At 48.4% G+C, this 70076-nt stretch overlaps 2 protein-coding genes across 15 annotated transcripts in view; both read left to right on the top strand.

Moving 5' to 3' along the window:
* The window catches only part of ZNF592 (zinc finger protein 592), a 61572-nt gene extending 50592 nt beyond the window's left edge, over positions 1–10980 (top strand). For 12 of the 13 annotated variants that reach the window (XM_027089211.1, XM_027089213.1, XM_027089222.1 and 9 more), the window contains 6 exons: positions 3429–3605; positions 3885–4044; positions 4158–4445; positions 4673–4785; positions 5460–5595; positions 6819–10980. In XM_027089211.1, the coding sequence (XP_026945012.1) occupies positions 3429–3605; positions 3885–4044; positions 4158–4445; positions 4673–4785; positions 5460–5595; positions 6819–7319 (1375 nt within the window). In that variant the 3' untranslated portion in view covers positions 7320–10980. Of the gene's footprint in view, positions 1–3428; positions 3606–3884; positions 4045–4131; positions 4446–4672; positions 4786–5459; positions 5596–6818 lie in introns of those variants that run through there. The other variant, XR_003429229.1, reaches the window with a different exon arrangement.
* A 15610-nt stretch (positions 10981–26590) lies between these two features.
* On the top strand, positions 26591–69298 carry ALPK3 (alpha kinase 3). 2 transcript variants are annotated; one of them, XM_027089161.1, is made up of 13 exons: positions 26595–28595; positions 29473–29594; positions 39855–39972; positions 40559–41786; positions 56885–58976; positions 59628–59775; positions 60151–60278; positions 60429–60464; positions 62686–62966; positions 63519–63607; positions 64412–64635; positions 67002–67050; positions 67657–69298. In XM_027089161.1, the coding sequence occupies exons 1-13, from the start codon at positions 28501–28503 to the stop codon at positions 67991–67993; spliced, it is 4947 nt and encodes a 1648-aa protein (XP_026944962.1). In that variant the 5' UTR covers positions 26595–28500; the 3' UTR covers positions 67994–69298. The 2 variants fall into 2 exon arrangements, with proteins under 2 accessions (XP_026944963.1, XP_026944962.1); XM_027089162.1 differs by lacking the exon at positions 64412–64635 and having other exon boundaries at positions 26591–28595; positions 67657–67720.
* Positions 69299–70076: the final 778 nt, after the last annotated feature.

Raw genomic sequence — 70076 nt, 5'->3', positions numbered from 1 at the left:
AACCCTATATTTGCAATCCTCCCATCCCCCCAACCCTAAGCAACTACTTTCTGTCTCATAGATGTGTCTCCTTCTGACGTTTCATATAAATGGAATCATATAATATGTGGTCTTAGCCTAATGTTTTCAAGATTCATCCATGTTGTAACATATATTAGTATTTCATTCCTTTTTTGTTTCTACCTGTTGGCTATTATGAATAATGCTGCTAATGAACATTCATGTACAAGTTATTATGTAACACATGTTTTCAGTTCTTTTGGATATATACCTAGCAGTAAAATAAGGAACTACCAGATTGTTTTCCAAAGTGGCTATACCACATTTATATTCCTATCAGCAGTGTATGAGAGTTTTGATTTCTTCACATATTTGTTATTGTCTGACATTTGCATATAGCCGTTGTTGTGGGTATAAAGTTGTATCTCATGATTTTGATTTGTATTTCTCTGATGGATAATTATGTTGAGCATATCTTCATAAATGTATTGGCCATTTGTATATTTTCTTTGGAGAAATATCTATTCAGATCCTTTGCCCATTTAAAAATTGTGTTATTTGTCTTTCTGTTGTTGAGTTGTAAGAGTTCTTTATATATTCTGGTTACAAGTCCCTTGTCAGATGTATGATTTGCTAATATTTTCTTCCATTCTCTGGGTATTAATTTTTTTTTTTTTTTTTGGTACGCGGGCCTCTCACTGTTGTGGCCTCTCCCGCCGCGGAGCACAGGCTCCAGACGCGCAGGCTCAGTGGCCATGGCTCACGGGCCCAGCCGCTCTGCGGCATGTGGAATCCTCCCGGACTGGGACATGAACCCGCATCCCCTGCATCGGCAGGCGGACTCCCAACCACTGCGCCACCAGGGAAGCCCTGGGTATTAATATTTTTTAGGAAATTCTCAGAAGGTACCTATGTTCCATTTCACTGAGCTCTACTACAGAGTTTTACAATATTATATTTTTAGAATTCTATAAATTATTCTGCTCTTTCTTGAAAATTTGTGACCAGTGTCGTAAGGGAGCAAGTTTAGACTGTTTAATAATGTGTTATTTTCTTATTATTTGTGGTTATTGGCAAAGCTAAATATTTTACTGCTCTTTATCTTTTCTGAAACTGTATATGTTTGACAGCATATGGTTCTATAATTGTCTGTTTTCTCTTTTTCTCTTAAACAGTTGGTAAAGAGCTGTGTCATAGGGTTGGATTTCTCTTCTGCAGATTTTTTCATCAGTTTGTAAACCCTGCTTGATTCAGTCCTTCACTGAGGCTACTTGGCACATGTTCTTTTACCCCTTTATATTCTTACTTTCCATGAGGTTTCTTCCAGGAATGTCTGCTGGGTAAATAGAATGGATTTTCAGTCGCATTTACATTGCTCCTGTAGGAGTTTGGTCAAACTGCACAAATAAAACCACTTAAGAGATTCCTTACACGTCAGGTGTATTTGCCACTTTGGATGAATTTGGAAATATGTGGATTTTTTTTCTCCTCATAATTACTTGTGGTATGGATGTACTTCTGTGTGCTAGGAGTTGGTCACTATTTTGTTTAGCAGGAGAGAAAAGAAAATATAATTTAAGTGTAAGTAGTTTGTATAGTTGCTCTAACACATGTACACATTTAGTAACGAATGCTCACAGACCTCAGTTGCGAACAGGCTTTGAGTTCTGTGCACTTCTCCTCATTGCTAATTAAGTTTGCAAAAGGTGATTCTGTCCCCCACTCCCACTCCCCAACACACACAAAAGGAAGAAAAACAAAAAGGACCGGTCAGGATTCTGTGATGAGTTATGTGCATTGCAAAAATGGGCTAATGTATTGAAATGCAGGCTAATATTGGGAGTCAAAGAATTCTTAAGTGAAGGGATGTCCTTTCAGTAAAGCAACAGCCGCTCTACTAGCCTCTATTTAGCCTACTGGGATGTCAAGTTTATAGGAGCAAGCAGTATTGCAACAAACGGAAAATAATAGTTATCTCAAGAGGAATAGCTGGGAGCAGGGAAGGTGTTTTCTCATGTAGGGGAGACCTGTGTGTGTTTATAGGCATGAAGAAAGACTGAACACATGAGAGGGTCTAGGAACCTGAAGAGATGCAGGTTAGCCTGGAGGAAGGTCACATCATTTTCTGATACTGAAGGAAGGAAACACAGTATTTATAGAGAGATATTCTGAAGTTGAAAGAAGAGTACAACAGACCTCAATTTCAGAAAAACGGTTTAAGACAGTTGATACTTTACAAAAATAATATATGCCCTAAACAAAACTCAGAGAATTTGAATTGGTAGGGAAAAAGAAAAATGTTATCCATAGTCCCACCAAGGAGACACTAGAACACTTATGAGCTGCACGGTCCAAAATGGTATCAGGGGGACTTGCCTGGTGGTGCAGTGGTTAAGAATCCGCCCCCCAATTCAGGGGACACGGGTTTGATCCTTGGTCTGGGAAGATCCCACGTGCCACAGAGCAACTAAGCCCGTGTGCCACAACTACTGAGCCCATGCGCCACAACTACTGAGCCCGCGCGCCTAGAGCCCGTGCTCTACAACAGGAGAAGCCACTGCAATGAGATGCCCACACACCGTGACGAAGAGTAGCCCCCACTCACCGCAACTAGAGAAAGCCTGTGCACAGCAACGAAGACCCAACGCAGCCAAAAATAAATAAACAAACAAAAAATACATTTATAAAAAAAAAAGAAAACCCAAAATAGTATCAGGCACATGTGACTACTGAGCACTTGAAGTGTAGCCAGTGCAACTGGCCATTTTATTTTATTAATTTAAATTTAAATAGTCACATGGACAGTGCAATATAGAACATGTCCATCATCACAGCAAGTTCCATCAGAGAGTGCTGCTCTAGAGCATTTCTTCTTGGGCTTTGAGGGCTGTTTATTTTAATGTGGTTGTTATGGGGAGTGTAGCATTCCGTAGTTGTACATTTTATTCAGTGAACATCCCTGCCTGTTCGACTCCAGCTTGCGGAAGACACAGGCTTTCTGCAGTCTCCTTCTGAAATTCCTCTTGGACTCCTTCAGTTGTTATCACACTTAAATGGATACTGTTGATGTCATTTTTGAACCATTCTCTACCCTCTCCACTCCCACCAGATTCTCTTGGCTGTGTTCAAGTTTTTGGTTTGCAGAAGAATATTTTCTGGCCAGTGAGGGGAGGGGAGGCTGTCTTCCCCCTTTTCTACCAGGTTGGGTGTGGGGCTTGGGGGACCCTGGATGACTGCATTGTGCCAGGTGGCAGCAAGCAGGCTCTCGAGGTGTACATGTGGAGGATAGAAGACTGAGTGCATGAGGGAGGAGGAGAGGGAGGGTCCCTGAGATGGCCCTGTTCCTGTCTTCCATTCCTCCTTTTCCAACACTACTTCTCGGTCTGACATGCCTACTCCCCCCGCACCCCCCAACATCTGTTATCCAGGTGCATCCACTGTGGGGTAGTCCACTTGACCTTGGCCTTGCTGAAAAGCCACATCCAGGAGCGACACTGCCAGGTTTTCCACAAATGTGCATTCTGCCCCATGGCCTTCAAGACTGCCAGTAGCACCGCGGACCACAGCGCCACCCAGCATCCCACCCAGCCCCACAGACCCTCCCAGTGAGTGCAGCTCCAGGGCCAGCAGGCCTGTGGAGCAGAGCTGATAGATTGGGTGCTCTGTGGGGAGGTGTTGGGATGGACTGGGAAGCCTGGGCTAGTGGCAGAGATGCCTGGAGTCCTCTAAAGACATCCTGAGTCTGCTGAGTATCAACGTTGGCTCAGAGTATTGCTTCCCCAAACCTGACTCTGGTTCAGAGAGTTCAGAGATGGGGTGGAGGGGCCTTGTGGTTCTGCCAGCGCAGCCTTGGGTACCTCACACGCTGGGGCTTGTCTCGTCAGGCTCATTTATAAGTGCTCCTGTGAAATGGTCTTCAACAAGAAGAGGCACATTCAGCAGCATTTTTACCAGAATGCCAGTAAGGCGCAGGTGGGCGTCTTCAAGTGCCCTGAGTGCCCGCTCTTGTTCCTGCAGAAGCCAGAGTTGATGCAACATGTCAAGGTGGGACGCCTTGGGGAAGGAGGCTGGGGAGAAGGGCACATGCCTCAGGCCGGGGGTCTGACTCTGTGCATCTTTCCCCTTGCCCAGTCAGTAATCGCTCTCCCCATCCCCAGAGCACCCACGGTGTTCCCCGAAACGTGGACGAGCTGTCAAGCCTCCAGTCTTCAGCAGACACATCTTCAAGCCGCCCTGGCTCTCGAGTTCCCACTGAACCCCCAGCCACTAATGTGGCTGCTCGGGGCAGCTCCCTGCCCTCTAGCCGCTGGGGCAGGCCAGAAGCCCATCGCAGGGGTGAGGCCAGGCCCCGGCTGAGGAACACTGGCTGGACCTGCCAGGAGTGCCAGGAGTGGGTTCCTGATCGGGAGAGCTATGTGTCCCACATGAAAAAGAGCCATGGTCGGGTAAGTGTAGCCACACGGGCACAGTGCAGCCCCAGATTCTCTGGACTTCTGTCCTGTGGGGTCATAGCCCCCTTGTATGGATGACTTCCTGGTGCTTTGGGCATGGTGGGTACTACAGATCTTGAGGTCTTGGGGCATCCTCGTTTCTGCCTTCATCATCTGAGAAGAAGGACGCACCCAGAACTGTCTTACGGTTCTGATGCTTTGCATCCTGTCATCTCCCATAGACGTTGAAGCGGTACCCATGTCGGCAGTGTGAACAGTCCTTCCATACCCCCAACAGCCTGCGCAAACACATCCGCAACAACCACGACACAGTAAAGAAAGTCTACACTTGTGGGTGAGTCCCTGGGGGCGGGAGCCAGGAGGCCTGAATTTATCAAGACTGTCCATAGTACCACTGGGGCTTTTCTCTGCTGTGAGATTAGGGCCCAAAGGCAAGAGATAAGCAGGTTTCTAACGGGAATATGCTGTGGCTAGGTCAGAAATGAGGGCATTCCGGAAATAAGCTGCTAGAGCCTGGTGGCTCTGGAGCCCTCCCCCTTCCCAACTCCCTAACCCCAGGCTGGCCTGCCAGTCAGCAGTGGAGGGCCCTGAGGTTTGAGAGGAGTGGTGGCAATGTGAGCATGTGCCCCGTTCGGCTGTGAGGCTGCAGCACCATCTGTCCGAGCTTTAGGACAGGACAGGCCACTCTTTCAGGCTGACCACTAGCCCAGCAGTTGGGTCTCTGGACCCTGATACCAGAGAGTGGAGAGTGCAGTCATAGCTCAGGGCCAGTACAGATACTCTGATATGCTGTTGTTGTCTGCCACCTTGGCTGGCTTGCTGGCTAGATTTCTCTGGGGAGTACCCAGCACCACCCAGCCAGCCTGAGGGCCACTCTGCCTGCTCCAAACTCTCTCCCCGCTGGAGCCAGAAGCAGTTTTGCCTCTGCCTGCCTGCCAGACCTGCCTGGCCCCCTTGGGCCCCGGAGCCTGTCATCTTACATGACCTCTTTCGGCTGTACTTTTGCAGGTATTGCACAGAGGACAGCCCCAGCTTTCCTCGGCCCTCCCTCCTGGAGAGCCACATCAGCCTTATGCATGGTATCAGAAACCCTGATTTGAGCCAGACGTCCAAAGTCAGACCTTCGGGCGGACATTCCCCTCAGGTGAGTGTGGGGCCCCTGCCGACTGGAGCAGCTTGCCCAGTGCGGCTGGAGCTGGAGGGGCACTAGGAAGGCTACAGGGAGCCCATTTGTCCTTGTGGCTATGGAGCAGCCAGCAGTGACAGCGTCCCTCAATGCCAGTCACTCTCTAGTCTTGTGTGACCTGCCTGGGGACTGCACACAAAGAAGGGACAGGAACAAAGACCCACGAGGCAGCCCGTTGGCCGTGTTTTCTTTATGTTTCCCTGTCACTGCGACCCCCTTCCTTGGGTGTATGCTGCATTCTGTGGCCATCGGAGTACTTTCACACGTACCCTCCTACTTCTGCCCCTCTGCAGTCCTAGGAGGCAGGGGTAGGCAGGGCTCACTGTTAGGTGAGGGTGGCCGTGCTTGGCTGAGTCACCTCCCCACCCCCACCCCCAGTTACAGAGGAGCCAGACCTAGACTCCTGCTCTCCTGGACCTTCGTCCTCTGGCCTCATCCCTATTTCATGCCCTCGTCCATTTCTGGTCAACTTCTGGAGCAGCCTCCTCACAGTAGGGCCTTCCCACTCCACGGCGAGGGGCTGCTCCTCAGAGGGGCAGGCATGTCTGGGAAACTGCCTGGATGTTGAGGAGTTTCTTTAATGGCTATTCAGAGAAGGGCCCTGGTCTGCAAAGGCCCTTTCACACACAGCAGGAAGGGTGTCAATTGACATTTTGGCAACATCTGTCTATGATTAAAATGCATACCCTCCCTTCTCTGCCAAATGCATACATCCTCTGATCTAGCAATTATGCTTCTAAGATTTATCTGTCAGATATCTTTGGCCTTGGGCATAAGGAAATGTGTCAATATATGTTTTTAAGTGAAAAAAGCAGGGTGAAGAGAAGTGTGCGTGTAATGCTATCATTTCATAAGAGGCAGTAGTTTTACTTCTGTGTACGGATAGAGTATCTTTTGGAGGAGCCACACAGAACCCAGGTAATACGGTGTTCTCTGGAGAGCAGGGCTGGGGGGCCGGGTAGGAGGGACTTAATCTTTTCTGTACCCTTCCCATATCTTTGGAATGTTGTGCCACATGTATGTGTTACATTAAACAAACAAACATAAGAAACAAACCAAACCTAAACCAGAATTTAGGGCTGCGGTGAGCCTGGCCTGGGTGGTGATTCTGTGAGTCCTTGGGCTGCGTTTATCCTGTTTGGGGGGCTCGTGTCTCGGGCTCACATCGTTTCCCCTTTCAGGTGAACCATCTGAAAAGACCAGTCAGCAGAGCAGGGGATGCTCCAGACACCAGCAATGGCGCGACTGTCTCTTCCACCAAAAGGCACAAGTCCCTTTTCCAGTGTGCGAAATGTAGCTTTGCCACAGACTCAGGGCTCGAGTTTCAGAGCCACATACCTCAGCACCAGAAGGACAGCTCCACAGCCCAGTGTCTCCTCTGTGGCTTGTGCTACACCTCTGCCAGCTCCCTCAGCCGCCACCTCTTCATCGTCCACAAGGTGAGAGACCAGGAGGAGGAAGAGGCAGAGGCGGCAGAGCCAGAGGAGGGCTCTGGGGAGGAGGTGTCCGTGGAGACCAGGGAGAACGGACTGGAAGAGTGTGCCGAGGAGCCTCTGTTGGGTGACTCAGAGGCCAGGAGGTCACTGGGCCTGGCCCCTGACGAGGATGGTGCCCAAGATGCTCAGAGTCAACCACAGGCCTCTCAGGACCGGGACAGCCACACACCGTCCCCACAGGTGTGACTGGAAGCTTTGCAGTGCGCAGTCGGGTGGTGCCGTGGTGTCCTCCGCCTGCCACGCGGACAGTGGGAAAGAGAAGGCTCCACCCCGGTGTGAGTGTGGCTGGCTGGGCCCTGGAGCAGTGTCTGCCCTGAGCTGCTGGGGGCTGGGTGTCCCCCAGCCCCAGGAGATGGTGGGGTCGTCCAGGACCCTCACAGCTCTGAATTTGCTTCTGTTATTTATGGCTTTGTGCTGCTTCCTGGTACCCCAACTTTTGTCTGCGTCCTTCCAGCCCCAGGCTGCTTAAGTGGCCCAACCCCGATGCTGTCACCTCAGCTAGAAACCCCTCAGCAGCTGTGCTCTTCTGGGAGGCTCCCCGCTCGCTGCCTTCAGCCAGAGGCTCCTGACAGCAGCTCTCTTTCTTGCCACTGGAGCCTGAGAAGGGGGATGAGGGTGCTGGTGCAGTCCCTCTCAGAGAGCTCGCCCAGCCTGGCTTGCAGAGGGCCCTTGGTCACCATGCCGTTCCTTTCTGTCTTCTCTGATTCGTTCCCCAAAAAAGAGTCCTGGAGAATTAATTGTCACACTGGCCCATCCTGTCTGTGTGGGGGGAGAAACTTCTGCAGCACACCTCTGTCTGGAACCCGGGAGAGCAGGAAACGCAGCCAAGTCAGGCAGGCACCGAGAGGCAGACCCCCTTCAGAAGGAGCTGTGCGTCCTTGTTCTGCTGCTGTTCTGCCTTTCCTGACGAGCGGGGTTTGGGGCACAGAGACACTGGGATATTTGTACTCTTGCTCCTGTGCCATTAGAGAGGCTGCTGCCCCAGGCAGGCCAGCCCCTCCTCCTCTCGGCTGCACCCGTGTTGCTCAGACTATATTTCAAATAAAAAAATCTTCTTACCATGCAGGTAGGCTCTTGTATTCCTCTTCCAGTGAGCCTGGCCCTACCCTACTCCACCTAAGACTTCCCTCATTGTCCCATCTCTGAGGGAGAACAGTGTTTCCTGCTGCCCAAGGACAGTCCTCTCTAGATTTTGGAGCTGTGGTGTGGAAACCAGGAGCTCAGTACTTCTGAAGGGGTGAGGGGAGGGTCTTATGCTGGTCAAGAGTCACCTCCAAGTTCTCCCCTGAGCTAGCAGCCTTGGTTTTTAGGGCTTATTGAAATTTTCCTGGGCACCTCCATCTTTCCTACAAACGGTTTTTCAAACTAAGAGAACCCTTTACTGGTGGGAGGAGGGAGAGGGATAGAAGGGAGGAATTCTGTACTTTTCTTGCACTGTTCAAGAGGCCTTGATATCACCCCTGCCACAGGGAACTCGGGCGTGGCAGAATTGGGATTAGACATGGGAGGCTGGGCTGTCTTTTCTCTGATGGCAGAGTTAGGACCTGACCTAGCACAAGGAGCCGGCTGTGCAGAGGTGTCCTCTGACCTCTGCTCCGAGTAGCTGCTGCAGCCCTGCATGGGTGGGATGTGGGGCTGGGCCCAGCAGGATCTAGTGCAGCAAAGGGAAGTGGGTGCTGACTGCATTCTTAGAGGCGATCCTTCAAGGAAGACATTGAATATCAATGATAAATTATTAAGTCAGGTAAATATGCCTGACCTTTTCACAATTGAAAAAAAAATTTCTTCCTCTATCAAATGCCAGATTTTTAGTGGAAATGCTAATGGCATTGGGAAAGGTTAGCGCTTGTTTCAGTTTCAGAGAAACAGTGCTTCTTAATGATTGCCATACCTGGCAAGGCCACCATGTCCCTGCTTCCCAAGCAGGCAGCGAGGGCAAACCGGGCCTGATTCCGGCTGCATGCAGAGCCAGAGCTGGCCCCAACTCAGCTGTCATCCCTTCCTAATTCCAGTTGCAGGGTGCCTACCCTGCACCCGGGGCCATTCACAGGAACAGATTATAGAGGAGGCTGATAGAAGCGTTTGAAATGGATGGCCGAACCACTTTCAGAGACAGTATAGCTGGAGCTGGGGGAGAGGAGGTGGTGAAATCACAGGTTTGACCTGTCCTGACCTCAGATCTATCTCCTTCCTGGGAATGGTATGGAGTGGAAAGAATGTCGAGCCACTCACCAAGAAACCTGGGTCACAGCCTGGGTTCTGCCCTCAACCAGCTCTTAACAAACCCTCTTAACTTCACCAGCCCCTCCCCTTCAAGATAGACCTAGTATTTCCCATCCAACTCGATTCACAGGCTTTTGTGAGGTGATAAGTATGGAAGCATTTTCTAGTTTATGAAACACTATCAATGTCAGGGATTATTGACTATGAAACACTATCAATGTCAGGGTGGAGTGTACCTTGCCGGCTATTCAGACTTGATGCTGATGGTCAGTTATGATCGGTCTGGGACATCTCTCCACTGTTTAGTAAGAGTGATGATTAACAGCACTTTAAGTCCTGCTTGTGGGCCCAGCATCTTTCTAAAAACACTCTGCAGTGATTCTCACTTTGTCCTCACAGTGATCTCACAGTTAGCCTCCACTGTACAGAGAAGAAAACCGAGGCTCAGAGAGGTTAAATAAGTTGCTGGGTGACCTTGTAAGTCAAGCCCATCTGGTTCTAAAGTCCATGATGTCAGCTGCTGTGTTGCCTTAGTGACCCGGCTACTTTGGCTGGCTGCCAGCTTATCAACAGTTTGCAGCCATCCAGACAACTGCTTTCCTACCTCCCCTGCAGTTGGGGTGCCCCACTGAGCACCAGGTTCTCTTTGGAGTCAGTCTGTGCCTTTTCACCCCAAGGAGGGCCCTGTGCATCACATTTGCTTGTGGCGTTCCAAAGCACGTGCAGTGTCTCTGTGACCTTTCATTCTCATTGGGATTTATCTTGCCATTTGAAGATCATTATTTTGGTGAGGCTATTACAGAAAAAGTGGCCCAACCCTCACAGGGAACATGGTTCCCTCAGGGTCCAATATCTTCTGATCTTTTTTTTTAAAGATGTTTTAAAATAGTTGTGCTATCATTTGTTATCAGAAAATGCTTGCTGTAACAAGCACTTATCTGCTGGAGTGAATGCTCTACTGATCAAGTTAAACAGATAAGATCCCCACCCTTGTAGAAACTACAATTTAATACACTCTAAGGCTTGACAAATGACTAGTATTTATTTTCCAACTCCTTTATCTCTGTAAAATGATATGCCGAATTACTATAAGCTAATTGGTGTAGAAAGAGCTCTTCCCTTAACTTATGTAAACAGTCTGGCTTTTGAAAACAGCTGTGGTTCAGCAAGTTCAACACACCTTGCCTTCCCCGAGACTGCAGAAAAACCCCTCTGCCTGCCCTGGCCATCACTGTGTATTCAGCTCTGGGCACACTTTCTTTTACTTGTTTTTAATTTTTTTTTTCATTTTTGGAAAAAATTAATACACATACATGGTAAGACGTCCAAACAATGCAAAAAGAGAATACAATGAAAAGTAAGCTTCCCAATGGAGGTCAGCCTTCAGTTCCACATCCCCCTCTCCAGAATTAATCACTGTTTCTATATCTTATGTATCCTTCCTGAGCAATTCTATGCATTTACAAGTTTTTAAATATGTATATTTATATATCTATTTTTAATACAAATGGTAGCATTCTATACACAGTGTTCTGAAGCTTGCTTTTTTTTTTCACTTATATAATGGAGCTTGTTCTAAATTCATCCAGTGGGTCAGTCTAATTCATTAAAAGCTCGTAGTACAGTTCCTTGTATACACTAGTGGTTCAAAGAATGTTTGAATGACTGAATTAATGCATGTATGCGTGACTGAAAGAATCTGATTCAACCGGTAGCTACAAAGTTCTCTCAGGGTCTGATCTGAGACAGAATCTTCTGGATTCTGGAACATTTCTCCCTGTCTTTTCCAGGGGATTCAGGCTGTTGTCCAAAGCCTGACCTTTTCCACCAACAGTTGCCACAGCAGTCTTAGAAACTGGGAGCCTTCAGTCCCTCTGGAGGAAAGAGCAGACTAAGACTCAAGTCCCAGTATGGGTTTGTTTTTTTGTTTTAGGTCTCTATTTAAAATGCTTTTTTCTTGGGGAATTCCCTGGTCGTCCAGTGGTTAGGGCTCCATGCTTCCACTACAGGGGTCTGGGTTTGATCCCTGGTTGGGGAACTAAGATCCTGCAAGCCACGCAGTACGGCTGAAAAAAAAAACAAAACACCGTTTTCTTATTGGAAAATGATATAGCATTATTAGAGAAATAAAAAACATGCATATTTATAATCCCATCTTTGCAGTTGTTTTCATTTTTGCATATCATTTTCCAGTCCTTGTTCTGTTCACAGCTGAGTTTATGGTATAATTATGATAATAACCGTGGTTAACATCAAACATTTCTATATGACAGACATTATTCTCACATTCCTTCTCCTGTTTAGTCTCATAACAATCCTATGAGATAAATATCAATACTACTATTATTCTTTTGGAGGTTCAGAGTGGTTGACCCTAAGGTCATGGAACTAGTAAGGGGCAGATCTGAGATTACTCAGGTGTGACTAGCACTGCACTGCCTCTGATTTTGTATCCTACTTTTTTCTACTTAACATTATGTCTGGACATTTTCCCTGTTTCTACATAGCCTTGAGAATAAACTCACTGGCAGTGTAATAGAAGGAAGAAATCCAGGGACTAGAAATCAAGAGCCCTAGGTTCCAGTCTGGATTCTGTAACTAAGTCATTTGATCTCTCTTGGCCTCAGTTCTTGCATCTGTCAAATTGGGGGTGGGGGGGGGCGGGAGTTTTAAATTCCTGGGGATCTAGAATTGAGCCTGGTTAGATTTTATCTTCTTGATCCTGTATATATTTATGTAAAAATAGAGGGGACTTTCCTAAAGGCAAGATCTCTTATTGAATTTCTTCCTTTGTTTAATTGTTTTATTTATGGATTGACTTTTGGCCTAGATATATACAAAAATGGAAGACCCCCCCCCCACTGGCCCCCTCCCCCAAGGCAATATCACTTTTATTTGCATTTATTTATATTTAAATTTGCATCAGATTTCTGCTTTTTCAATTAGAATTCTAATTCTTTTATGAGTAACTATTTCTTTTGGCTTTTGTCAAGCCTTTCCAAGTTTGAACTGTTTATTTGGTAATTCCAAAGCATCTTCAGATTCTTCTATTTCCCAGGTATCTATTCATTAGAGACCTAGGTCCAGATGAATTCTTGAACTAGTTCATTGTGTCATGTATTGGCCTTTTAACATGCTCTTATTTTTTTATAATATTTACTATTATTTGCAAATTGAAATTGAGTTTTTAGTGCATGAATACTGAAAACTCAACAAATGTGTAAGTGATTGTATGGAAAATGTGTCAAAAGGATACGATAAAGCCATTTAAGTCAATTCTAAAATTGGAAAAGCCTCCACCGTAGTGAGTGCTCATGTGACAGTGGGTCAGTAGCACCATCTCATTTCATGGATGGGCATGGTATTATTTATAGATAGATAGATATAAATAGACTAAAGTCTACTAGATATTACTTGTAAAACTTAATCCCATAGTCTCTGCCTCTATTTTCTGTGAAAACGGAGAAAGTTGATTGTATCTTTGATGCTTGAAGTGAGTAATTTAGCTGCTCTTTGATATTTTAAACTAGAATCTCCACTGTTTCCAGGCCTCCCTTTTCAGTTATAGCCCAGGGCACACTGTATACAATTCCTATTTTCCTCCGGGGGTTTTCTAGTCCTTAGACCAAGTTGCTTGTAATTTTGCCCTAAGACCCATTGTGCATATAGACAAGGTTGCATGTTTTTGGTATCTGAGGAGGAAGGTGAGTTCTGCTTTCTAAGAAGCTCTTCGCCTGAGAAGGAGGTGTCGCATTTCTACCCTCGGCTGGATCTGAGGAGGGTTTTGAATATGATTTTTAAATGGGGAAAAGGAGAACATGAGGTGAGGGGAGTGGGGAGGTGATGGTAAGGAAAGGCACAGAAAGTTGTGAAGGAGCGGGCAGGAGAGTTAGAACAGGCAGAGAGTTTAGAACCTGGAAATAACACTTGCCTTTTAGGATGGGTGATGATGGTGGTGGGGGGGTTAGAAAGTAGGAGTAGCTGATTAGAAGGAAGTGTGGCAGGTGCTAGCAAAAATGGAGGCAGTGGCTTGGTTTGTCAATGGCATCCCTTGGGTTGAGCAGTAATTGCAGCAACTATTGCCAGGAGGTATTGGCATGTTTTAAAGAATGAGAAGATATAGCTGTTGTGGAAAAGGAGGGCCGGCTGAGATACAGAAGGACCCTTAAAAAAAGACTTGAAAGGAAGGAAAAGGACCAGTTCACTCTGCAAGAAGACCCAGAGAGGACTGGGCTGGGATGGTGTCTTTCTAAGAATGTGGAGTTTGTGTCCTGGGCCTGACCACCTAACTGCTGCCCCCTGACCACAGAGTCACCCTCTCATGTAATGGTAACTTTATTCTGGAAGGGACCTACAATTTGAAGCAGAAATTCCTGGCCCCTCTAATCGGATGTTGAATCAGAATAGGTGGACTGGGGAGGGCACCTGGCTGGGGCAGCTCTACACTTGAGTCCCAAATTCCCTGTCCAATCAAACCAGAATCAGGAGTGGCTTCTTGTTGCCAGTAATCTTTTAATTGGTGTCCACTTACCCCAGCATGGCTGTGGCCACATCTCCAATCCCTGGAGTGCCAGAGTGGCCAGCTCATCCCAGAGCAGCAGGACCTAGAGTCTCCTCCCTCCAGGATTAGGGACTCAGCTGCCTTGAGCTGGGAGCTGTGGGAGCTCTTGGAGGGAGGTCAGACAAGCAGTCTAGAGCACTGCAGATTGGCTGGCAGGAAGGGCAGCTTGCAGCAGAAGGGCAGAAGTTTCCTACAGGAGGGCAGGGCCAGCAGAAATCTAGGGCTTTGTTGAGCTCAGGGCTGAGACCTTTAAAACGAGTGGAATCAAGAGAAGGAAAAATAGAGCAAACTGGGGGGATGGACCTGTGTTTGATTAACTTACTGTGCTACTAATGACGTGCGCTGAGATGGGCCATAGGTCTGGGGAGCTTTGATAACTGGTGTGGAAGCTGATGATGCTTCATAAGGAAGGTGTCACTGACCTCTGACCTCAATTCCTGTGCCAAAGCTTGTGGAAAAGGGTACTTCAGCCTGAGTCCACACAGGTGCCAGAAAAGCAAAATAAGATCTTGAAAGTCTACTGACCAGAGTGAGGTTGATGATAGTTGTACTTTCCCTTGAAGAGCTCACCTGTGAAGTGTGACATTCATGGCACAGTAGCTTAAGGTGGACATTGGCAAAGTGGACATGTTCAGAGGGGACCATCCAGCTTGGTGCGGGACCCTCAGTGCCATTTCACTCAAGGCGCTCTTGAAGGAACTTGAGGTTTCATCAAGAAAAGAGATGTTTCATGATCACTTTTTTTATACCTTTGCAGGGCTATTATATCAAAAAGGAGTCTAGATTTCCTCTGTGTGGCCTCAGAAGGCAGAACAGAATTAGACTCCATAAAAGGAAGATCCTCCTAAAAGTAAAATGGGTCACCTGGAGGAGTAGCATATTTCTAATCCCTGGAGATGTCCATACACAGGCTGGGGGGACCCCCAACAGAAGTGTCCTAGAGCGTGCTGAGGCTTCACAGTGGCAGGACAAGGCTAGAGGTAGAGGCCAAGTTCTCTTCCTGCCAACCCTGAGTGGTCCCTGCCCCCATTTCCTCCCCTCCTCACAGCTGGGGCCACATGTGCTTCCACTCAGACTTCTTCCTACCCCCGGCCAGGGACCTCTTCTGACCCCTAGGAGCTCCATGGTGACACTCAGGCACTGGCATCTGGCCACTCTTGTTGGGCAGGCCTGGCTCTGACGTCTGTTTCAGCTCTGGTCGTGGGGACGCTTCTGCTCTGTTCAGGAGGCCAAAGTTTGCACTTTATCACCCAATTCTGGTAACCCATTACTGCTTGAAAACGTGACTGGTTTCCTTTGATCTCTTTTGAGAAGTAAAGGTAGTAAAGGGAAGTGAAAGATAAGGTAAATATTTCAGGGAAAACAAACGTGATCATCCTCACAGGTTGTGAGGAAGGAGGCTGGGCAGGGGAGGACGGGAAGAGCTGATAGAGCAGAAGTTTGAGCGCCTTGGAAGGAACAGTATACATTTTGAAGCCAAGGTTAGTGCAACTCAGGAATGATACAGCTGACCTGTCCTCCTTCAAAGTGGAAGTTCTCACCAATGGTCTCACTTGTCCCTGTATTTTGAAGGAATAGTTGACCACTGCAAGCGAGGAAGGCGAGGGGAGGTTGGAATCTTGTTTGGAACAGTTGCTATAGGGAAAGGAAAAGGTCAGATTGGGGAAACGTCAAAGGATTGCCAAGCTGCCTGAGATCGGACTCTGGTTGGAAACCAGAAATGTTGGCCAGCCTCAGAGCAAGAAGCCCACAGCCAGACTCCAGGTTATGGACCAGCAAGGCAAACTTAGTAGAAGGTCAAGGGGCAAGTGAAATGAGATCCCTGAGGAAAGTATAGTTGTAGTTGAGGTTACTGTCCACTCTACACTGTGTCTGTGTGTAGATGGGGATGGGATGGGCATCATAAAGAAGTCAGGAAGGAACTCATGAGCGGAGAAGTTATGGGGGAGTTGGAGACTGGAGTTGCCCTAAAGCCAAAGGCAGGCTTGGTACACGGAAGGATAACAGGATGGCATTTTAGAGATGGAGAAATTCCTCTGACGAGGTTCAAGTGGTGGACATTTGATTGGGTTGCTAAAGGGAGGGGGGGTGAAGGTCTCTGAGAGGATGAAGTCAATGGATCTGCTGCCAGGTCGTTGGCTGAGTTATTAGAGAGGCAGGGGACCAGAGCCTGCTGCACGGTGGCACTCAGTGTGAGGTGGCCTGAATTCAGTAAGTTCAGGTAGAAGATGATGAGAAATGTGGAATGGTGTCCTGATAGCTAATAAATATGAGGTAACGTATGCCCTTGGCCAGTGCTTCAAAGGAAGGTGGATTTTTCCCTTGGAATTTTGTTAGTATTAGAAGAGAGAGAGCTGAGTAGGAAGGGCAGGGATGGGACTAATTCAAAATAAAAGTCATGTTCAAACTCATCCAGACCTTGTTGAGAGGAGCTAATGTAGTTGAGTCGGAATGTCCTGGGAGACCCTGTTGTAGTCTGAGAGTAGCTTCCCTTGTTACACTGAGCTAAGGATGTTAATTAACAGTAGCCCAAGATTTTCTTACCACGGGCACCCAGTTTACTCTGGGGCCCCAGGAAGTTCAAAACAATCGGGAGAGGGGATCCTGGCACCAGTAGCAAGTTCCTACAACGCTTCATCAGTACTCCTATTTAATAGCAAACACTGCCTGCCTTGTATTATGGTTATTTCCAAACACAGGACCACAGCACGCGCTCTTCTGTGCTCTCATGTGCAAACCTCTATTAGAGGATTGATGGCGATTCTGTTTTAATTTTCTGTCTTTCTTTCAGGCTTGAGAGGTTCTCAAGGGTAGAGACTGTAACATTCATTTCTGCACCCTCAGTACTGCCATAATGCCTGGCATGTAGTAGTCAGCAGTGAGACTTAATAAATACTTGCTGAATCAACAGCTATGACCTTCAGGATCATAAAGGATCATGACCTCACTCCTGTTAACAAAGGAGAAAGATAAAGCTCAGGGGTGGTGAGCCACTTGCCCAAGGTCACACAGCCACTCAGTGGAAGAGCAGGATTACAACCTGAGTCTCTGGATTTCTAGCCTAGTGCTTGTTAAAACAACACTTTACATATCCTCTCTCTCCTGCTAGGCAGTAAATCCAGGAAAGAGACTGTGCCTTTTCCATCTCTCCATCCTTGAATGCCTTGACACTCCTTACTCAGCTGTGCCCGTATCATCATGAAAGTCTGCTTGTTAAATTGGCATATAGCAAGAAGCTGGGAAGGACAGATTATACAATGGATGACAGGAGCAGAATTCAAAAAGAGTCAGATAAGAAGGAAAGGGAACGTGTGATGAAGAACATGAGATTTAACTTTTAAAAAAAGGTGAAAGTTTGCACTTACGATAAAAAAAGCCTTTATAAGCAGGAGTGGGAAAGACTTAGAGGAACAGTGGTTCATGTTGAAACTTTACAGGCTCGGGATCAGTGAAATAATTTGGCTGCCAAAAAAGTTGTTGCTGGGACTTCCCTGGTGGCGCAGTGGATTAGAATCCACCTGCCAATGCAGGGGACATGGGATAGATCCCTGGTCCGGGAAGATCCCACATGCTGCGGAGCAACTAAGCCCGTGCACCACAACTACTGAGCCTGAGCCCTAGAGCCCCTGAGCTGCAACTACTGAGCCCGCAAGCCGCAACTACTGAGCCCACGTGCCACAACTACTGAAGCTCGCGCACCTAGAGCCCGTGCTCCACAACAAGAGAAGCCACCGTAATAAGAAGGCGGTGCACCGCAACAAAGAGTAGCCCCTGCTTGCCGCAACTGGAGAAAGCCCGCAGGAAGCAAGGAAGACCCAAGGCAGCCAAAGGAGGAAAAGAAAAGTTGTTGCTAATTGTGTGGAGCCCAGACCCAGAGAGGTGCTAATTCAATCGTGGGCTGCTCTGGTTTGACCTCTGTGGGGGTATGTGTGTAACATTTTCAAAAGGAAATTGATAAATTGGAGAGTCACTGGCGTAACTAGCAGCACCATATCCACTGTCGTGAGAAATGGCCCGAAAGGGAATTCTAGGTTCTTCGTTGTGCTAGGCAAGGCCTTCAGGATCTGGCCTCTGCCTAATCCACTTCTCTCTCTGTTTGCTCAAATCCTTTACACTTGAGTGACATGAATGCCAAGCTGCTTCACACCTCCATATCTTTGTGCATACTATTCCCTCATCTGGAATATTCTGTCCACCTGCCCCCACCCACAAGAGTCTATTTGTGAGTCTATTTGTGATAATTGCCTACGCAATTATCAAAACCCTTCTTCAGCTTTAGTTTCTTCCTTGTAAACTGTCCTAACCAAATCCCCAGACAGAACTAACCACTCTTCCTTCTATACTTTATGCTCCCCTATGCATGGCTTTATAATTGTACATTTCACCTTGCATTGTATTTTGCTTATATTCCTGTCTCCCCTATGAGACCATAAGATTCTTGAAGGCACAGATCCTGTGACCCTTGCCTCTAGCACATGTGCTCTAGCCCGATACATGGGTAATCACTTAAACAAATGAACCAAAACTCCAAGTAGGCTTTCAGATATGTGCAGGACTGTCCTGTAGACAACAGAAGAGATTTTAATATGCCCACCTCCGGAGAGCCAAGAACAAGGATGAATGGGGGCATGTGGTCAAATTTGGCAAATTCGGGCTCATTAGAAGACGAGGCTTTAGTATTGGTTAGGACTCTTAGATTCCACTAATAGAAGCCTAACTTGAATCAGCTTGAGCAAAGGGAGAACTTTTGGGGTATGGATTCCAGGAAATGGTTGAACTGCCAAACTGCTGGAAGGCCATGGACAAAGGTGGATCACAGGAAAACTTGCAACAAGGCACCTGAAAGCCATCAGGACGCTGTACCCCTTGCCTTTGCTTCTTTCTGTGTCAGCTTCCTTCTTCCTCACTGCAGACTGGCCTCCTCCACACAGCAAGAAACATGGCTGCTAAAAGCTGGGACCTTGCAGCTCACAGCTTTCCACCACAGAGGGACAGGTTTTCTTTCCCAATTCCAGGTGAAAACATTAGTGAAGAACCTTGATTGACACAGCTTGGGTCTGATGCTTGCTTCTGTAGTCAGGGAGATGGGTACCATGAATAGACTGGCTTGAGTCAGAAGGGAGGGTGTGGGGAGTGGGGGGAAGGGAACATGTAGGATCAAGGCAGTTGCCATTGGAACCACACAGTGAAAGTGAAGGAAGAGCCATTTCCAAAAGGAGTGGGGATGTGAGTGTAGCTTCTAGAACAGAGGGGTTGTACTCCTTTGCTCCAACTTTCTTTCTTTCTTTCTGGCTGCACTGGGTCTTTGTTGCTGCGCGCGGGCTTTCTCTAGCTGCAGCGAGCAGGGGCTACTCTTTGTTGTAGTACACAGGCTTCTCATTGCGGTGGCTTCTCTTGTTGTGGAGCACGGGCTCTAGGTGTGTGAGCTTCAGTAGTTGTGGCACTCGGGATCAGTATTTGTGGCTCATAGGCTCTAAGGCGCAGGCTCTGTAGTTGTGGCGCATGGGCTTAATTGCTCTGCGGCATGTGGGATCTTCCCAGACCAGGGCTCGAACCCGTGTCCCCTGCATTGGCAGGCAGATTCTCAACCACTGCGCCACCAGGGAAGCCCTCCAACTTTCTAATAATTATAACCATCCAGCTCCAGGTACTTTCTGGATGCTCTCAAGGATGTAGGAAACGAAAGAATGGGTAAACAGACTGTGGTCATTCCCAATATTTACAACCAGGTTTACACAGTGATTAGAATTTTGCTCTCAGAAATTGTTGAATGATTGTTTTTCTGGGCATTAGGACTCAGCCCATTTCCCCCTCGGGTGCTGGGAAATCGAGACTGAACAGGGTGGAGAAGGAGGTTCAATTATTCTAGAGGTGTTTACTGAACCCCTAATCTACTAGATAATGGAGAGGAACATTCTGAGGAGTACTGGCCTCCTCCGGAACTGAGGTCACTTATGCAGGTATGTGGGTTTGGGTTTGTCTAAGTGCTGGATCAACAGCCACTGGCAAGGCCAGGGTCAGTCAGGGCTGCTACCAGCAAGAGGGGCGGGTCCCTGGCTCCCTGGTCTCCCACTGGATCCAGCACCCCAGGTTCCGAGCAGCTTTTCCGCCCCCTCGCGCCCCCCGCCCCCCGCTTCTTTGGCCTTCCAGGGCTTTGGGTCGCACACCCCACGCAGCTCCTTGGGTACTTCTGCACCTTCCCCTTGGCAAAGGCCGAAGAGCCCGAGCTTCCACACCTGCGAAACGGGGGCGCGAGCAGGAAAGGAAGGTTGGCAGGAAGCCTGGGTCCTAGGGACCTGGTGAAGGGCATATGCTTGGTCTCCTTTCAAGAACCGCACCCCCCTTTCCGCTCTAGCTCCGGGAGGCCTCCCCGGGCGGCTGGCCCCGACGCCAGGGCGGCTGCTGGCGCGGAGGGGGCACTCCACACACGTCGGGCGGTGGGCTGAGGGAAGGAATCGACGGACCCTCGCGCACGGCCTGGCGGGGCTGGCGAGGCCCCCGCGGCCCGGCGCCCCCCGGCGCCTCGGAGGCCGCGCTGGCCGGGCCGGGGGAGGGACAGCAGCAGGTGACGACGGCCTGGCCCGCGGCTATAAATAGGGGCGCGCGTCTGCCGCGGGCGGGAGCGGCGGCCGGCGGCGCGGTCCTGGCGGGCGGGGGCCTGGAGAAAGGGCAGGGGCCGGCGGCGGGCGCGGGCCGGCAGCAGCATGGGGTCACGGAGGGCCCCCGGCCGCGGCTGGGGCTCGGGCGGACGGTCCGGGGCGGGGGGCGACGGCGAGGACGACGGGCCCATGTGGATCCCCAGCCCCGCCAGCCGCAGCTACCTGCTCAGCGTGCGGCCCGAGACGAGGTGAGTCGCGCCCTGGGGGCCTGGCCGGGCCGGGGCGGCGTGTGGGGAGGGCGGAGGCCTTCGGATGGGCCCCTGGAGCGCCGGCCCGAGGCCTGGGGACATGGTCAGGCCGGCCCGGCCCTCACGGCCCCTCACGGCTCCCCTGACCTCTCCTGGCCCGTGGGCCTCTAGCCTCCGGCAATGCGAGGCTCTGGGGACGAGGAAGGCCCTACTTTGGGGTGATTTCACAGGGGCCTGAACGCTCTCCTTATCTCCCCTACCTCACTCTCGCCCCTCGCTCAGCTACTCCCGGGCCTCGGATTCCACAGCTCGCGATAAGGAAAGCCAGAGAGGCTGACATTCCTGCCGGCTGGAAGGGAGGGGGAGAACATTCTCGGGGGTGGGCAGGGGAGAGGGGGAGGTGGGGGGCGCTAGGGGCACTTCCCTGAAGTGCGCTGCTTCGCTCCGGATTCAGCGGAAAAAATAAACTCTTTAGAGAAGGGTCTTCCCCTAGGCCCAGGACTTTGGTCTTCCCCGGGATCTCGGTGGGAGCTGGTGAGGTGAAGGAGTTGCTCGAGGCGCTGGTCGGCCCGGCCTGAAGATTCAGAGCTTGTGGCTCTGAGGAAGCCAGTTTCCCTGCCCAGTCTGGGGGACTGGGATGCCAAGGGAAGGGGCCGAAATGATGAGCCCTTTACTTCTCTTCCAAGAATTAAAGAGGTGTGGATGCTTTGTTTTGGGAGCTAGGCTACCCACCCGTGTAAAGACTTGCAGACAATAGAGGGGCATTTTGGCACTCAAAGGCACCCAGACACACAGGAACACGTTCATTACCATGGAGACGGACACTTCCTGTCCCCTCTGGACAGCTTCGTTTCCCTCCATCTCTGGAGTCTATTCCAAAGGGAATTGTGATGGTTGGCTATTGGGTTAGTGGTTGTGTCACAGCCCCAGAACTTGTCTTACCGTAGGTCACACAGAAAACAGCCAGTCCTCTGAGAAGCTGTCTGGAGACTTCTTGTCCTCCGTTCTTAAAACAGCACAAAAACAGGCATCAAGGACATTCAGGAAAAGTCCCAGGCACTTCCTCGTGGATTGGCTGAGTTCTGTTGACCTTGGAGTTGGAAAAGTTCAAATGTAACCGGAACCGGTTTCTGCATAAAACTCGTCAAATGGTGTCACATGTCTGGGACAGGGCTGAGGGCTGGTGTTAGTGATTGAGTCAGACTCGACAAGGTCCCTGGCTGCCAGAAAGAATGCCCCTTCCTCCTAGCCACTGGCTCTATGGAAAAACTGGAATGACATTTGTATATTTACTCCAGTCCATGGTGAAGCTGACTGCCTTCCAGGAGCCTCACGCTTGTCTCATACTTGTCACAGTGATTTGTCTGGGCTTTGCCTCCTGTGTCTGGCCTTTGTCAATACCAGTGGAACAAGGAGAAGCGGGATGCAGGGCCTTTCTCAGAGACAGCATTGGGGTGGCTTGAAAACCAGGCAGAACTGGGAGGGCAGGGGGTCTGGGCTGTTAGGAAAAAGGCTGGAGAGTGGACACATGTCCACTCTCCAGCTGCCGCCTGAGAAGTTGTATGGTAGATACAGTTGCACATGTGATGAGTGCAAAGCAGTGTGTCAGCCTGAGAACTGCAAGTGGATTAGAAATGTCTGGCTTCAGTCCCTTTGGACCTAAGTGAGAATGTTCTTAAATGGAGACTCTTTTCATCAAGTGTTTGGAGGGGCAGGGCTGGGGCAGTGGGAGAGAGGGTTTTCTAGCCCAGGACTGTGGGCTGTGGTTTTGCCTCTGCCACCTGACCACAGACCCCCGCCCCGCCCCCGGTCCTGAGAGACAAAGAAGGCTAGGTTTCTCTTAACCTCTGGAAAAACCTCTGACCAAAGAGGGGAGACTGTGAAAGTGAATGGGGCTGTGTTGGGTACTTGGGGCGGAGGCAGTTCACAGCCATCTATCAAGGCCTGATTCCTGTGTTAGAGCAGGCAACCATATAGTCTTCTGTCTCTCAGAGCAACCTGACTGCCTGTGGGTGTGGGAAGAGGGCCCAAGAGATGGAGGAGAAAGAGGGTCCCTTGAGGACTTTGCCAGTTAACCCTGGCTCCAGCCTAGATGAGCCCTGACTATCCAAGAATTCTGATCAAGAGGCAGGTTCCGTCCCACTTACTCTTGACTTCAGTGTTTTCGGGTCTACCTTGATACACAGCTATCACAGAGCTTGTGAGTCATCATTCTCATGGGACCTTGGGAGAGTAGGCTGCCCCTGGGAGCCGATGGACAGCTGGGCTGTGAACCAGGCCACCAGAAGCCTTGGCCCAGGTCTAGAACCTGTCTTCCTGTGCATACCTTTCCTTCCTCCAACCCTGGAGGATTTCCAGTCTGTAGTCAGCTCAAGGGTATTTCCAGTACCCCTGGGGTCAGAGGTTCAACATGCAAGTAATCCCCCCAAACTGTAGGCCCTCCCTCCTAGGGCATCCAGCCTCTAGGACCTCACCCCTATAGGAAGGTGGGGCATGGGTAAGCTAGAGTAGGTTAAGGAACCACAGTCGGGTGGTTGCAGTTATTACTAACTTGCTTCCGAGGGACACTTAGAAGTTCCAGAAATCTCTGACCACTCATTTCTTGGACACTCTGGTCCAAGTGGGCTCGGAGGAGCAGCAGAGCCCATGATATTTGCTATAGCTTTGTGACACCTCTTCTGTTCTGCTTGGGTCAGGCAGGTTGTCTAGGGCTTTCAGGGAAACTGAGGCAACAGGCCAGGACTTTCTGAGGGCCTTTTATGTCCCAGAATATATGAAAGCCAGGAAGAATGGGAGGCCCCAGCTTCCAGGGCCAGTCCTGGTCCCCCACGCTGCCGCCCCCTCTCCCCCCAGGCCTACTTTTCTCCTTTATGAAGAGACCTTTCCTTCCTGGGCCCTGAATGTCCATTCTATAAAATGAAGGTATCATTAAGAACTCTTTTAGCCTTTCTACCCCAACATTTGATGCCTCTAATTCTGACCCACTCACAGTCAGTAAATGGGGAGTTCCCTTCCTGGGTGAGAGCCCTGAACCTACCTCTGGCCCAGTCAGCAGCGCACAGGCACCTTCTGAAGACAAGGTGCCTCCACAGCCCAGGACTCCTCCTGACATGGCTAATTATGTAAGGGTGAGGCCTAGAGAAAGCAGGATGATGGAGCCAGGGAGCAGAGCGTTACAACCAGCCCTAGAGAGAGCCAGGGAGGGGTCACTATCACAGTTCAGACCCTTGCCCACTTGCAGGTGGAACCTATCGTTTTCTGTCTGAATTAGAGAGCTGATTCTCTCCCTCTCCCTCCTAGGGAAGAAATCCAGACCCAACAAAGGAGAAATCTCTCCACTCTGAGGAGAAAGGCAAAGGAAGTTCATGGTCAGGAAAGGATGGAGTTGGCTAGTGCCTTGAAACCACGGATGGTGTGCCCTCTTGGCCTCCAGAGGGTTTTTGAAGCTGTGAGCAAAGGCAGCTGCTTTCTGGAGCAGCAGCTCCCTCTGGGGGGCAGGACCCTTCCAGACTGAAAGAAATACTTCCCTTCTCTCCCTCCCTCCTCCTCCCTCTTTCTCGCTCTTTCTTCCATAAAACAGAGGTTGAAGACCCACTGTATGCCTAGCACTGTGCCAAGAGCTACAGAAGCTACAAGAGCTAGGTTTGAAGGCTGGGTAGGCAGGATTTAGATGAGCAGAAGGAAAGAGGGAGGGCTTTCTGAGCAGAGAGGACAAAAGTGAAGTCTCAGAGGCCAGGAATGGACCTGTCCATGCCAGTTAGGCGACAGGTCTGGTTACAGTGGAACCTGAGTATTGGGAAGTAGAGAACCGTGTGTGATGGGGTGCGAGTAGGTGAGGGAGGGCCTTAAGTGCCCAGTCAAGGAGTTGAGACTCAATATAATACACAGTGGGGGGATTGTAGCTTTTTTTTTTTCCAGAGAGGTGGTGTGATGAGGGGTGAAGGAGAAGGGGATTGTGTGCTCATCCAATATGGAGGCACGAAGGTCTAGATCAGAACACAGCAGCAGGAATAGAAAAGGAGAAAGAAGGGCCTAGAATTATGGACTAACTGGACTTGGGAGGGAGAAGGAGGAGTCCAAGATGGTGGATTTACCGCTTCAGGAGAGTGCTGGTAGTATCCACAAACCCAGGAGCCCTGGAGTGGAAGCCATGTTTTGGGGTAGAGGATGAGTTTGGTTTTTTTTGTTTATAAAGATACAGGCTGTCAGTGGTCAGAGATGCAGACAGAGTTCCATTGAGCAGACTGGACTGCTGATAACGAAGGGAGAGCTATTCTCATGGTGGGGACAGACTGAAGGGAGTGAGTGTGGTTGGGTGGCCCCTGAGATCTCCCAGAGAGCAGTGGGAGATCGTGGCCCTAGACTCCACTGGAGATATTTGTGTTAGGAAAACTGGAGGCAGAGGCAAAAGTTGACTCATGTCAAGTGGGCTGGATCTCCACTAAGGGGCAGCTCTGTGTGAGTCCTCACCCCACAGTGGCCTGCACAGCCCCTAGCTGGTGTCCGCTTTCAGCTGCCCCGGGGCAGGAGGGATGATCAGGGCCTCAAAGTGTAAAGGGCCTTGGGCTGGTCTGACCGAACTGGGTGCCTCCTGGCTCCTGTTGAATTAACTGCTTTGTTCTTCTCCTGTTCTTCACACTCCCAGCTGGTTTGCCTTGCGTGGTCTGTTTAACCGTACTTTAACATGTTAATGGGTGTTCTCCAAGCCACCTGTCTCCTTCCCAGCCTGTGAGGGGATTTCCAGGAACGGGGGCTCTTCTCCCCATAAAGGCCGAGGGTTGAAGCAGGAGCTGCCCCCAAGCTGGCGTGCTGTGGAGTGGGGAACCGTGCCAGGAAGCTGCAAGTGATTCAAGGACCTGGGACACACCTTTCTCAAAGCTCAGCCCCTGGGAGCCTCCTTCCTGCCTAACCATTTCCCTGGACTCTGTTGCATTTAACGAGCTCTTGGTTTCAGATACATTGTGTCGGGTGGCGAGGCCACTTGCTAACTGGAGCTGGCCAACTAAGACAGCTGGTCCCTTTTAATAGAAAAGCCCCTGGGCCCCAGATAGTGGCCGATTAATACTTTGCCGACTGTTGTTGATTTCTCCTCCTCCTCTCCTTGCTTTTTTGGCCTAATGATTCCATTTGCTGTTTTTGCTTAGCTTATCAAGCAACTGGTTGTCTCACCCCAGCTCTGGAAGGTAAACGCACCATTGCATTACATTTCTCTGACTGCTTTTTTTCTTGGGTGTGGGCATTGAGGGGCCTCTGGGTGACTGCTTTTGCACTAACCAGGCTGCATGGGGTGAGGGGAAGGTGGAGGGTGGTTGGGGAGGGTGTGAGAGGGCACTCACGTGAGCATGTGTCTCACAGGGGCCAGAGTTGATGCCTGCATGCACCATCCGAAAGGGGTGCTGGGACCCAGAAATAGGCCAGGGTCCCTGAGATGCCTGCAGCTGTATCTCTGTGCCCCTGGGAGAGGCACCATGGGACCAGAACAGAGAACCACCAGTCATGTGCCCCATTTCTCCCCCATCCTAGGCTTTCATGGTTTTTGTAACCACATATCTAGGTTTGACACCTTATTGTTTATCTTCTAACCATGGATACTTCCTTGAAAAAAATTTTTTTTCTCAGTCCCATAAGTTCTCCTTCTGTCATCTCTTTCTCCCAGTTTCCCTCTCCTTTGGCTCCTCTCCACCTCTGCAGACTGTGAACCCTGTAAGGTCAGGGAATACCATGTTAGTGTATTCCTGCATTAACTTGTTCTCTGAATCTGCTTCAGAGACAGATCGGGGCCTGAGCAGGCCCACGGGCCGGGTTTGCCCGTTGAATGACTGTCCTCTTGCCTCCTTAGCTGGGGACAGCTCTCCACCCCTGGCAGAACTGACAATTATGATCAAAATGGGAACGTTTCCTGGCTACTTCCAACCGCTTAGGCCTCATCCCCGACTCTGGAAGATTTGGGGAGAGTTGGCTACAGTTTCTTTACACAGAGAAAGATTTCTGCGTAGCTAACTGGTTTCTGAATAGCTAATAATTAGTGCCTACCATGTACGTTTCCTGTGATAGGCAAGAATACGGAGAGACCTTTGTTCTGGGTGGCTCACTGTCTGAAGGGGTAGAAGAGAGGGTATCACAAGGAATTCATAGCAGAGTGTGGTAAGTGCTAAAAGAGAGAGGGTCTTGGAAGTCTACTTAAAGCAAGGTAAATAACCAAACCTAAGGGCAGGGTTAGGTTCCTTTGAACATGTGGAAAACCAGTGGTCATTCTGGTGTTCTATAGAGACACATGATTAGGCTGTGATATCCTTATGAAGTCACAGAATTGGAAGGACCTGGAGGTGTCAGGGTGGGACCAGGCCATTTTCAGATGCATGGACTTCCTGGCTTTCCAGGGGGCAGGAAGCAGCAGACTCAGAGTCCATCCCATGTCTGAGTGGTTTGGAAAATGGGAACAGAAAGTGGGTGACATTCAGTAGAATATGATAGTATATGCAGTGACTCTCCCTGTCCCCCCAAATGTACCCCAGATCCACTCTCCTAGAGGGCATTCTTCTAGCTATACTTTTCAGCAGTTAATATAGTTAATAATATAGTTAGGACCTAGTCTGGAAAGTTTGAGAAGATAAGCATTCTTTCTTATTCAAAAAAAGTAATGAAATAACATAACTACCTGTTGTTGAATATCTAGTGTGAGCACTGCAAATTTTCTTAAAGCATAATTTTCCTGTTTTCTCACTTACCCAGTAGCTTATTTTCTTAGATTTTTCCCAAGCAGCTTCATCCCTAAGAGCCTAAGCTGAATATGAGATCCAGGCTCATGTTCATGAGTAGGGTAGGATTCAGATTATGTAGGGAGGACATAATTAGGTATGTTTTGAATTAGTTGCAAAATTGTAGAAGTCTGATTACTTTGGGCATAGCACTTTCCTTTAGAAACTGTTGGTTGGGATCTGGTATTCCCCAAAGTCAGAAACTGCTGCTAGCATGAGAGCAGCAAGAAACGTTTTCAGATGAAATTCCTGAGTGTCAGGGAGTTGATAGTCTAGATCCTGAAGGACCCTCTATTTTGAATGGATTAAAAGGGTAAGGAAAGGACAGTAAATTGTAAGAAGACAGTTCTTACAACCATCTAATAAGTTACTTAGGTTCCAGGTGACAGCGTGGCAGGGAGTGTTATGGCAGCCTTAACTGCAGTCCCAACTCAAGCGTTCAGGCACGTGAGAAGTTGGGATCCCCTTTCTGGGTAGTCTTTGTGGGGGAGGACTCCTGTCAACTGCTCAAAGGCCCAGGCATCTGCATTCCTGTACAGAAACCATGGCTGGACCCCCTCAGTCCAGAAGTCTTACTTGATCCCAGATACTCTTCCTGGGATGTGACCTTTCTCCTCAAACTCAAGTCCAGAATGATAACCACAGAAATGATAAATTGAATGTGGAGCCCTCCCCACAAAGTAGGGTTTAGCTTCTATTTGCTTGTGTTCCCACAGACTCTTACCTGCCCCTGGTGGAGAGATTACAGGCAGACACACACTGCCCGCGGGCGACTACCCCTTCCTCTGAGGCTCAGAGAAAGGCAGCTCTGAGTGATTTGTCTTCCCCCACAGCAGTTTCTCCTGCTCCCCTTCACATTACCCCTTACAGTCCTCCCTGCTGCTCACAAGAGGGCGTGTGAGTTGGGAGGGGGAGGAGGGCTGGGCACGGCTTGTGCCCCACACAACCTGGCTATGTGGTTACACGTCACGCCTAGGGATGCATTGTGTCTCTGCTGGCCCATGGAAGGGTTTGGCATGGTGGTTTGCTCGTGTGTGCAGGCAGGAGAGGACTGTAAGTGCTGAGCAGTGCTGGTGAGTTTGTGCTGGACTCAGTGAGCGCACAAATGCCCCTGAGTTCTGGAAGATGGGCTATCACGAGGGAACTGAAAGCCCTGGCTTTTGCAGTGGTGGATCTGTTTGTGATTTGGCGGTCTTGCTGGTTGGTCCTGGAGCTGCCAGCCGTGTATTCACTTGAGCATGTGGATCTAAGGGGGGAGCAAGGGAGCCATGACTGGCTTTCCACTGGAAGTCCATAGCCCTCTTTAGGGTGAGAATTCATTTGAGTCTTTCTTTTCTGATACTCCTAGGAGCTAGAGGCCACCCTTGGATCTAGACCCCTGGCATTGACCAGCTTATTCTTTGTCTACTATGGGTCTATGCTCACAAATGCAGGGGCTTTTCTTCTGAGCCTAAGCTTTAGGAGAGGCCCCTGAGCTCCTAGGACCTATGTATACATGGGGTTGGCTGGCTTTTCCCTCTGTGGCATGAATGGAGGCTCTGCTGTGCTGGGGTCTCCATCTCTGAGGCTGGGCCTATCCATGTGTGTGTATCCCCCATGCACGAGCTTCCCTGAAAGGTGGAGTGTGAAGCAAGACTCCACAATAAGGATGGAATGGGGATGCCAGGACTGGTGGTCTGGCATGCTCAGGAGTCTGGTCCATGGTCAGATGCTGCCTACTGTAATGGGTCTGGGTCAGGATCCCATTCAGCCCCTTGGTAACTTCCCTGCTCCCAGCCTGGCCAAGAGGCCTAGGCTTTCTGGAGGAAAGACTTGCCCAGGTGCTGGAGCCATGGCCACGAGATGACGGATGGACATGGTAAGATTTAAGCTACCTTGGGCACCAGGGTGTGGCCTAATGCGGTGGAGGTGGGAGAAAGGCTGCTCTGAATAGTTCTTTGCCTTTCCTAGGAGCACCTTCTGCTCCGTCATTGCTCAGCTAACAGAGGAGACCCAGCCGCTATTTGAGACCACGCTCAAGTCCCGGGCTGTGTCCGAGGACAGCGACGTTAGATTCACCTGCATCGTCACAGGTAATGAGGCCGTCTGTATGATCCATGCCAGGGCTGCTGCACAGGTCGGGGTCTAAGGGGGCTGTGGGGACAGGCACGGAGAGGGGTTGGCTGTGCGCACGAAACTGTGCAAGTTGACATTTGTCTTCTTAGCTTTCTCTCCAGTTTCATCTCCCTGTGTGGGCTGGGGTCCCTTTCTCCTCCCATTCTGGAGCCACATATACACCCTGCTCTTCTTCCAAACCTGTCTTCTGTAAAGGTTCCTCACCCTCAGGCATACATACACGACTGATGAATCTTATTCCAAGGAAAGAAGCTCTCCAGTCGAAAGAGGTTTTCAAGGCTACTCCTCAAATATCCCCATTTTACAGTTGAGTAGTTTGAAGCTTGGGAGTCTCAAGCCTGAGAGACAATAATGTAGAGTGATTCTGACCGCAGACCCTGGAGACTCACTGCCTGGCTTGGAATGCTGGCTTGTCCCCTTTCCAATTATGTGATGCCGAGCACCTCACCTGCAAAGTGGGGACGATAATAGTATGAATACATGCAAAGCATTTGGAATAATACCTGGCGTACAGTAAGTACCGCATAAGTGTTAGAAGTGAAGACTGTCATGTGTGCATTTCACTGAACTCCGTGGTGGAATTTGAAGCAACAGTTTGGCAGAATAGGAAGCAGAGACATCCTCCTTGGAAGGGGGGAATAAAGGGGTGAGGGTACTGGGAAGCTGGCCCTGGGCATTGTATCCCTCCCCCAAACCTCCCAGCAGTGGCTCCATTGCACTAACCCGACCTGCTTCAGGGCCTGCAGGACTCACCAATGGGTGCCTATCTCTCCCAGCTCTGCAGCCACCAGGTCAAGATTCCCTCCAAGAGCCCATTTTTTTCAGTAAATCAAGGGCGTTGGTGGTTTCCAGCTACGACATGTCCTGATTCTGGGGAACCTGTCTGCCCCAACCAGCTAAACATCTTCTCTGAGACTGGGTTCCCCTGGGCAGTTTTCACCTTGCCCAGAACCCTCTGTGCTCAAAGCTGAGAACACTTCCGAGGGATGCAGAGATGCGCCTGCATCCCTTAACTTTGTACAGCATAACACCTTTTGCAACGTGTATCTGTTTCCATTGTTGTCAAATTCTTACAAAACCCTGTGAAGTCAGTGCTATTATTAGTCAGATTTTACAAAGGAGGAAACTAGAATAGGTTAGGTGACTTGCCAAAGCCCACAAACCTGGTGAAGAGGAGAAGCTGCTTTTGTTCTCTGAAGCATCTGATGCTGCTTGCTTATGCCTGCATCTGCTATGTTACTGTGCTTCTCTGCTTCCCCTCACTTATCTCCTTTATTTATTTATTTATTGGGTCTTCATTGCTGCACACGGGCTTTTTCTAGTTGTGGTGAGCCGGGGATACTCTTGGTTGTGGTGTGCGGGCTTCTCATTGCGGTGGCTTCTCTTGTTGTGGAGCATGGGCTCTGGGCACGCGGGCTTCAGTAGTTGTGGCACACAGGCTCAGTAGTTGTGGCTCGCGGCCTGTAGAGCGCAGGCTCAGTAGTTGCGGCACACGGGTTTAGTTGCTCCGTGGCATGTGGGATCTTCCCAGACCAGGGCTCGAACCTGTGTCCCCTGCATTGGCAGGTGGATTCTTAACCACTGCGACACCAGGCAAGTCCCTCTAATAGCCTTTTAAAATAACTTTCCACAAGATCAATGCCATCGGTACCCTGTCAGTTACTTTCCTTAGAGACATCCCTATTCTATGTGAACTGGTGGCCTTTTAGGCCTAATACACAGCTGTTCTACTGGGTCTTTCCTTTGCCTTTCTTCTGGGTTTGATTCAGTTTCCTGGATCTCATGTCTTCCTTTTTCTTGGCTTACTCTCTGGCTTTATTGAGCTGCATCCTCCAGTGGCTTCATCAGGTCCCAAAGATGGTACAAGAGCAGGAGGCGTTATGATGACAAGCTCTCAACCTCTCTCTCCTTTGAGTCATTCTGCTCCAGTGTGACTTAGTTGTTCTCTGCGTCTGGTACACAGTCGTCATCCTAGGATCTCCCTCCATCATCATCCTGTGGATTTCCTTTGCCCCTCCTGTAATGGAGTTCTTGTTTATTTGTATTCCACCTTTGTCTCTTTCTTGATTTACATCCTTGTTTTGGTAGCTTCCTAGGAGGAGTACATGGTAAGTAAATGTTAGACAACTTTTGTCTGAAAATGTCTTTTTTTCCTGCTTTACTCTTGATGGAGAGTTTGGCTAGGTATAGAATTCTAAGTTGAAAATAATTTTCCTTCAGAATTTTGAAAACATTACTACACTGCCTGCTTCCAGTGTTTCTGTTCAGAGCAGGAAGACGGTTTGATTCCTGATTCTGTGCATGAGACCAGTTTTCTCTCTGGAAGCTTTTAAGGGTGTTTTGATATTTCATAATGATGTATCTTGTTACGGGTGTCTTCATCCAGGGGCATGCTTGAATGCTTTCAGTCTGGAAACTGATGGCCTTTAGTTCTGAGAAATCTGAGATGATTTTGATGTTGATTTCTTCCCCCTGTTTTATCTGTTCTTTCTTTCTGGAACTCCTGTTATGTGCATATCTGCTCCCCTGGACTCATTCTCTTATTTTCTTATCTTTTCTTCCCTTTCATCTATTTGTCTTTTTGTTCTTTCTGAGATTTCCTCAGTGTTATATTTCAACTTTTCTATTGGGTTTTTTATTTATAAGAGCTCTTTTTTAATCCTTTTCTAGAACATCCTGTTCTTTTCATGAATGTAGTATTTTCTTTTAACGCTCTGAGACTGGTAATGATAGTTTTCTAAACGTTTCCTGCATGGTTTGTGTTTCTTCCAGTTTGCTTTTTTTCTCTTTGTTTTGGTCCTGAATCTCCTGCTTATAGGCTTTCCTCAGATATCTAGGAATCTTTGGTTGTCAGATAATGAGTAAGAGCAGGAGACTAAAAAGCGAATTGGAAGTTCTGAGCAAGTAGGAGGGGCCTGAAACCTTGGGTCTTCACTCTAGGGTGACCTGGCCACCACTAGAGTTGGGAACTGACAAAGTGAGTTTCTTTAGTTCCTTGCTCTTGGACTAGCCAGATTCCCTAGTGAGTATTCTTCTAGTGTCTTGCCTGAGTTTTCTGGAAGCTATGCAGATGAGAGGATTGGGTGGGCTCTCAGCATAAAGCATTTATTTATTTACTTTTTTAAAATAAATTTATTTATTATTTATTTTTGGCTGCATTGGGTCTTTGTTGCTGTGCGCGGCTTTCTCTAGTTGCATCGAGTGGGGGCTACTCTTCGTTGCGGAGCTCGGGCTCTAGGTGCGTGGGCTTCAGTACTTGTGGCTGTGGGCTCTAGAGTGCAGGCTCAGTAGTTGTGGCACACAGGGTTAGTTGCTCCCTGGCATGTGGGATCTTCCCGGACCAGGGCTTGAACCTGTGTCCCCTGCATTGGCAGGTGGATTCTTAACCACCGCGCCACCAGGGAAGCCCAAACATTTATTTTATAGATTCGTTTTTCCATAGAATATTTATGCCCTCCACCGAGCTGGCTTACCCTCAGGGCAAAGTTTTACCTTTCCAGTTACTAAACTGCATCTTTGGACGTGGGGGGAAGGAGCAGTTAGTTACACAGTGGTATGGAGCGGGTGAGGGGATCCAGAGATCTGACTGTTTTCCACACCTCTTTTTACCTTTCCTTCTTTCCCTTTACCCCCAGTTCCAGAGATATCTGGTTGCCAGTTCCTATGCCCTTTGAGGATTTTCTGGTGTTCAAAGGGTAGTTCTCAGTTTCTCATTGGGTTAAGCTGTCTTGGGTCTGCTAAGTCAGTTTCTACTTGTCCATCTGCTTTCCAGCTTTCAAAATGTTGTTGTTCCTGTTGCTCTCCTTCCCCTTATTCTCCCCTTTTTTAGTGGCTATACATATACTACATATACACACACAAACACACACACATTTTTTTTTTTAAATAAAAATATCTCATTAGTGTAGCTTAGTGGTTTTGGGTGAGAGAGTGAAAATAGATGGTATGCTCATGCTGCCTTTTTACCTAGAAGCCTGGCAAGTTCCTTATCATCTTTCAAGGCCCAGCTCAAACAGCTCATCCTCCAGGAGGTCATCTCCAGCATTTCCACAGAGAGCTCTTACTCTGTCTTTCACAGTACAGCTTCTTGGTCCATCTCTCTCCCCAGTGAGACCGTGAGATCTGGGGGATAGAGCACACACCTGACACATCGTGCCTCTGGAGCAGGCACGAAGAAGGCGCTCAGTACATATTTGCCAGTATGACCACAGTGACCCTGACTGTGTGGACAACAAAATCAGTGTCTTTTCCACTTTCCACATTGCCTGTTCATTGCAGCTGCAGCTTCAGTGCCTTGACAGCAGCAGCTGCTGTGGGGGCCTCCCTCCTTTCCTTCTTCCATTCTGTCCTTTGTAGCCATGGACTCTGAGAGCAACATGCTGAAGCCGACATGAGTCTGACTTACAGAGTCTTGGAGTATTTTACTGGATGCCCCCAAGGTCATCATGGGAGTAAACTTTTCCCTGTCTCAAGCCCAACTCAAAGGAACAAACTTTTATCCCCTCAATTGCCATAATACACATGTCTCATGATGACCAGCCAGGCCCATGGTCTTCTGCTCAGGAGCACCTGCCATGATGAGATCTACGACTCTGCTGAGTAAGGCTGTAAGATTTCTAGGGCTCTAGCTATCTCTAACATCCACACCTTAGTCCACTGTCGTACCTAGTTCCCTCCTCCTCCCTCCTCATCCCCATGTATATAAAAAAAATCTCAGGTTACCTGAGTCTTTTGTAGCAGATTAAGAAAGAATTCTCTGTGATCACCATAGTACACTTGGTAAGGAAGCCTTTCCCAATTAACAAGGAGAAAAGGTAGACTGTAAGAGAGGGGCCAGGGGGAGGGGAAAGCATTAGGCAGAAAGATCAGAGAACAAAGGAAACAGGGCTAGAAACTGGGTCTCCCCTCCGCCCCCATCTGGAATGGAGGATTGTGGATGGGTGTATGGCTCAGACTGGCCTTTGTATGAGACTGGTGTGGTGATCCTGGCTCGTCCCATGGAGATGGAGTGACCTCACTTCCTCCCACCCTGCTGGTAGCACTCCTTGAATGAGGTTGTGATGAGTCAGTCTAAGCAGGGCCCTGCCAGGAGTAGGTGATGCTTTCGTGGTGGGTCAGGATCTAGTCCAGGTGAGGAAGAGGAGTCTGTGCCAGTGCCCCTGCTGGCTGAGCTTTGAGGGAAGCCCTTCGGGACTTGGAGAAGTGGTATATGACCCTGGGGTTCTCCCCTCTCAGAGTGGGCATATGGGGGATAGCAGGCCTTGATTGGACCTTCTGGCTCCTGTCTCCCCCAGGGGCCCCTCTGGCCAGAGTGCAGCTGTCTTCCTTGAGGCTGCCCATCTCTGTCCAGCATGGTGACCCCTTTCCCCCACTCTCCTCAACTCTGTTGTAGATTCTGTGTTAGCCTGTGTATGTGTGTGTGTGTGTGTGTGTGTGTGTGTGTCAGGACAACTGGGCAGAGGGACTTAGCCTTTAGACAGAACCAAGTTCTTGAAGAAACTCCTTTTAGAGAAATAAGTCTAAGATAATGACTGCTGGGGGCAGAAACTTACATATTAGTCCCAGAGTCCCCAGGGGAAAGAGCAGTGGAATAAGGAAAAGGACACCAAGGGCTTTGTCATGTGCCAGCTGTGTGACCCTGAGTAAGTTACTTGATTTCTCTGAGTCTCATCTTCCTTTTGTGTAAAAGGAAGGGATTGTGTAAAAGGGATTCAAACACCTGCCTTACCTGTTTTATAGAAGAGAGGGATTTGAATTTTGGCTCTTCTGTGTACCAGCTGGATGACTTTGGGCAGGAGCTTTAATTTCCTCTTCCTTAAATTGAGGATTAATAACACTACATTCCTCATAGGATTTATGAGAGGATTAGATGAGATAATACATGAAAAATGTACAGGTCAGTATCTGGCATATAGTAAGTCTTCAGTAAATGTTCACAATTGTTTTCACAGGTTTGTTATGAAGACCAAATGAAATTTTATATTTGAAAGCTCTTTGAAGCCTCTAAATTTACATCCATCATTATTCTTCTCCTGAATCTGAGCTTCTCCAAAATGGGAATGGTTAGGATGAGGCTGTAAGTCTCCGAGCTGAGTTCTGGACTCAGGCATGCTGGCTGTGGAGCAGAGGTGTCAGTGTAGTAAGGGGAAGAGGGAAGGCCTCAGGCTTCAGTACTGCTGTGGGCTCTCCTGGTCAGGGCCAAGCGTGTGTGTGTGTGTGCATGCGTGCATGCCAGCCTGTGGGCACACATACGGGCACACGTGTGTGTACAGCTGGGAGTGAAGGACCTCCCCTGCTTTTGTGTGTTTCAGAATACAGTTCTATTACCCCGGGGACAAAGAAATGTTTTCTCCCCAAATAAAGTTGTTTCCAGAATCCATTGTTGCCGTGGAGCCCTAAGCTGTCAGGTTGGCCCCCACCTAGTGAAGAGGCACCAAAAGGTGGCATGGGGGCTGAAGCCCCAGCCTTGTGGCTGTGGGCTCCATTCAGCGTTCCCTTCTTGCCCCATCCCTGCCCTCTCGCTACAGCCTGACTGGACTCGGATGCCCTGGAGGCTGAGGCCTGACTGGGCAGATCATGGGGCAGGGAGGCTCTGAGCCTGGCCCTTGTAGGAATGGGATCACCCCATGGGATGGTGAGGACATGCACGGTGATGTAACCAGGGGCTTTAGCTCACTGTGGAAACATGGGGCTCGCTTTACAGTCAGGGCTGCCCAGAGTTTGTTCCTAGCTGACCCAGCTGCAGCCTCACCTCCCTTGCTCCCTACTCCTGTGCACAGTTCCCCAGTGTGTCCTCTGCTTTCTACCCCACACTCTGCTGTTGTGGTTCCTTTGTCAGGCATGCCCTTCCCACTCACCTCTTGTTTGCTCACTTATTCCCTTCCTCATTTACTCACTCATCCAGCAGATTTTTATTTTTATTAAGTAACTACTCTGTGCCAGGTGCCATCTTAGGTGGTAGGGATACAGAAGTGAAGGAGAGATGATGCTGACTCACATGGGACATAAGTCTAGGAGGGGAGACAGACAAGGGGCTAGTCAGTTACAGTATTGTGATTAGTGCTATGAAGGGGGGAAGTACAGGCACTGAACCCACGTTTTCTGAAATTCTACCCACCCTCACAGCCATTTCAAATGCTGCTCATGCCATAAAGCCTTTCCTGATTCCCCAGCCAGAGGTGCTCGTTCCCTTCTCTGTACCCTGAGCTGTTAGTGCATTGCTTCATTCATTCACCTATAAATATTTAACGAGTGTTGATTCCATACCAGGCACTATTCTAGGAACTGGGGACATAGCACGAATAACACGGATGAGTCATGGAGCTGTTCTTTCCCCAGGGAGTTGGAGAAGATGGATGTAAACCAACAACCTCATCAGGGTATAATATGTCAGGCAGCAATGCATTCTATGAAGAAAAAGAAACATAGTAAGAGGGCTAAGAGTTTCCAGGGAGACAGAGTCGCTGTTTCACAGGGGCTGGTAGGGAAGGCCTCTCCAAGGAGGGAATGTGTGAACAGAGGCAGGAGGAATCCAGATGTGATTCTCACCTGCTTTTAGAGGCCAGCCAGCAAGGCCGTGTGGCAGGGGTACCGCAGGCAAGGCAGAGAATGGGAGGAGCTGAGGCTGGTGCGCTAGCGCGGCCCACGTCATGAGGGCCTTAATGACATGGGAGCTACTAGGGTGTTTTGAGCAGAGGAGTGCTATCACTTGACTTTATTTACTTCATTTTAAAAGGTTCACTCTGGCTGTGCTGAGAATGGGCTGAAGAGAGGCCAGGATGGAAGTAGTGAGATCAGCAAGGAGGTTGTTGCAGAAACTGAGGTGTCAGATGATGGTGATGGACCAGGTTGGCGGCGGGGAATGGCAAGAAGTGATCAGATCCTGGATACAGTCTGGAGGAAGGGCCCATAGAATCGTCTGATGGAGTGGACGTGAGGAAAAGAATAAGGGATTGCCTCCAGGTTTCTGGCCTGAGCCAAATTAGAAGGATGAATTTGCCCTTTACTGATATATGTGGGACTTGGCTTGGAGAGGGGAATAAGGAGCTTGGTTTGGGACTTGTTAAGTTTGATCCCTATTAGACCTCCAAGTGGAGATGTCAGGTACGCAGTCAGAAATAAGAACCAGGAGTTCAGGGGAGGTCTGGGCTAGAGATACAAATTTGGGAGTCAGGAAGATATAGCTATTTAAAGGCTGAAGGACAGGAGTAGATCCCCTAGGGTTTATGGCTAGAGAATGGAAAATGGTTCTGAGGCCTGAGCCCTGGCCTATCTAACACTTATAGTCTTAGGTGGTGATGGTGGGGGAGCGATGGAAGAAAGAGATTAGGAAAAGTGGCCAGTGGAGTAGGAAAGGCACTCAGAAGGAGTGGCATCCAGGAGCAAGCGAGGAAAAGATTTCAAGAAGGGACGGTCAATGCTGATAGATCGGGTAGACGAAGCTTAAGAAACGCTAGTGGATTTGGCGATGTGTGACTCATGGGTGACCTTGCCAAGAGCAATTCTGGTGCAGAAGCCTGATTGGAGGAGACGGAGTGAAGACAGTGAATACAGACAACTCTTCCAAAGAATTTCTCTATAAAGGAGAGAATAGAGAGATGGGGGCAGGAGCTAATGGGGACGTGGGGTCAAAGAAAGTTCTTTTAAAAGAAGGGAGACAGTACAGAGGCTTGTATGCTGATGGGAATGATGTAAGAGAGGAAAAGCTTGATGATGCAGGAGAGGAGGAATGATTGTTGGAGAGATGTCCTTGATGAGGCAAGAGGAGATGAGATGCAGTGAGGGTGTCTTTAGATAGGCATGGGGGTAGTTTATCCATAGACAGTAGGGAAGACAGAGAACGTGTACCCAGATACAGGTGCATCCCTCCCTTGTGCGGAGACCTGTCTTATCTTCTCTATAGTACAGTCGGGTCCCTGAGAGCAGAGAGCTGTCTGTCAAGCTCCTATATCTTCATAACCCTTGCTTGGCAGTCAGCACACACCTAAGGGAATATATGTTAGGAGTCTTTAATGTCTAATAAACATTGCAAATTAATTGGAGTCAGCTTAAGAAACGAAGCAGAATTTTTTGGTAAGGCTTAGATGGGCTTCTTATGGAATTGACAAGTAGGAATGTAGCTGTGCCCAGGCAAGGAATGGAGCCAGTATTTGGAAGGATATTGGGACTCTCTCTGTCTTCTTTTTTTAATTTTGGCTGCACTGGGTCTTCGTTGCGGCGTGCAGGCTTCTCTCTAGTTGTGGTGTGCAGGCTCAGTTGCCCCGCGGCATGTGAGATCTTAGTTCCCTGAACAGGGATCGAACCCACATCCCCTGCGTTGGAAGGTGGATTCCTAACCACTGGACCACCAGAGAAGTCTCTCTCTCCTTTTTCTTATTCTATCCTGAACATCAACTTCATTTTCCATCTCACCGTCGACCAGCTTTGTCTGCTTCTCAGTCCATGTGGCAGAACATGGCTGTACCCCTTCCAAGTTATTTCCAGACACTAGGGTAGACCGTCTCTAGGTTCCAATTCCCAAATACTAGGTCAAAGAATTGGATTAGATTAACTGATTATGTGTCCATTACTGGACAAATCAGCCAAGTGTCCAGGGAGGAAGGGACATGTGACTTTTACAGTAGGAAGCTCTTTGTGAGTAGGGCTGGAAATCCAGAGAGGAGGGGCTGGGAAAATACCTCAGTCAGTTTCACAGTAGTGAACGGATGGGAAAGTAGGTGTGGATGGGTGGATGGACGGATGGATGGATGGATGTTTTAGCTGTGTCATCAAATAATACTAACAGCTCAGGAAGCTGGAATGAAAGAAGGAGGGCTCTTGGCAGTGGTGTTGATATTGGGTATTGGTGAGAGACCTCCGAGGATAGAGCTGTTACTACTGTTGAGGATGTAGAACAGGCCACTGAAGAAAGGAAGCTTATTACTACCAGCCAAAGCTTTCTGGAAACTCCTTGCTTCCCTTCTTACCAGAAGCTAGGCAGTTTCTCCTCTATATTTGCCTTCCAGCTGCTGAAGGGGAACAGTTTTAGGCTTTGACAGGGCCTAGCTTCTAAAAATAAGCTGAGCCATATGATAGCCCTCTTCTTGCTACAAGCCCCGGGGGCAGGTGGGCCAGTCCAGTCTCTTCAGGTGGTCTGGGGAAGCCATGGCATCCTGTTCTCTCCTCCCACTATGTTGGAACTGGTCTCCCTGCAACCCAATCTCCTGCTTCCCTCTTAGGATACCCAGAGCCAGAGGTGACCTGGTACAAGGATGACACAGAGCTGGACCGCTACTGTGGCTTGCCAAAATACGAGATCACTCATCAGGGCAACCGCCACACACTGCAGCTCTACAGGTGAGGGAGAGGGGCCTGTTCTGCTCTCTCTGCCCTCCTGAAGGTCCTATGGCCCACGTCTGCCCTTAGAAATGGAGTCAGCTGGATGAAGACGCCCAGACAGGATCTGGGGGTGGAGGCGGGGTTCTGCGGCTAAGCTGAGCCACCTGCTGAAGCGTGTCTGCCTGCCAGTGTCTGGGATCTCCTAAGGCCAGGGAGGGAGTATCTCTGACAGCCAGAGAGCTGAGTGTAACCAGAGGGGGTCCTGACCCATAGCAACATTTTCCATGAGGTCAGCTTCCCAAAAAAGCTCCTGTGTCATCCTTACTTCACAAGGGGCTGTGTGGGTCACCTGCTTCTGAAGGGAGCTCTCCTGGGCCCCAAGTCTAATCTGTCCTGGAACAGCATGACCTTGGCCAGCTCCCACCCTCTTGCCAGCCTCAGTTTCCTCAGCTGTAGTGGGGAATTTTGGAGGTGGTGCTGTCGGAGGTGGGGCGTGGCACTCGGGGCAGGGCTGGCAGGGGGTGGGGCGGGGCGCTCAACTCTGCGAGGCTCTGGCTGCGAGGATTGTGGGCTCTCACCTCCCATCTCATGCTCCTGCCTCTAGGTGTCGAGAAGAAGATGCCGCCATCTACCAGGCCTCTGCCCAGAATGCCAAAGGAATTGTGTCCTGCTCGGGGGTCTTGGAGGTGGGCACCATGACCGAATACAAGATCCACCAGCGCTGGTTCGCCAAGCTGAAGCGCAAGGCTGCGGCAAAGATGCGTGAGATCGAGAAGAGCTGGAAGCACGGGAAGGAGGCCGTGGAAGAGGCCGACACCCTGCGCAAGCTCAGCCCCGACCGCTTCCAGCGGAAGCGGCGGCTGAGTGGGGCCGAGGTGCCAGTCCCCTCGGCCCCCACCCGGGAGGTCGAGAACGGGACACCGGTGGCTTGGCAGGAGGGAGAGACGGAGCCTGGTCAGCACCCAGGTTTGGGCCTGATCAACAGTTTTGCTTCCGGAGAGGTGACCACCAATGGGGAGGCTGCCCCTGAGAACGGGGAAGCTGGGGAGCATGGCCTGTTGACATACATCTGTAAAGCCATGGAGCTGGGGCCTCAGAGAGCCCCCAAAAAGGAGTCTGGGGCCAAGAAGAAAAAGAAAGATGAGGAACCTAAGCAAGGTGTGCAGAAGCCAGAGGTAGAGAGGGCAGCTCGAAGCCACCGTTCCTCTGAAAACTGTGTCCCCAGTTCAGACAAGCCTGACTCCTGTGGGACACAGGGGCCCATGGACATGGAGCAGGTTCAGACCCAGCCCAGGGGCAGGGCCGCACAGGGGCCTGGATCCTCCGGAGCAGATGGCACCAGGAAGCCAGCCTCTGCTGTGGGTACTCAAGACCAGGCCCAGAATGCCCCTGTCCCAGGCCCAGACCAGGAAGTGTATTTCTCCCTGAAGGACATGTATCTGGAGAGCACCCAGGCAGACAAGCCTCAGGGGGAGGAGGGGGCCCAGACCCCCCGGGGCAGGACACCTGGAGAGCTGCCCTCAGGGAAGGTATCCAGCAAAGCCAGAGGTGAGAGGGAACCTGCTGTCCCTGGCCAGCCCACGCCCTCAGCCCCCCAGCAGACTAGGCCCTTCAACAGGAAGAGATTTGCTCCTCCGAAGCCCAAAGAGGAGCCCACCACCAGCTGCAAGCCTGATTCTTCCCCAAGTCAAGATCCAGAACCTGGGGCTCAGAGCTCAGGGAAGGCACCGCCTCAGGCCTCTGCCCAAGTGCCCACACCCCCCGCCCGGTGGAGACAGAGCACCCAGGACAGCCCCTTGCAGGGGCAAGCAGGCCACAGGACTCCAGGAAAAGTAAGTGTGGGTGTTGGGTGCCTGGAGGCCGCTCGGGAAAGATGACCTCATGGAAACTGTTGCTGCAGCAGCTGGGCAGCCAGTGAGCAGTGGGATATTTATAGAAGGGGGTGGGGTGAGGTGGAGTGCTGGCCAGGAGCAGGGGACCACAGGCCTGGGCCTCGCCCCAGGCAGTCCCCAGATGCCAGGCGAGTGGGCAGCACAGCCTGACTGCGACCATCTCCTCTGACAACATGGAAGTTCACTGCCGAGGGGACTATGTCGCAGAGGGGGGCGGAGGAAGAGGATGTTCTTTGGGGAGGAAAGAGAATGGGGAGACTGAGGAGTGGTCTGTAGTGTGCAGTGGATCTTGACCTGGGTGCTTAGTAGAAGATTGAAAAAATATCCACTGTCCAGAAAATTCTGACTTGATCTGGGGTTTTATCTAAGATTTCGGAGTCAGGTATACCTATGTGCAAATCTGACTATCCTTAACATTGTGCAATCTTGGGCAAGTCATAAAACCTTAATAGAAACAGTGCCTACTTCAAAGGGCTGCTGTGAGAATCAGGGTGCTTGGCCCAGGGCTTGGTGCATGCTAAGAATGAAATAAACGGCAGTAGGTCTGAGACATTACTGTGGTGGGAGGTAGAGGCAAACTGTTTTCCCTGAGAACAGGAGTGCTGGCATTCTTCTGGGGATCAGGTAGCCAACAGAGGACAGAGGTTTTGTGTGGAGACAGGGGAGGGGAGGGCATCCAGGTGGCAGCATTGAGGAGTTTGATGGGGGTAGGGGGCAGGGGAAGAGGGAAGAGGGGAGCGGAATTGAAAGGATTAACAGAAGCAAAACAGTTTATCCCGTTTGGTCAGTGTTTCATGTTTCAGGGGCAGAGGGCAGGCAGTATTTCACAGGAGTGTAGAGAGAAGGAGTGTTTTATAGTGGGGCAGAAGGAAAAAGTGTATCAAGACTGGGGGTGGGTTGGATAAAATAGATGGGATATACTTATACTAAGAAATGATTGGTTGTCTGTCTGAAATTCAGATTTAACTGGGTGTCCTGTATTTCTCTTTGCTAAATCTGGCAACCCCAAGTGGAGACAGCATTTTGGCGGGAACTAAGATGAAATTGTTTCTTGGGGCAGAGGAAGCAGGAGCATGGGTCCCAGGAGACAGGAGGAACAGCTGAAAGCAGTGTTTCACAGGGGTCAAGGCAGAAGACAGACGGCTTCTTGGAACAGTGAAGGGAAACATGAGGGACAAGCTGCTGCAGTACCTCCTGGAGGGCAGCGGGAAAAGGATGCTTCCTGGAGGGGCTGCCTTTCCCACACAGAGAGCTTTCATGGGGGCAGGAGGGAGAGACCAGTTTCAAGGGTGGCCAGGGGAGATGGTTTTCTTTCAGTGTGTGCTGAGGGTACTGAGGTTAGTCTGTGGGGACGGTAGTTCAGAGGTCTTTGGAGTGGGGTGAACCTCAAACCAGACTCTCTGAATCTGTTCATGACTCTCAGCCTCTCATGCCTGGTCTCAGGAGATTTCAGCAGCTGCAGTGGTGAGTTCCTAGGAGCCCAGATGGGGCCGCTCCACATGCGGACAGCAGGGCATATGGTAGGGATGGCCCTCACGGGCCCCTAGGGAGCACATTTGGGAAGAGATCAGGCTGGCGGCCAAGTCTGTGAGTGAATCTGGCTTCTCTGCCCACAGCGGTGGGGAATACCACAGCCAGAATGGCTGCATCCTCCTGACAAGGCCCTCCTTGCCTCTTGCAGGTGGGACGAATGGGCTGGGGCACTGCAGGCACAGGAGAGGCTGTCTGTAGAGGTTCTGCTGTTCTTGCAAAGAGCTTTTGTGGCTTTTTTTTTTTTTTTAGTACTGAAAAAAATTGTGAAATGTATCATACATGTGAAAAATGCATTTAACAGCTATATGTATTTTTGAAGCTGTTGCTTTTTAGTAGCTGAATTTGATTGGTTTTTCATATTCTCATTCTACCAAATCTTTTTTAAAAAATCTTTTTTGATTATGAAAGAAACATATGACCATAGTAAAAAATATGGGGGAAAATTCTAAAAGCTGAAAGGAAAAAGTAAAAATTCACCTATAATTCTACCATCCAAAGACATCTTGACATATCTACCAATCTTTCTGTATATGTATTTTGTTATTTAAAAATTTGATTTACATTGTTATTCTGATTCAGTTTTATATTCTCCTTTCGTTACTTCTCATTATTTCATGAGCAGTTTTTCATGGTTCCTGAAAATTATCTGAAAAACTTCATTTTTAGTGGTTCTGTAAGATGCCACAATATGCATATTTTAACCATTTCTTCAATAGTGTTTATGCTTTTCTTCCTTATTCCAAGGTTAGTTAAATATATATCTGTATTTTTATAATTTTTGTTTGAATTTCTTCATTTGACTTTTAAATTAATCTGGAATTGATTTGTGTGTATAGCATAGTATCAGTCTCTAGCTCAATTTTTGGTTAATAAGTATTCCCCAAATTCAACCTTTTCCTATTAGTTTGTGATTCTTTCTTTATACACTAATTTTATACCCACTGAAGCCTATTTTAGTTCCCATATATACATCGATCATAATCCGTTAATCTGTTGATTCTTACAACAGGATGATCTCATTTTAATTGTTGTAGCTTTCATTTCTGGCAGAGCAACCCTCTTATGCTTCTTTTAAACATGTTTCAGCTATTCTCTCTTGTTTATTCCTGTAGGAAAACTTTAGAATCATTTTTTGAATTTTTCCAAACTCCCAGATAACATTGTTTTTTTTACCTTGTATCCTTATATTCACCATTTAAAAAAACTACATTTTCAAAAAGGGATGAATTATTTTTAACAAGATCAAAAGCATATTACATCCTTTCATGGAAGACTAGTCAGATTTGAATTTTGAATGGTCTTTTAGTAAAATCTGTTAGGTTTCTATTTTTAAACAGCTTGATCGAGGTATAATTTATACACCAATAATAGTCGCCTATTTAAAAGGTACAGACCAATGTACACAATTCACAGTTGTACAGCCATCACCACAATCCGGTTTCAAAACATTTCCATCCGGCTTCCCTGGTGGCGCAGTGGTTGAGAGTCCGCCTGCCGATGCAGGGGATGCGGGTTCGTGCCCCGGTCCGGGAAGATCCCACATGCCGCGGAGCGGCTGGGCCCGTGAACTATGGCCTATGAGCCTGCGCATCCGGAGCCTGTGCTCCGCAGCGGGAGGGGCCACAGCAGTGAGAGGCCCGTGTACCAAAAAAAAAAAAAAAATTTCCATCACCCTGAAAAGATCCTTGTTCCTTTTTTGCAGTTAATCCTTGTTCCCACCCCCACGACCAGGCAACCACTAATCTGCTTTCTGTCTCTATACCATTGTTATTTTGATTGAGACTGCATTAAGTATCTTTACATATAAAAATTAATTTGGAAATATCAATATCTTAATATTTCGCTTTCTTATCCAGGAGCATGGTATTTTTTTCTATCATTCAAGCCTTCTTTCTTCTTTCTTTTTTTATTTTTAAATTAAAAAAAAAGTTTTGGCCCGAGCCGCGCAGCTTGCGGGATCTTAGCTCCCTGACCAGGGATTGAACCCAGGCCCTTGGCAATGAAAGCGCAGAGTCCTAACCACTGGACGTTCCCTCTTATTTCTTTTTAAGCTCTGTTATTTTCTCCATATGGGTCCAGCATGCCTCTTGTTAGCGTTAGATATTTTAAAGGCCTCTGCTTCTGGGATCTGCTGCTGCTTCCCTACACTGTCTTGATTTCCTTTCCTGGAAATAAGGGGCATCTCTGACAGCTCAAGTTAGGCTTTCGTCTTGGATATATGGATGAGGAGCAGATGCTAAAACTGAGGCCTCTTGGGTTGTTAAGAATGTCCAGGGACCCTCTCCTTGAGCCCAGCCATGCTATTCAGGGAGCTCTTTCCCTGGGCAGAAGCAATCTTGCTTAAGGTACTTGGTGAATGGGAACTGGCCTTCAGTGTCCTCAAAGGCTGCTTTTTAGTGCCCTAACCTGAGATATTCTCTGAGACTGGCTCAGATCTCTGGAGCTGAGGTACAGGAGCCTGGGGATATGGTGGAATGCCCCATCTGCCCAAATCCTCAGAGTGGGTGGTATAGACATGAGAGGGCTCTGCTGAACGCCTTGAGACCTCACAGTACTTTACATCCTGTATGTCCTGAGGATGATCGTCTCAATATGCGGAAACTCTCCTTGCATAATTAGGGTGCTTTGGTTTTCAGAGACTACGTGAATATAAGTATTTTCTGAGAGCTGTTGAAGGGAGGGGGGCTTGAGGAGAGACATGATCGTTGCCTTAAGAAATTATCTAATGAATCCAGGGTATTAGACTTGTACCAAACCATAAGCGCAAAGAGGCTGTGGTGAATGTTATTGCAGTAGGTTTCTAGGGACGGAGAGTGGGGTGGTCTGCAGTCACGAGAGAAGGCATCTCGGAAGATGCCGGTTGGCAGCATGTATAGGGTTTATTACTGGAAATACCATAGTAGAAAAACATCGAATATAATTTTTTTAATATAAAAGAATGCCCAGGGCTTCCCTGGTGGTGCAGTGGTTGAGAGTCCGCCTGCCGATGCGGGGGACGCGAGTTCGTGCCCCGGTCCAGGAAGGTACCACGTGCCGCGGAGCGGCTGGGCCCGTGAGCCATGGCCGCTGAGCCTGCGCGTCCGGAGCCTGTGCTCCGCAACGGGAGAGGCCACAACAGTGAGAGGCCCGCGTACCGCAAAAAAAAAAAAAAAAAAGAATGCCCATAATATCCCCAGATAAAAAGAAATTAGATAGGTTAAAGAGAGGAAGGAAGACATTCTGGGAAGGACAAATAGCATGAAGCAAGGGTAAGTGGTAGGTAGGAATGCACACCTGCCTGTCCTAATCTTTTTTAAATTAAAAAAAAAAATTTCTTTAAATTTTTTTTTTTTTTTTTTTTTTTTTTTTTACCATACCATACAGCACATGGGATCTTACTTCCCTGGCCAGGGATCACACCCATGCCCCCTGCATTGGAAGCACAGAGTCTCAACCACTGGACCGCCAAGGAAGTCCCCTGCCTATCCTCACTCCCAGCCTTCGGAGTGAGACAGAAAGGGGAGAGAACTAACATTTTTTGAATATCAGCTTCCAGTAATACTGGGTTAGATAATTCCAACCAACTTTCCTACTGAGGGCAACTAATAAAGCTGAGCAAAATATTAAAATGTCTGCTTGAAGGCACTGGAGAGCGAACAAAGTGAAGAATCACTTGCCCAGGATCTGGGAGGAGATGGAAATCCAGAATGGTGAGCTCAGCCTTTGGCATAGCTTTTGTCCTGGGGTTGTTGGCCACTCCAGAAGGGGAGAATGAGAGACTCAGCAGTGTTGTAGACAGCCTCAAGGGACTTGGGAGACCAGAATTGGAGCCCATGGTCTCAAGAGTGGTAGCCCTGATAAACCCCCTTGTCTTTGGGTTGGGAACCCTGAAGGTTTGTACCATAGGATTAAGGGAACCAGAAGCAAATTACCCTCACGGGGCTTGAGGCTTAACTCTGAGTTACCTGGGTGACCAAGAAATATCTCAGTCCTTGAAATCAGATTAAGGTGGTTCAAGATACCTTGCTCCCAAGCATCTGGAGGATGATAACATCATCTAAAGTCACAAATTATTTTTGAAAAATGTTTCAAATATAATATTCAGCACCTAAATGAAGATAACTAGGCACACAAAGAGAGGAAAACGTGAAAAAGGGGACTTGCCCAGCAGCCCCGTGGTTAGGACTCAGCACTTTCACGGCTGTGGCCCTGGGTCAATCCCTGGTTGGAGAACTAAGATCCTGCAAGCTGTGTATTATGGCAAAAAAAAAAAAGAAAAAAAAAAGAAACATGAAAAAGAGCTAGCAAAAACAGCAGACAATATATTCCAACTTTTGGAATTATCAGACATGAACTATTAAAACTAAAACTATACATTCTATATTCAAGAAGATAAAAAGGCAAGAGTGAAGATTTCGGCAGAGAACTAGAAACTATAAAAAGTGGCAAAGACTTTAAAATGAACCAACTAGAAATCCAGAACTAGAGAATACAGTAACGAATGTTAAATTAGTTATCGTGGTTATGGTAGTTCCAGTTCTGGATAAGATGGAGTAAATACCATCCACCCTGTATCCATCCACCCTGTATCCATCCTCCCACTGAATGCAACTAAAAACTTGGGCTAAATGCATGGTGCAGCTACTTGATGACTTTTTTAAAAAAATATATTTATTTTATGTATTTATTTTTGGCTGCGTTGGGTCTTTGTTGCTGTGCGGGTCTCCTTGTGGTGAGCGGGGGCTACTCTTCGTTGCAGTGTGTGGGCTTCTCATTGCAGTGGCTTCTCTTGTTGCAGAGCACGGGCTCTAGGTGCGCGGGCTTCGGTAGTTGTGGCTTGCTGGCTCCTGAGCGCAGCCTTGGTAGTTGTGGCACACGGGCTCTAGAGCACAGGTTCAGTAGTTGTGGCCCAGGGGCTTAGTTCCTCCGCGGCATGTGGGCTCTTCCAGGGCTCGAACCCATGTCCCCTGAATTGGCAGGCGGATTCTTAACCACTGCACCACCAGGGAAACCCTACTTGATGACTTTGATAAGCAGATAGTAGCAGACAGACTGAGGAATAAGACCAGAATTAAGTACCACTGATTCAGCAGTATTTACCCTTAAAAAAATCTAGTATTACCTGGCCTGGTCTTAATGCAATCAGAAACTCAGAAATAAGCATCAGGATGAACAGAGAGAGCTTTAGGAGAAGCCCTTTTGAACAGGCTTGAGGAATAGGAGAGGAATCTCCTGGTAGTGACAGTAGCAGAGGCCACAGGGGTCTAAAACTTTGAGGGAGGACTGGAAAAGGGAATCCTAGGGACCCAGAAAGTAAAGGGTAGATCATACACAGGAAGAAGTTTGGGAAAGTGACTTCATAAGCTGTTTATAAATTCCTGGGCTTATTCTCACGCTGTTCATGCATGGATCTGGTTCTGAACATTGTATCAAAAAAGAACTAAGAGGCCATCATCCAAGTCCCAGACTGGCCACTGGGTGGCACACACACAGGACAGATCTGAATAGCACTGCAAAGACTTTGAAAATGGAACTGACACTGAAACTACAACCTCAGAATGTTGAATGGAACTTGCAGCCTGAACACAACCAAGTAGAGTGTCTGCTAAGACAAAAATATTAACGTTCTCTATAGGATTTATATAAGAAACCAGAATCTCAGAATATTCAAAATGTACCAGATATAGTATTATTTGGCATATGAGAAAATCAGGAAGATCTCAACTTGCATGGGAAAAGGCAGTTAAAGAATGCCAATGTCAAGATGGCAGATATGTTGGAATTATCTGACTTTAAAGCAGTGACAAAAAGTAAGGTTGAACACTCTGGAAATAAGTGGAAAGATAGAAAGTCTTGGCAAAGAAATACAAGATATAAAGAACAAATTGTTCATTTTAGAACTGAAAAATAAAATAACTGAAATAAAAAAAAACTTGCTTGTTGGGCACAACAGCAGAATGAGGACAATAGGGAAAAAGTCAGTGCACTTTGAAGATAGGTCAATCAAAAGTATTCAATCTGAATAACAGAGAGAAAAAAACATGAACAGAGCTTCAAGGATCTGTGGTGCAATATCAAAATGTCTAACATTCATGTCATTGGATACCCAGAAGGAGAGAAGAGAGTATGGTGCAGAGAAAATATATGAAGAAATAATGGCTGAAAACTTCCCAAATTTGGCAAAAAACCCCCCACAAACTTACAGATCAAGAAGTTCAGCAAACCCCAAATAAGAAACACCCACAGAATTCCATGCCAGGGAACAGCATAGTCAAATTGCTGAGAACTGAAGACAACAACAGCAATAAAATCTTGAAAGTAGTCAGAGAAAAAACGACGCACTATTTACAGGGGAACAATAACTTGAATGACTGCAGATTTCTCATCAGAAACAATGGAGGTTAAAAAGGAAGTGAAATAATATTTTTTAACTGCTGAAAGAAAATGCTTTTCAATCTATAATTCTACATTCAGCAAACATATCTTTTAGTATTGAAGGTGAAATAAAGACATTCCAAGATAAAGGGAAACTAAGAGAATACAGTACTAGCAGACCTGTTCTAAAAGAATTGCTAAAGTAAATTTTTCAGACAAAGAGAAATGATACAAGGAATCTTGTAAATACCTGGGTAAACGTAATAGATTATTCTTCTCTTCTTGAATTCTTTTTTAAAATTTATTTATTTATTTATTTGGCTGCGTTGGGTCTTCGTTGCTGTGCGTAGGCTTTCTCTAGTTGCGGCGAGCAGGGGCTACTCTTCGTTGTGGTGTGCGGTCTTCTTGAATTCTTTAAAAAATGTTTGAAGGTAAAAAGTACAGATTATAACGTTGTCTGCTAAAGTTTTTAATGTATGTAAATGTAACATATAAAGAGGGAGAGGGTAAAGGGACCTATGTGGTGGTAAGATTACTACATTTCACTTGCAGTGGTAAGATGTTGACTCTAAGTAGACTGTGGGAAGTTAAGTGTATGTATTGCAGGCCCTAGAACAATAATTAAAATACAAAGAAATATAGTAAACATCACAATATGTAAATTAAAGTGGAATACTAAAAGTTTTCAAATAATCTCCAAGAAAACTGGAAAGGGGAAACAGGAAGAAATAACAGAGGGAACAAATAGAAAACAAATAATAAAATAATTGATGTAAATTCAAACGTATAAATAATTATATTAAATATAAGTAGTCTAAACACATGAAGTAAAAGACAGAGATTGTGAGACTGGATCAAAAAAAAAAATTCCCAACTCTATACTTTTTAAAAGAAATTGACTTCAATTCCAATGATATAGGTAGGTTAAAAGTAAAATAATAGAAAATATATACAATGCAAACACTAATCAACTGAAAACTGGACTGGCCATATTAATATCAGACAAAGCAGACTTCAGAGCAAAGAAAATTACCAGGGAAAAATAGTGAAGTACATAATGATAAAAGAATCAATTCAAGAAAATGAAAATGAGTTTGCCCCTAACAACAGAGCTTCAAAATACATGAAGAAAAACTGGCAGAACTGAAAGGAGAAATAAACAAATCAACAATTATAGTTGGAGACTTTAACACGCCTCTCAATAACTCAATAATTGAACTAGTAAACAGAAAATCAGTAAGAATAGAAAAGAACTGAATAGCTTTATCAACTAACTGGATCTAATAGACACATAGCATACTCCACATAACAACAACAGAATACTCATTCATTTCAAGTGCATATAAAACATTCACTAGAATAGATCATATCCTGGGTCATAAACAAACCTTAACAAATATAAAATATTTGAAATAACACAAAGTATGTTCTCTGACAAAAATGAAATTAAACTAGAAATCAGTGACAGAGGATAATAGGAAAGTCTCCAAACACTTTTAAATTAAATATCACACTTTTATGCGTCAGAGAGGAAGATCTTAAGGTCAATTGGGAAATATTTTGAACTGAATGAAAGTGAAAGTACAACATATCAAAATTTTAGATGCTGCTAAATCAGTGTCTTGAGGAAAATTTATAGCATTAAATATTTATATTAGAAAAGAAGGTCTGAAATCAATACTCTAAGCTCTCATATTGATAAACTAGAAAAGGAAGAACAAAACTAACCCAAAGCAAGCAGAAGGAAGGGGAAAATAAGAAAAGAGTAAAAAATGAAATTGAAAACAGAAAACTATGGAAAAAAATTAAACCAAAATCTTGTTATTTGAAAAGATCAATGATATTGATAAACCTCTAGCAAGACTCACAAAGAAAAAAAAAATAAGAGAAGACACAAATTACCTGTATTCAGAACGAAAGAGGAGCTTGATTGTGGTGGTCATTTCACAGTATATAGATATATCAAAACACAAGTTGTACACTTTAAATGTGTACTGTTTTGTCAATTATACCTCAGTAAAGCTCTTTAAAAAAAAAAAAAGAATGAAAGGAGATATCACTAGTGACCCTGCAAGCATTAAAATGATAATAAAATACTATTATGGGAAAAAATGCACTCACAAATTCAACAACTTAGATGAAATAGAACAATTCTTAAAAAAAAAAAACTACCAAAACTCATGTAAAAATGAAACAAGATAATTTGAATAACACTATGACTGTTAAGGAAATTGAGTTTGTAATTTTAAATCTCCTCCCCAAAATCTTTAGGGCCACATGGTTTCACTGGAAAATTATACCAAACATTTAAAGATGATGAAGCCTCAGTATGAGGCCTGGGTCTGGGTTTCATCAAGGAAGTAGATTCCAGGTCCTTAACAATGCCCTGCTCCATCCCTGTTAAGCCCCTGGCTTTGTATCCTGCTTCTCCAAACCAGCACTCTCTCCTCTTAGAGGGTTACAAGCCATAGTACTTGCCATTCAGTGGCTCATTCCTGTGAACCTCCTATGTGCCTCGGTCTGTGAAGGATGCAAAGGTGATTCAGACTGGTTCCTTGATCTCAAAAATTTTACAGAGAAGACAGAAAGACAGGATGGAAAATTAAAACTGCTAATGTTCTTTGTAATGAAAAAGCCCACAGAGAACCAGATAGGTTCACCCCAGCTCACACAGTTTTTTATTTTTAAGAAATACATGACATTCCTCCTCACTTCTCCATACAGTTCCAGATGCAGACACACACACCCACCCCACATAGTGTTTAGATAGGTCAGTCTTTATAGTTATTGCACACCAAGTCTAACCCTGGGCCTGTGCTGGGCCCTCTTTGAAAGGGAAGAGTTCACAGATTAGCAGGTGACACGTGCATAACTGCCACAGAGAATGAGGGTATAATAATAGAATTAGGTACATTTGCCATGGGTACATAGGATAAGAAGCCACGTACGTTTTGGGGGGTGGAGAAGGGAACTCAGAAGTCTTCTAAAACGAGAAGAAACTTGAGTGAGGTCTTCAGGGAAAAGAAGGAGGAGTTCTTCAGGTGAGCAATGAGAAGGCTGAGAATGTCCAGCAGAGAAAAACAAAGTGGTTATAAAATAGCACAGTAATCAGCATGGTACGTTAGTGTTGTTGGATGGAGGGACCCAAGAGATGAGGCTGGAGAGACAGACCTGGGTTCTCTGCTGAAGGACAGCCCTCACTGATCACACAAGGGCCTATTTACTTATGCATTTTCATTCTTAATTGGATTTTGTTAAATATGTGTCATAGGCATATGGTATAAAATCCAAAAAGTATAAAAAGTATTTAGAGAATATTAAATCTTCACCCTTTCCCTACCGCCACCACCCCATCCCTCTTCCTGAAATAAGTTGCCATAACTGGTATCTTGGGCATCCTTCCAGAGCTATCTTCTGTACATTTACAAATATGTGTCTCTGTATTTTCCACATAAAGGTGACATATGATACTTTCTGTCCTATACCTTGCTTTTTTATTTGGGTATTTATTTTATTTATTTGGGGTGTGGATATACCATAATTCATTGGATCAATCCTGTATTGATGTAATTTAGATATTTTCTAGCCTTTTGCTATTATAAACTATGAGGCAACGAGTATCCTTGTATATATGTCAATTTGCACATGAAAGTATATCTATAGGGTAAATTCCTAGGAGTGGAACTGTTGGGTCAAAGAGTATAAGTATTTTTAGTTTTACTAGATAATGCCAAATTACTATCCATAGAGGCTGTGCTGATGCCTGTTTCCCCATACCCTGCCAGGCAGGGAATATTCTTAAACTTTTTGCTCTTTTAGGCTAGGGCTTTTAGGCTTTAGCCTGTAAGTGATGATAAGCTGCTGAGAGGCTTTTAAGGAGGGGAGTGTCACAATCAGATTTATTTTTTATTTTTGTATTATTATTTTTAATTTATTTATCTTTGGCTGCGTTGGGTCTTTGTTGCTGCACGCAGACTTCCTCTAGTTGCAGCGAGCGGGCATTACTCTTTGTTGCGGTGCATGGGCTTCTCATTGCGGTGGCTTCTCTTGTGGAGCTGGGGCTCTAGACACGCAGGCTTCAGTAGTTGTGGCACGCAGGCTCAGTAGTTGTGGTGCACGGGCTTAGTTGCTCCGTGGCATGTGGGATCTTCCCGGACCAGGGCTCGAACCCATGTCCCCCGCATTGGCAGGCGGATTCTTAACCACTGCGCCACCAGGGAAGTGCCCAGCTTTATATTTTAGAAAGATCACTTGGGCTGCATATTTGGCAGAGGCAAAGACTAGAGTCACGGATACCAATTAGGAGGCTTTACTATAGTCCAGGCAAGATAGAATTGTTGGCAGCTTAGATTAGGGTGTTGGCAGTGGAGACAGAGAGAAGGGAATGGATATTGAGATACTGAAGAGGCAGGTTCAGTAGGACTCAGGGACTGATCAGTCTGCGGGTGAGGGGGAGTGAAGACAGCTTTAATCAAAAGTTCTGTTCACATGAGCCTTGTGTGTAAAGTCAGCATTTTCTTTGTAAATGTTTAGATCTCATGTCCATATTAATATTTTCTAATCCTGGGACTTCCTTGGTGGTACAGTGGTTAAGATTCTGTGCTCCCAATGCAGGGGTCCCAGGTTCAATCCCTGGTCAGGGAACTAGATCCCGCATGCCGCAACGAAGATCCTGCATGCTGCAACTAAGACCCAGTGCAGCCAAATAAATAAATAAATATTAAAAATATATTTCTTAATCCTAGAATATCAGAAGTTAAAAAAAGGTTCTAATATATTCCTAAGTGCTGTTTGTTGGCTCCAAGGTTTTTTTTTTTTTAATTATTTTTTAAATTTTATTTTTGGCTGCATTGGGTTTTTGTTGCTGTGCGCAGGCTTTTCTGTAATTGTGGTGAGCACGGGCTTCTCATTGTGGTGACCTCTCTTGTTGCAGAGCAGGGGCTCTAGGCACACGGGCTTCAGTAGTTGTGGCACACGGGCTCAGTAGTTGTGGCTTGCAGGTTCTAGAGTGCAGGCTCAGTAGTTGTGGTTCATGGGCTTAGTTGCTCCGTGGCATGTGGGATCTTCCATGGGCTTGAACCCATGTCTCGTGCATTGGCAGGTGGATTCTTAACCACTGCACCACCAGGGAAGCCCAGCTCCAAGGTGTTTTTGTACGTGTCTTACTGGTTCTCAGAGAAGTTGGAGGAGCGTTTTTACTAACATTCTTTGGTCAGTCAGACTTACATTTGATGGCTCCTGTTATTCACCAGACTCTTCTATTTTTTTCGTATTCATACCATTCATTCAGAATTCCATACGCAGTAAAGTAACTTTAAATTCTATACTTAATTTAAATATAATTTAATTAAATACATATTAAGGTCTCATACGTTCTGTTTGCTTTGGTTTTGTGTGTGGTTCTTCTGATACTTAGAAATATTTGTACGTAGTACTTTATAATTTAAAATTTATGTAATATCATCCATAATTTTATCTGTTTAGTCAGTGTGTTTTACTTTTTTATGATGAGCAGTGATCGTGCTTCCACTTCCTCCCTACCTTTTTTTCCCTTTCATTTTCTATCTCCTATTATCCCAAAGTTTTATTTCTAAGTGACTATCTTTGTATAATTGAATATGCTGTATTTCTGTTACCTGGGTTTTCAGCTTTGAGTCATGCCTTTGATTCCTGGCTTTATAAGTGATACAATTAAGGCATTTAACTCCACTTGTCATCTTCTTCCCCCTTCCCCTTCTGTGCTAGTTGTATCGTTTCTGCATTGTCAGGGCATAAACACTGACATTCTGATCTGCCACTCTAAACTTTTTTGGTTTTAGTCTTGGTTCTATGGTTAAATATATGTTCAGCGTTCACCATCAATTCTTCTGCTGTGGTTTCCCCAGTCATCTTTTGGTTGACCAAAGTTTGTTCTCCAGTAGTTTCCTCCAGGGCCACGGAACACTATTCCTTAAGTTCTCGTATGTTCAAAATCTATTTTCTTAGCAATTTTTGTGTATTTTTGCTCATGTTTTTTGAGAACTGCCTGCGGTAGGCTGCTTCACTGTTCTTTTCCTGACTGTTGGACGTCTCCCTTGTATGTCTTCTGCTTGATTTCCACCCAGTCCTCCATGATCCTACAGCTCTTGCAACCTCCCAGAGTTTCATCTATCTGCTTTTGGCAATCCTTCCCATTTTTTTTTTGAGACTGTAGGTTTTATTAGCCTCCATTTCCACTAACAATGGAATTTGCTTTGATTTTTCTTGTTTACTTAGTTGGTTTTGATTATATCCAACATGAAAAGAGGCAATTTACTGTTTTATGCCAGGATGTTTAGATAGAAGGTCCTTTCATTATATTTAAATGTGTGACCATATAGTGTAACAACAAAGAACATGAGATTTGAAGCTAGACACACCTGGCTTCTAAACTAAACTCTACCGCTTACTCTCTGATAATGGACAAACCATATTCCTTCTTTGACCATCAGTGTTCTTATCTCTAAAATAGAGATGATTCTTGCAAACTATTTGGTATTGTTGTGAGGAGCGAGGTAATACATATGTGATAAGTAAGGGCCTAGCATGGTGTTTTGCAAATAACGGGTGTTCAGAAGGGTAACGTTATAATGTTTCACGGATCTCCTGGCATAGGTGTCATTCGTAATGACTTTAACCCTCTCTGGATGGCATTTTGTAATTGCCGCTCACTCAGCATTAATGATGATGCTGTCCCTGATGCTATCAAGGAGACCCCCTGGCACCCTCCCACTTCACCCATAATTCTATCCAGGACAGTTAGTGCCACAAGAGAGGGACAGATTGACTGCTTGGAGGCCCTGGGGAGAGGACACTCTCCTCCGAATGGCAGGGTTGAGGGGTGGGGTAGCACGTGATCAGGGGCTGTCAGGAGAGGCAAAATTTCTTTGGGGAGAGGTGGGGAGGGCCAGAGCTAGACCTGGATTCTGGATATTCCCTGGTGTAGACTCTGGGATCAGGGATTGGGTGGGTGGGCTTGGGACTCTGTCACCCCCAGCAGGCCTGAGAAACCAGGTGGCAGGATTTTCATCATGGCAGTTCTGGATGAGGTCAGAGGAGGCTGGGATGTTGGATTGGAAAGAGATCCTAAGGCACGTGTAGTTAAGTTCTTGCTTCTGTCCATGTGTTCTCAGGTCCAGGAGTCCCAGGCAACCATGGCTCCTACCACATTGGCCAGCAGCAGCTCTGATATGGTCTCTGCTGGTTGCAGCACCTCCAGAAGTCAGGATATCATTGAGCCCATGGACACAGAAACCCAGGAGGACAGGAGAGCATCTGCTGATCAGAACACTGGAGGCAAGAAGAATACAGAGATGGATAGGAAGATGCAGGTGGATGGGAGGACGCAGGGAGATGGAACACAAACCACCCAGAGGACACAGGCAGATAGGAAGACACAGGTGGATGTTGTGACACAAGAAAGTGAGAGGTCAGAGTCAGGCAGGAATTCCCAGGAGGACGTGATGGCACAAGGAAAGGTGGGGACCCAGGCAGATAAGAGGACACAGGCAGACAGAAGGGTGCAGGAAGACAAGGGGACATGGTCAGAGGGGAGCATTCCCACAGCTGTGAAATGTTGGTCAGAGAAGGCGTCCATGACCGGTATCAGCCCACAGTCCAGGGCCCCCAAACGCCCACCTTCAGAGGATCCTAGGTCCCCTCAGATTACTGAATGCTTTGAACAGACCCCAGAAGAGTTCTCCGTCCCAGACAAACCTGAGTTTATGCTCAGATCTGACGAGGCAGCAGGAACGGCCTCCGGGAGCCGTGAGGAAACTGTGCCAGGTCCCCTGGCGGGGGACCTCACACGCGGGGCACAGCTGCCTCCTGAGGGCAGTTTGGAGCAGGTGGGAGGAGAGAGATATCGAGGGCCGGAGCAGTCGGGTCCAGTTAAGGACAAGGCCGACGAGGGCCTGTCCCAGGGCCCCAAGCAGGAACAGCCGGGAGAAGTGCTGCCTGTGGATCTGGGTGGCTGTCCTTCAGCGGGCCTGAGCCCCCAGGTGCCCACTCTGCCCTCTCTTCCTGGGGCTGGCCTGATGGATAACTCACAGCAGCGGCTGCCCAGCACCCCGGCTTCTCAGCACATGAGCACAGCTGCCTTCCTACCCTCTGGGGACAAGGCCTCGCTGAGTTCTGCCCCCGCACTGCACCTGGGGCTGGGCACCCCCAGCCAGAGTCACCCGCCAGGAACCAGGGCAGCAGACGCTGAGGGGGCCTGCGCCAAGGTGCCCGGTGTGGAAGGGAGGACTTCAGGCCCCCAGACCTGTGACCCTGGCCTCATAGACTCCCTGAAGAGCTACTTGCTCCTGCTGCTGAAGCTATCCAGCTCAGAGACGAGTGGCAGGGGCCCAGGGGCCCAGGAGGAAGCTGCCGCTGGGGATCAGGCACCCTCACCCTCTCTGGCCCCCACCGTGGAAGTGGCCGGTCTGAGTCCCCGGACGTCACGGCGCATCCTGGAGCGTGTGGAGAACAACCGTCTGGTGCAGAGCGCACAGACTCTGCTGCTGAGCCCCTGTACCTCCCGCCGCCTCACTGGCCTCCTGGACCGCGAGGTGCAGGTTGGCTGTCAGGCCCTGGCTGCTGCCCGGTGCCCTGGCCCCAGCCCCCTCTCTGTCCCTGCCATCGTGGTAGGTGAGGAGGAAGGCCCCGGGGTGGCCTCAGGAGGATCCAGTGGAGGTGAGGGAGAGGTTTCCCTTGAGGGGCCTGGCCTCCTGCCGACCTCCCAGGAGAGCGGCATGGGTGGGCCGCTGGGGGGCGTGGGTGGACCGGCAGCCCCTGGGCAGGGACTGCTGTCAGCAGAGCGCAGAGCCCAGGAACGCTTCCGAGAGGAGGAGATCCCAGGGGAAGCTCTGACAGATCTCCCCGCAGCTACGCCCGAGGAACTGGCTCTGGGGGCCCGGAGGAAGAGGTTTCTCCCTAAGGTCAGAGCAGCAGGAGATGGGGAGCCAACCAAGCCCGAAGAAAGGGAGAGCCCCTCGGATTCCCCCCGGGGGCCCCGGAAGGGCCTTGCACCGGGGCCCCCGGGGAGTCCAGGGCGGCAGAAACGCTCCCCTACTCAGGGCAGAAAGGCAGACCTGCTGGAGGTGCCGCGGGCAGAGGAGGAGCCGGCAGCAGGGGCCCTGGGCTCCAGCCCCAGAGCCAGCAACCTGGAAGCAGAGCTGGCCCTGGAGGAAGGCAAGCAGGGCACTCCGGCCAAGCCAAGGAGAGCCAAAGACCTGCTAAAAGGTGAGCAACAGGTACGGCTTCCCAGGAGCGGGCTGCCCGGAGCAGGGCCCTTCTGGGGTAACGCTGCCTGCTAGAGGTTTAGCGTACCTCTGTAAAGGGTATTCTTACGTAATAATCCCGCAGGCTTTGGAATCGGAAAGGCCGCTTGGAGTTGGAAATAGTACCAACTTTGTAACATTGTGAGGGTTACATGGGATAGAATAAATCAAGTACTCAGCACAGGGCCTGGCTTCAATAGTATCCTAGCTCTATCATCATCATCACCACCGTAATCGCCTTTTTGCAGACTTGTCCCGCGAGTACAGAGTGGTACGGACAGGATTCAAATGCAGGGTCTTAGGTTTAGGAGCCTAGGCTGCAAACTGAAGTTCCTCTCTCGACTGCTGTCTGCGGCCTCAGCTGTGAGGCTCTCCCTGGCCTGGAGTGGAGGTGCCGTACTATGTTCTTTCTAGCTAAGAGGTGTGCTTTGAAGTCAGGGCAGAAGCCTCAGAGATACAGGTGGGACTCAAGTGGGGGCTGTGTGGAGGCTTGAATCCTGTCTTCTCTCAGCCTGTGCCACCACGGACACCCAAGGAAGCAGGGGTAGGGCCAGAGAGGGCACACGATGGAGGGGAAGTGGCTTGTTCCTCTCAACTGTGCCCCTGCTTCCAGCCCCACAGGTGATCCGGAAGATTCGGGTGGAGCAGTTTCCTGATGCCTCGGGCAGCCTGAAGCTCTGGTGCCAGTTTTTCAACATTCTTAGTGACTCAGTCTTGACATGGGCCAAGGATCAGCGCCCAGTGGGCGAGGTGGGCAGGAGGTAAGCCAGCTGGGTACCACCTCCACCTGTCCTGGCTCCCTAATAAACTGTAGCAACAATACTGGGGGGGAGATTGTCCCAGCACTTTGGATATACCTCCTCATTTAATCCTCACAAGAACCCTATGAGGGAGATTCTAGTATTCCCATAGTGAAGGGGAGAACATTGAGGCTCAGAGGTATTAAGTCACTTGCCCAAAGTCACACAGCTAGTGCAGTCCTGACCTGTGTGATGCAGGCCCTGCTCTTCCCAGAGCTCTCAGAGACAGGGCTCACAGCATTCTCTGAGAGCGGGATCTGCGAAGCCTCAGGACCACAGGGTGGCCCTGGGCTGTGCCATGGTGATGGCCTCACGGAGAGGGTCTCCTGTCTGCAGTGCAGGGGATGAGGGGCCAGCGGCCCTGGCCATCGTGCAGGCGTCCCCCGTAGACTGTGGCGTGTATCGATGCACCATCCGCAATGAGCACGGCTCGGCCTCCACTGACTTCTGCCTCAGCCCCGAGGGTGAGTGTGAGCTCTGCCCCCCCCTCCCCAGGGTCTCTGCCTGGCCCCCACTGGGGGTGGGGCGGGGAACAGTCGTCTTTGCAGAGGCGGAGCTGTCTGTGGGCAGACCTGCCTGAGGATAGCGGCTTTCTCTTCTCTTTCTCCACACAGTGCTGTCAGGATTCATCTCCAGAGAAGAAAGTCAAGGTAGGTGCCCCTCAGGGAGAGGAATGGGTGGGCCTGTGTCCCTACCCTGCTATCTACAGGGGCTTCTTTAAAGACTTGGAATCTGTTCTAAATGCCATGTTTATCTCCACATACAGCCACCCTTTGCCTCCTAGTTTAGGATATGGTTTGTGGAGGAGGATGGGGGAGGACAGCTGTTTCAGAAGATGAGGGGGGAGGAGGTGGCTAAGGGGACGTCCTACAAGGAGTTCATTCAGCCTGTGCCCTTTGCCCATGTCAGAGCCCTTGATCAAGAGCAGGACTGTCCACTTGTCACCCTGCCAGCTCCCTCCCCGGCCTTTCTCACAGTGGTCTGTGGACTCCTGCATTAGAGTCACACAGGGAGCTTGCTGAAAATGCAGTTACTTGAGCCCTACTGCAGATACTCTTAATCACAATCTCTGGGGTAGGGCCTGACACAATTGCGTGTCAGTAGATGCCCTGGTGATTGTGATACACCCCGAAGTTTGATAAGCATTTTAAAGGCTCAAATATTAGGGGAAGAGATGTATTGCTCCTGCAGAAGACACACTAAGGATTAGGACCGTGAAGGCGGCTGGTGATGGAAAGGTTTCTAGAGCTTCACTTGCCAACTAATACCTTAATTCTTTCCTTCATTCACTTATTTACTCATTCATTCAACTAGTGCCTTTTGTTCAGTTATCAAATCAGATTTAATCAATATCAAATATAACCTCACCTAAAAACTAAAAAAGCCTAAAAACTTAGTAATAATACTTAATTGTCATCAAATATCCAATCAGATTTTCCCAACTTTCTCATAAGTGTTGGTTTATTTTAATTAGGAACCACTCCGTGCTTTCGGCTAACATAATCTCTTAAATCTATCAAATGTATAATAGTTCCTCCTCCCTCATTTGTTTTCCCTCCTTGCCATTTATTTGTTGAAGAATTTCTTACATTTTGGATTTTTATTGATTATATCACCATTTAACATGTTGCTTCATTGATGTGCTTCCTCTAAACTGGTAATTAGCTTGAGATGCTTGCTCCAATTCAGGTGCAAATTTTGGGGGTGTGTGTGTGTGAACATTTCACAGGTGTGCTGTGTATTTCCTTTGCATCCTATCTGGAGGCATGTGATGTCTGACGGTTTTAGTAATGTTAAGAATGATCCCTGGGTTCATTCAGGTGTTTTCTGCCTGATCTATCCCTTTTAAACTTTAAAAAACTGTATCTGATATAACCCCTGTCATCATCTAGGGGCTTTAGCAGTCACTGATTATCACCTAAGTCCTTTATTTCATTAAGGTTTGCAACATGGAGTATTTTAATTCTGTCATTTCTTCTTTATTCATTAGCTGAAATTTTTTGGAAAAGAAGAAATGGTTTTTGGTAATCCTGATACATATAGGTCCAACAGAAAATGAAGGAAAAAATACTTTCTTTTCCTCCTTGCTCTTATTAGATTTCAGAATAGTGAGTTGGTGCCCTAACATCCTCCAAAGGTCACGAATGAGGGTTTTTTTTTTCCAGAGGGAAGGGTTTTTTTTACTTATAATTATGAAAGTATGGCTTTTTAACACATTTGAACGTTCAATACTTTGCAATTATTTTGCTGTTGTTGTTGGTAAGATTGTCTCATTTTTTGCCAGTAGAAGCCTCTTCAGGTTGGCTCTTGTGTCCTTTTGACAAGTTGCCAATTGTTTATGATACCTTACTTGCTTTCTGGTCCAGAGATGTTTCAGGTCAGTCTAGGACAATTCCTGCCCTAGACCCGGAATCAACCATTTCTTTAGGGAGTTCTGGTTCCTTTTAGTGGAAAATGGTATTTAGTGATCCCAATTTGAGCACTAGGAGTGCTCACTGCTACTGGATTTGTCTCACAAACTTTTTGTCTCAGTCAAACATGTTGGTTGACATGGAGTCATTTATTCATTTGATCAAAACAGTGAATTCTAAACAAAGTAATTCTGATATTCTGTATTGATTGCTGCTTCCTCAGAAAACCCCTGCCTTCCACAGACACTGGCTGAGCCCTTACTCTGCACACGTGAGCACTGTTGAATGACGGCGGTTTTACCAGATACAGTGTCTGCCCTCTGGAGGTCATAGTTCATAGGGCGCCCCCCACAAGTGCACACCCAAAGAGAAGTCATGGACAGAGTGGTGGGGTGCTACGGGTCCCAGAGCAGTCGGGGGGGAGCTTCTAGTTTTCCACATTTCTCCTGTTCCCCTTCAGTTGGAGAAGAGATTGAGATGACCCCCATGGTGTTTGCTAAGGGTCTGGCTGACACTGGCTGCTGGGGGGACAAGCTCTTTGGGCGCCTGGTGAGCGAGGAGCTACAAGGTGGTGGACACGGGTGTGGCCTTCGGAAGGCCTCCCAGGCCAAGGTCATCTACGGGCTGGAACCCATCTTCGAGTCAGGCCTCACGTGCATCATCAAGGTGTCCAGCCTGCTTGTGTTTGGGCCCAGCAGTGAGACTTCTCTCCTGGGCAGAAACTATGACGTCACCATCCAGGTACTGTCCCATCCCCCTGCCCCATCCTTCCACTCTCTCATCCCTCCCCTTCCCAGCCTGGGTCCTACTGGGAAGCCCAGTATGGAGGAGGAAGCCACCTTAGTCTCAACTTTACCTCGACGAGAGCCTGAGATGTAGTCCAGGCTACATCTTTGGGGCCATAGTTTTCAAACTGTATTTTTCAGCAGAAAACTTTCTTCACTGCCCTCAAAGATATCTTTCGCAGAAGCCTTATTTGGGAGTTAAAAGGGGAGTGACTGGGCGGGGTCGGTACCTTGCTCTCCTGCAGTGGGGCCCCTGGGGCATTGCCATCTATCACTAGGGCTCCAGGAAGCACACTTTGGAAACCACTTTGAAAACAAGTCCAGAGCCTCTTGTTTTACAAATGAGAAAAATGAGGTACAGAGTAGGGAGGAGGGTAGGAATGAACCCCACCTCCCCCAGGGCTGGAATCCTCCCTGCAGCCTCTAGCAGATGGCCTTCCCACTAAGAGCCAGGCAGAGAACCGGGATGCTTCCTTGCTGATCAGAGTTGCTTCTCTTCCATCCACAGGGGTGCAAGATCCAGAACATGAGTCGAGAGTACTGCAAAATCTTTGCGGCTGAAGCCCGGGCTGCACCTGGCTTTGGGGACGTGCCTGAGTAAGTGCACAGGGAGGGGGCCGTGCAGTGTGCAGACCGGTTGACTTGAGCTTCTGCAGAGAACCATGATTTCACAGCCTCCTGGGGGCCTCCTGAGTCATAGTCACGTGTAAATGGGCCCCCAGCTAACCCCATGCTCAGCTCAGTGGTTCCACAAAATCTAGAAATAAAGACCTCAAGATTCACTGCCCACTTTAGAAAAGCTTCTGCTCTGGTCTTCAGTCTCCTCCCACCCACCCTAATTCCCCACTCCTTTGCCCAGTTTTTGCTGATCGCAGGGTTTGGGCACAGCAGGTTCTGGGCCTCTCTGAAGGTGATGGGGTGGGCTAAAGCTTCCAGGCAAACTGGTCAGGATTCTAATGTGGTAGGTGGGCAGGGTCCGTGTGGATTTTTGTAGGAGTCAGCTACACATGGAAACTGTTTTCATTTTGAGACTTGGAACTTCAACTCTTGAGTATTAGGGTCTAGCTGGCATTGAGCACAGTCTGGTTGGATCCTCTCAGAGGTATTCCTTTCTGTTTGGCACTTACAGGTCTTAGTCCCTCACTCAAGCACAGAGGCCTCCTGGGGCTATAGCAGGGTTCAGTTCTAATCCCACTGACCTCAGAGAATGGAGGAGGCCACCATTTCCTTTCCTGAACTCAGGGTGGAACCCCCACTTCCTTGCTGTCCTCCAGGCTCAGAGCTGAGAGTTCTGTTCTTGGAAGGGCCTTCCTTTTGGATCCAAGAGTGTAGAATTGAGGTGGAGGGAGGAGCTCTCTGGGGCCATACTTCCTGCTCACTGCAGGGTGACACTATGTTTAGGATCATCCCACTGTATCTGATCTACCGGCCTGCAAACAATATCCCATATGCTACCCTGGAGGAGGACCTGGGCAAGCCCATGGAGTCTTACTGTTCCCGGGAATGGGGCTTTGCTGCGGCTCCAGCAGCATCTAGCAGCTCTGAGGCCGTGCAGAAATGCCAGACCTTCCAGCACTGGCTGTATCTGTGGACAAATGGCAGCTTCCTTGTCACAGATTTGGCAGGTATGAGGGTGTGGGGTGTGCATGTACATGTGCAGGAGAGCATGCGGAGGGGCAGAGTCACAGTTCTCGTTTACTAGTGTGCAGCGCACTTTTGCACATATTCTCCTTTGCTTTCACAGTAACCTTGTAAAGTGTGCTGGACAGGAACCACTTTGTATGCAGCGCTAATACGTATCAGGGCCTCATGGTGCCTAGTCTATAACTGCAGCTGTATCTAAAGGAGTACACTCCAGGCTTCACTTAAAATTAAAAAGGAATTTACTTCAAAGACCGTTCCATGGGATCTAATTCAAACCCGCAACCGCGTTTACAAAATCTCCCTTTCCTTCTTCCCTGCAGCTCTGCTGTGAACTTTCTTACTCTCTAACTTCCTAACCTCTCTCTTCCATCCCTGCACACATAGCTTTGCAATCTCCTCCTTCCCTGCTCCCCCCTCTGTCTTTGGTAGCTTTTTATTATGTAAACAAACTTAGTCTCTCTTGCTTCTTTTTAGTTTATTTCTATTTCTCCCATTACTCAGATTCTCCCCAACAAAGGAAGGCCAGCAAGCATGAATTCTCCTTCCTTCTTTGACCACTCCTCTCCAGGCCTACTCTCTGTAACCAGACAGGGCAGGGGAGAGGAAAAGATAAAATCCTCTCTACAGTGAGAGGACTGGAATGCTGCGAATATCACACACTATTACATTTTATCCCTGCTGTAAATAAGTGACAAAACCAAGGGCCAGAGATAGAAAACTGGCTTAAATGTGCTTTGCATTGGGGTTAAAGAATAAATATTAATACAATAAATATTGTATATACAACTCTATATATTGAAGGGAGGGGAGCTAGTAACACATTAAACCATTATCATTCACTCTATTTGTTAACTCATAAATTTTTCTTTCCTTCCTTCTTTCCTTCCTTCCTTCCTTCCTTCCTTCCTTCCAACATTACTAAATATTGGGAAGATAAAAAGGTGAATTAGGAATAGCCATTGTCCTCAAGAAGCTATGATAAGTATACCAATTTCTACAATGAGATGATAACATAATATAGTAGAAAGACTTGAGAGTCAAAGAAATTCAAGCCTAGGTCTCATCATTTTCTAGCTGGGTGTCTGTTTTACAGAGAAGAAAACAAGCTCAGACAGGTTAGGTCATTTAATCTCTCCGAGCTTCTGTTTCCTTTCCCTCTCTAGGAATAACCATATCTTCCCTGCCTATCTCTCAGACTTGTTAAGAATATTAAATGAGACTGTATTTATGAAAGCCCTCTGCAAACCAAAATTCTGTGCAAGTGTAAGGGATCATCATTATTATAATGCAAAATGGAATGTGATAAATGCTGAAAGAGAAATAACAAAGAAATTAATATTTATTGCATAACTACTGTGTTTCAGACACTAAGTTATAGTCCTACACATACTGTGATCTTCTCAATTCCCCTGCAAGATGGGCAGCATTATCCCTACTTTTACTGTTGAGGATTAGAGATAGTAAGTGACTGGCCAAGCACACACAGCTCCAAAGTGACAGAGCTGAAATGCAAATCCAGGTGTGCCTGGTTCTCAAGCCCACATTTGTGCCACTCTATCATCCACGGGTACTCAGGCCTGTTAGTGAGAGGTAGGTTCCTGGAGGAAGGCAACCGGACAGTGTACAAACAGGGAAGGAGAGTCACAGACCTGACGCATGAATGCTAAGATGCTGGGGTGACCTGGACGGGGTGGGAAATGCCTCCTTTGTCACCACTTGCCTGGATCTGTTCTTCAAGGCTGTCTTAACCTAGGAGCCCATCTGGGCTTCTTGGAGTGCGTGCTTGCTGCACTGTATGAGTAGGTGGAAGCCAGTCTTATCCAGTGTTAACGTTTCTGCTGGCCCAGCCCTGAAATACCTTCACATTTCCACCTTTCTCCCTCTTGCCCAGATGGGCTAATCTGTTATGAGGAAGGAGAAGGTTTTAGCTCAAAGCCAGAGGCCAGCTCAGTTTGTGACCTAATCTCATCCAGTAGAGGCAGGATTGCACAGCTGGAAGACTTTTGGATCTAGGAGTAAGAAAGACTGAACTTTGATTCACGGTGGTCATTGCACACAGACAGCGTTCAATTATTAAATGAATGAATAAATGTGACTTTGCTGCAGTCACTTAACTTTGAGCCTATCTCCTCACCTGTGAAAATGGGAATATTATTACTACTAATAATACAGAGATACCCACACCACTCATGAGACAGGCCAGGGTGATGATGCCCAATGAGAGGGTACCTGAAGATGTGCCCTGCAATCTGGCAAGTTCCCATCTAAAGTGATATCCATCTTGGAGACATGGGGGCCCTAGAACCAGCCCAGGATGCCCTCAACTCCCCACTCTCTCTCTTTTCAGGGGTTAACTGGAAAATGACTGATGTGCAGATTGCTACCAAACTGCGAGGGTGAGTGCTCCTTGGGGACAGAATGCCCTCTGAGAGTCTGCTCAGGGTGGAAAATGTCAAAGTTCTTCTGGTTCTCCATTCCTGAGGTGCTAGACCTGTGACCAGAGAGTCTCACTTGCACCCCTGGCCATATAGTAATGTCTCAGGGGCCACTGATCCCCACCTGCTGTGCCCCTGACCCCAGACCTGGACCAGTAGCTCTTGACGCCCATGCACAGGACCACCTACATCCTGGGCTCTCAGTGTACCTGCTCCCCTTCCTTCTCACTTGTGAAAGCTCATCAGGGTGCAGATAAGCAGGGCCCTGTGAGTAGAGTGGTGAGCTGGAGTCTGCTCTTATTTATGTTAATAAGGCAGATGGTCCTCACACCGAGTGACGTCCCACCCGATGAACTCCATGGGCCAGGGTGTAATGAGACCTCAGTTTAGAGTTGAGGTTTCGGATGCTGCCGTCTGAGGTGGCCCCAGGTGGACTCCCCAGCACCCCGAGGTAAGGTAGGATGGACCTTGGGCACCACACCCTGGTTGTGGCCACCCCACAGTCTGCCCCCCAAGGACTCTCTCTCTGGGTGGGACTCCTACTCAGCTCTCACTGTTTGGCTGCAGATACCAAGGCCTCAAGGAGAGCTGTTTCCCTGCCCTGCTGGACCAGTTTGCCTCTTCCCACCAGTGCAACACCTTCTGTGAGATGCTGGGGCTAAAACCTCTCAAGGGCCCTGAGGCTGCCCACCCCCAAGCCAAGGCCAAAGGCTCCAAGAGTCCATCTGCCGGCAGGAGGGGCCCCCAGCTGAGTCCTCAGCCCCAGAGGAAAGGCCCTCCCAGTCCCCAGAAGAGTGCCCCAAGCTCCAAGGCCACCCCTCAGGCCTCAGAGGCAGTCGCCACCCAGTTACTCGGACAGCCTCCCGTCCGAGATGGAGGCTCCAAGGCCCAGGGCATGCGGTAGCCCCCACAGGAGGCTGGGGGCCTCCACCCAGCAGCAGACCGACAAGGAAGCAGCTCGAACCGATGGAGACGTTCCCAGTACGGGACTGACCGGAGCAGGTGCACTGAGGCGGCACCCCTCGGGGCCTCTGCCCGCAGCCTCTCCTCATCAGATGCTTGGTGCCTGACACCCAGCCTGGTGGCCTCTCCTGGTGCCATCGTCCCCGCGGCTCCCAGGCCCTACCTCCCGGGGCCTGCAGCCTAGCCCTCCTTGAAGTTTACACTGGCCACTGCTGGAGGCTCCCTGAGTCCTCTGCATGAGTTCTGCAACCAACCCCTTGCCCCAGGCCCTGCCGTGAATGTTGCACTCTGGGGGCACGCAGGCCAGCACCTACCCTTTTCCCTTCACTTGGCCCTGATCCCTCCCTATCCTCAGGGCTCCAGACTTCCTCTGCGGTGTCTGGCCTGGTGACTCTCAGGGTGTCTTTTCCTTCCAGTCATTTTGCGTCATTCATCCCAGCTTATCTTGCAACTAACCTGTCCCTGAGCCCGAATGGTGCTCAGGGCCCTTCCAGAGACTGTCATATCCTTGTGCAGTGGTCTTTGGTGATGTGTGTTCATGCTCTTCCTTCCCCCATCACTCAGGCACTCAATCACCTGCCTACCATGCTCCCTTGCACCCCATCCCCCATCCCTGGCTTTGAGCCCAATTGCAGCCTGCTGCCTGCCTTTCACTGAGTTCTGTTTGTTCCCCTACCCGAGGGCTTCCCTAGCCTGACCCCCACCCTACCCACCATACCTAGGTGAAGAGCAGACCCTCTGGCCTCTCAGCCCACCCCAGGACACTCCTCCCCTACTTCTCCCAGGCCCTCTGCCCGTGAGGTGAGAGCTGGCATGAGGGTTGCATCAGCAGCTGTGGCCAGACGGAAGGTGTTGACTTTGTGGGACCTTGTGCTTCATACTGAAACGAGGTGGGGTCACAGTGAATTTCACATCCCCTCTTGACCAGGGATAGAGGGCTGGGACTCTTCTCCAGAGGGCGTGCACCTGGGAGCTGTGGGAAGAATGCAGTCCACCCATGTGCAGGGTGGAGGAGTGTCTCTGTGCCTGGGAATTAGGACCCCCTGCCCCTAACCATTAGCTCTTGACCCTGGGACTCCAGCTCTGGGCCTCAATATAGGCTCCCAAGGATTTGCTGTGCTCGGCCCAGCACCCTGGGCCCTTCCTGAGAACCCTTCCTTGAGGCCTGGGATGGGGTGGGTCTCGAGCTAGCCTGCTCCCCTTGGAATGCAATAAAGGCAGCAACTGTGTATCTTGCTCGCCCTTATCTGGTGTGGTTGTAGGTATATGGGGTCAGGGTCCCGTCTCCCCAGGCGGTTCTCTGAAGGCGTCCTGCAGTCCCTGGACCCACTGGAAAAGTGAATCCATGTTTTGGATCCTAGATTGGCATTCAGCCTCAGCCTTCTGTGGCCGCAGCTAGACAGTCTGTGCTGCTTGTACTAATGGAATGATGGCTTGTGCCCCTTACGAGGGCGCTTAGGCCTTTGGAATTGCTCATTCATTTGGAAGAGGAATGCAGAGGAAGGAACCCAGGAAGGAAGAGCAGAGCTGGGGCTCTGGGGAAACGCCCAGTGTCTTTGGCTGCCTCCACTGGGGCAAGACCAGCCCGGGGGAAGACCAGCTCCTGCCTCTCAGCTACTCACTGACTGTTTCCTGCCTCCCAAGCTGCAGAGGCTTCTCATTCCCAGCCCCACCCCATCACCCAGGCCTTTCCTTGCCTGACCTTTACCCCCCTCCATTTGACATTTCTGACTTCTCTACCTCCTCTTGTGCTCAGGTGACTCTGCCCACTTTTTCCTCTTGCTCCCAACTCTCCCAGCCTGCATATCCAGATTGCCGTGGTGAACCGAGAGCTGGAATATTGTTGATTTGTTTATTCATTCATCCATTCATTCGGCAGACATACTGAGCAGACTTACTTTATGCCAGACCCTGAGCTGACCACTGCTGGGAGGCAAAGATGCATGAGGTGGTCTCAAAAGAGGTGCTTTCCGTTAGGTTTCTTGGGTTTTGAGCAACAGAAATGGACTTGGACCTTCATGGGA

Source organism: Aethalodelphis obliquidens, unplaced genomic scaffold (assembly GCF_003676395.1).
Source record: "Aethalodelphis obliquidens isolate GAN/ISIS:26980383/991018 unplaced genomic scaffold, ASM367639v1 scaffold65, whole genome shotgun sequence".
In the NCBI taxonomy this organism is placed as follows: Eukaryota; Metazoa; Chordata; class Mammalia; order Artiodactyla; family Delphinidae; genus Aethalodelphis; species Aethalodelphis obliquidens.
Note: the sequence above shows the minus strand (reverse complement) of the source record. Positions and strands in the feature narration are given on the sequence as shown.

Excerpts from the sequence above, each read along its gene's own strand:
- ALPK3 (XM_027089161.1), top strand. The coding sequence starts at position 28,501 with ATGCATTGTGTCTCTGCTGGCCCATGGAAGGGTTTGGCATGGTGGTTT. Across the intron at positions 41,787-56,884 it reads GCCACAGGACTCCAGGAAAA|GTCCAGGAGTCCCAGGCAAC; the intron begins GTAAGTGTGGGT and ends ATGTGTTCTCAG. Across the intron at positions 60,279-60,428 it reads CTTCTGCCTCAGCCCCGAGG|TGCTGTCAGGATTCATCTCC; the intron begins GTGAGTGTGAGC and ends TTCTCCACACAG.